At 38.5% G+C, this 72,089-nt stretch overlaps 3 protein-coding genes and 1 long non-coding RNA gene across 4 annotated transcripts in view; 2 read left to right on the top strand and 2 right to left on the bottom strand.

The window, feature by feature from the left end:
• The window catches only part of dhx33 (DEAH (Asp-Glu-Ala-His) box polypeptide 33), a 12,131-nt gene extending 2,312 nt beyond the window's left edge, over positions 1 to 9,819 (top strand). Inside the window, exons 3-12 of the mRNA XM_036580503.1 lie at positions 973 to 1,200; positions 1,287 to 1,457; positions 2,909 to 3,094; positions 3,570 to 3,681; positions 3,992 to 4,151; positions 5,339 to 5,427; positions 6,031 to 6,158; positions 6,600 to 6,803; positions 7,128 to 7,214; positions 7,648 to 9,819. Coding sequence (XP_036436396.1) covers positions 973 to 1,200; positions 1,287 to 1,457; positions 2,909 to 3,094; positions 3,570 to 3,681; positions 3,992 to 4,151; positions 5,339 to 5,427; positions 6,031 to 6,158; positions 6,600 to 6,803; positions 7,128 to 7,214; positions 7,648 to 7,956 — 1,674 coding nt within the window. The 3' untranslated portion in view covers positions 7,957 to 9,819. The remainder of the gene's footprint in view (positions 1 to 972; positions 1,201 to 1,286; positions 1,458 to 2,908; positions 3,095 to 3,569; positions 3,682 to 3,991; positions 4,152 to 5,338; positions 5,428 to 6,030; positions 6,159 to 6,599; positions 6,804 to 7,127; positions 7,215 to 7,647) is intronic.
• Positions 9,820 to 13,139: 3,320 nt separating this feature from the next.
• Positions 13,140 to 14,244, bottom strand: LOC118814755. Its single transcript, XR_005007758.1, has 2 exons — positions 13,917 to 14,244; positions 13,140 to 13,439 (listed from the first exon to the last, which is right to left on the bottom strand). It is a non-coding gene; the product is annotated as an uncharacterized LOC118814755 (long non-coding RNA).
• Positions 14,245 to 20,644: 6,400 nt separating this feature from the next.
• vkorc1l1 (vitamin K epoxide reductase complex, subunit 1-like 1) lies at positions 20,645 to 42,691 on the top strand. Its single transcript, XM_036580502.1, has 3 exons — positions 20,645 to 20,888; positions 30,265 to 30,374; positions 37,121 to 42,691. The coding sequence occupies exons 1-3, from the start codon at positions 20,698 to 20,700 to the stop codon at positions 37,345 to 37,347; spliced, it is 528 nt and encodes a 175-aa protein (XP_036436395.1). The 5' UTR covers positions 20,645 to 20,697; the 3' UTR covers positions 37,348 to 42,691.
• Positions 42,692 to 44,368: 1,677 nt separating this feature from the next.
• gusb (glucuronidase, beta) lies at positions 44,369 to 67,632 on the bottom strand. Its single transcript, XM_036580501.1, has 12 exons — positions 67,329 to 67,632; positions 66,149 to 66,334; positions 65,091 to 65,272; positions 63,774 to 63,916; positions 62,995 to 63,182; positions 61,600 to 61,743; positions 61,008 to 61,186; positions 59,865 to 60,011; positions 55,062 to 55,146; positions 52,905 to 53,081; positions 51,168 to 51,303; positions 44,369 to 47,108 (listed from the first exon to the last, which is right to left on the bottom strand). The coding sequence occupies exons 1-12, from the start codon at positions 67,524 to 67,526 to the stop codon at positions 46,960 to 46,962; spliced, it is 1,914 nt and encodes a 637-aa protein (XP_036436394.1). The 5' UTR covers positions 67,527 to 67,632; the 3' UTR covers positions 44,369 to 46,959.
• Between the last annotated feature and the right edge of the window lie 4,457 nt (positions 67,633 to 72,089).

Below are 72,089 nucleotides of genomic sequence, written 5' to 3'. Positions count from 1 at the left end.
GCATGTTCTTTTGATGACTTCTGAAGCTTTTTAAATGGGTTTGTTCGATAAACAAGGAATACTTTACACACTTAAGATATTTGTTATTCAGTAGTTGTAATATCAGCACATATGTCAGAATTACATGTTTATAGTTAAATTATATTCTGTATAATCCAAAGCACACTTTCCATGCCTGAGAAAGAAGCTATCCAAACTGAAATGTTTACAGTAGTTTTCTGCATTTTGTTTCACCTTATTAACAAAGTGGCCTAAACTATTTTCAGTGTTTTTTTTTTTGTTTTTTTTTTTGTTTTTTTAAATGTGTGAGCCTTGTCCTGAACAAAATTAAATAACTTTTTCGCATGTTTTACTGCAAAGGCTGTCTGTCATTTTGCATCATGGAATTAGTTGAAACTGTGTATTTGAAGTTATGTGAGCTGCAAACTGAATCTGACTTAATTTTGATACTTAATATAAATTATTATTTGAGGTTCCCTCAAAAGAATAACTCATAACAATTGATTTGTTGAAGTGTTTGCCACATGTAAATGCATGCTCAAATCTGAATACACATTAGATGTATCTTACCAGTTCCGTATCATTGCTGACAGAACGAAACCTTTACAGGACAAGCAAAAAACATTCTGAACTTATAACGAAAGATACTGTAAAATGATATTTTTCCAAGTAATTTTTGGCTATTTCTGCTGGTGCGTTCATTATGAAATTTTCGCACAATATAAAGGGCAGCTGTGTTTGTGAATTATGTAGAAACATAAAACTGCAACAATATAATACTTTTATTCTTTAGTACAAATGTTTTATTCTTATTCTTAGATGTCAGATTTTAGCAAAATTACATCTAATTATTTCTGTTCATACTCAATGCCATAAGATTTTCCACACAAGTACTGCTAAGTGGGTGTTGTTGCTGTTAACTGTCCATAACTTTCCAGAAGGTTTGTTGTTACAATTTCCTCCATTTCTCAGGTGGGCTACACTGTAAGATTTGAAGATGTGACGTCCTCTGAGACCAAGATCAAGTTCATGACTGACGGCATGCTGCTGAGAGAGGCGATAGGAGACCCTCTACTGCTGCGCTATACTGTGGTGATCCTGGACGAGGCTCATGAACGTACCATCCACACGGACGTCCTCTTTGGCGTGGTGAAGAGTGCCCAGCGCAAACGCAGAGAGCAGAATAAGATACCTCTAAAGGTGAACTAACATAGGGTGGCTTATGAGCTTGAAACCATCCATCACTGTAATTTACCACAAACTAAACTCCACTCATTGATCCCCAGGTCCTCGTGATGTCTGCCACCATGGATGTGGACCTGTTTTCTCAGTATTTCAATAAGTCCCCCGTGCTGTACCTGGAGGGTAGGCAGCATCCTATTCAGATCTACTATACCAAGCAGCCCCAGTCTGATTATCTACAGGCAGCGCTGGTCTCCATCTTTCAGATCCACCAGGTTAGTGGTTAGTGACTTTCACTGAGGAAACCATTGCACATTATGTCATTTGGATACATCACTATTTTTCTAACAGTCTTCTTCACAACTGATTAAGGGGTTACTAAGTAGCCTTTTAAGGGGAGGGGAGTAGCATAGCGCCAAGCACGGTCATCTTTTTGTGAGGAGCACTGGAGGTGCCCTGAGAAAGTTCCACTCAAAGCACCAATGTGTTATGGAGGAAGGATTAGCAGTTGCAGTTGCAAGCCTGAACTCCATTATTTCACAAAACGAAATGATCAGCTTTTTAAGTTTAGCATGTTTTAGCTCGCAGCACTGTGCTTGCTAGTCAGGATAATTTTCTAAAAAGGCAGCTGCCAGAGTTTTCTGCCTGTTGGTATAAATAGTATTCCTAGCTTATTATTCTAGCTTCTTACGTTTGCTTTACGCAGTGAAACTTTCATGCAACCTTAGTTGCTTGAAACCTACATGAAACTAAATTGCACTTGAGATGCATAATGTAATGCGGAATTCTGCAACTCATTCAAAACTCAGCTGCAACAGTTGCAACCATATCAACTTTGTAAAACAAGCGTCATAAAACAATAAAATTGCCAATAAGGCATCATGTGACCACGTCAAATGACTTGTTTTTAAACCGTTAATCTCGCCAGATCACTGGACAAGAAAACCATCAAACCATCAAAAAATAATAGAAAAAAGAATGACAATGATGACTGAGAAAACATATGACGATGAATGTTGCAAACGTTGCAGCACCTCACAGATGACTTCTCGAATTATACAGCTGCTCACTTGGCTATCTAATGGAGTAATTGAATTTGTTGCGTGCAACATGGATTGATTTTGAATTGCTTTGTGTATCTGTGAAATTGCATGGAAATTATGTTGCAGGCAACTCAAGAAGTTGCATGGAAACTTCATTGTGTAAAGCCAGCCTTAGATGTTAAAAATTCAGCATATTTACATTTCCAACAGTAGTACTGCTTGGCAACGGAAAAAGGGCAGCCGTAAACAGCCTTCAGTAAACACAGTGTGAACTAGGGATGCATTGATACTGGCTGATGCTGATAATGTTTTTCATATACAGTCATATGTCTTGATGTCAAAGCCAATACTTTAACATTTCTAAAACATAGAAATTGGGACTAAATTTGCCAGGATTAGCATTACAGAAATGTAAAATTTATTTGTATGGGATCACAAATGAAGTGAAAAGCCAGTATTTTAGCAGAGTAATTTACTTATAAACTAACACAATAAATCAATTAGAGAAAAACCTGTACAGTGCAGGACCTCCCCCAGTATATACAGTCTACACAAGAGTGCCCTGATAGTTCTTTCTGGTAGGACTACATGGAATATGGGCCTGAGAAACTACATTAGACAGGAAAAATAACTCATTAAGCTGGTGAATTGTATTTTAATGTTTCTTTCCTTTGGCCATGCAGGAAGCCCCTCTATCTCATGACATTCTGGTGTTTATGACGGGTCAGGAGGAGATTGAGGCGCTGGCTCGTACCTGTCGGGACATCGCCAAGCACCTGCCGGACACATGTGGACCAATGACTGTCATCCCCCTGTATGCCTCACTACCTCCTGCCCAGCAGCTCAGGGTCTTTCAACCTGCGCCTAAGGTAACCATAACAACACAACCTTCTAATGTTCTCTGAGGTTCATGAAGCAAAAACTTGTCATATTTCACTTGTCATTCCGGTGCTGTTATACAGTATAAATGGAAATGATCAAACTAGTGGGGAAGGGTACAGAAAGATACAGTATGTAAACCAAAACAAAATAAAAAATGCTACGTATTTCTGAAAGATTTTTTATTTGGTAGTTACTTTTAATTTGAACTTATCTTCTGTGTGTCTGAATAGCAGGTAATCACAGCTGCTGTGTGAAGAATAAGACACGCATTTTTATTTTTTGAGTGTCAATGAATGTTTTGCATTTTGTACCTACACCTACAAGTTCTATTCGTTTTTTTCATACATTTCCCAAATTGTAATCGAAATATCCATAAGATGGACCTTTTAAAGTTGCCCTTGCACAATTGGTTTAAAATCCTTGTTATATAATGTGTATTAATGATCTTTCTTTGTATGTCAGGGATGTCGGAAAGTCATTCTTTCAACCAACATTGCAGAAACGTCCATAACCATCTCTGGTATCAAATTCGTCATTGACACAGGGATGGTGAAAGCCAAGCGTTATAATCCAGGTGAGCTCCCAGTGTCCAGCAGTCGAATACATACTCTGTATTACTTGTAATTGCAGCTATAAGAAATGGGGGCTTCTTGTTACAGTAGCAGTAGAGCTTCCACTGCTTTTAGATGGTGCTCCCTGACCAAGAATTGTCATGTATGCTGTTGGTCAGTCGTAAGTTATTACTGTATGTAAATACATTATTGCACACATGCTAATTCTCCAGCTTTAAAATGAGTCAGAGAGTCTTGTCTAAGCAGTCATATGTTAACCCTCTTTCATGACGCTGATGGTGTGATATTCTGTTTTTGCTATATATTTGTCAGATAGTGGTTTAGAGGTGTTGGCGGTGCAGCGGGTGTCTAAAGCACAGGCATGGCAGCGGGCAGGCAGGGCAGGCAGAGAGGACTCGGGCTCCTGCTACCGTCTTTACACAGAGGAAGAGTTTGACAACCTAGCCAACATGACTGTGCCTGAAATACAAAGGTATTTCATACTGATCATACATTTCACATAGAATATGCTTGCACTTTGCACCACTTTTAAGGATGTACAAACTACTCTGCGTCTGATTCACTAAACATTCATACGACATGGAAACAAGTGGAGGTTTGTGTGCAAGCAATGAATTAGCTTCAGTGAAATCAAGTGCCAGCCTACCAGGACCTCATTTGCGCAGGTGTTTCGGTAGAGAGCCAATAAGACGACAGCGTTCAGTGGCTCATGAGCCAATTGCTGTGCTTGTAGGTTGAACAGTGAGCAGTAACTTTATATTTTTAGAATTATGACAGCTGAAAAGAATAAAATGTGAAATATACAAAATGTCTTTGTTTTTTAGTGTCATGTTTTAGTGTGATTGTTTTCCTGAAATAACATATTTAAACACTGTATTGTTGCAGTGTATGAGATGCTTTTACACTGGCTGTGGTTAGTATTGTTTATTTTTTGGGTGATGTCAGTTGTACAAAACAAAAGCATGTCTAATGTCTTTAAATGGGCCATGGAATATTTGCAGCATTTGTTTATACCAGTGTGCATGTAAAATAAGTACATGCACATTTGTGCTGGATTGGCATGCGCACAGTTTATTCGTATTATTGTTATTTTCTATTCCTATTTTTATTAGTTAACTACAATTCAAGCATTTTTTCAGGTTATTAAATTAGGGCGCTCAAATTTACACACGCTTTGACAAGACGTGAGTGTCATTGTACAGGTACGCAAATATGAAATTGATGAATAACATGAATAACTGTCAGTGAAATTTGCAGTTATTTTACAATCAAATTTGACCATATGCAACTTTAATGAATCTCCATTAGGTGTGTTACTTTGGTGGATATATGCACTGTAAGTACAGTAAAATAACAAAAACAAGTGTCAGAAAACTTTTTTCTTCTCACTTTAACATGCCTTCAGTGGAAAAACTTTTTTTCATTTGTCTCCTGAAGCAGATAACAGGCAATAAGTTCCAAATATCTTTTGCATTGTTGCATGGAAATCATATCAGAATGTTGAAAGCCATATAAATGTTTCATTTTAAAAATGATTTTTCTAGATATGCTCTTCTGTAAGCTTTATATTTGATCTGATTGTGGTTACTTCTAAGCATGTAATGTGATGGTCACTGAATATTTCTCATTGGAGTCATCTGTTCTCTGTGGGGTTTGTAGATGTAACTTGGCTGGTGTTATACTGCAGCTGCTGGCTCTGGGTGTTCCTGATGTGCTAAATTTTGACTTCATGTCCAAGCCTTCACCTGGTAAGAGTCTCATGTTTATAGCTCCTTTCACACATGCCCTTTTTTACATAGGAATTGAATAGTAATTAAGTAAAAAAGGTGGCAATCTACCTGGATGAGACCTAGTAGAATTCCTGCCAACACATTACTGGGGAAAGTTTAGTAAAGTTTTGGCTTCTGTTGTTTTTACGGTTAAGTTTCAGTGTTCATCAGTAAGAATGAAAAGAATGCAGGAGTGTACTTTGTACATGATTCTGGTGAAGGACTGTTCTAGATAAACCTGCACTTAGTAAGTCTGGGCGATAGGGCAGTGTAATCAGATATCATTGATGATTGACTTGTAACTCAGTGACTTTGCTTAAAAGATGAAAATTGCTGTGGAGGGAAACTGACAGGAACTAGAGCCGACTAATTTACTGTTAAACAGTTGCTAAATATGATTGGAAATTGGTCTTCGCGTTCCTTTAAGACACTGGCCCTCCAGGACTGGAGTTCCACCCCCTACATTATGGCATTAAGAAAGTCAATGAGATGGACATTGTTTGGGACTGTATGAGGTACAGAAAAACAGAAGGTGCTTATGGACTGGCAGCACTAGTGAGGCTTCTAATTGTTATTGAACAGAGTCGATGCGAATGGCGGTGGAGCAGCTGGATCTGCTGGGGGCTGTAGAGAGGAAGGATGATCAAGTCTCTCTCACTCCTCTGGGCAAGAAAATGGCCTGCTTCCCTTTGGAGCCCCGCTTTGCAAAAGTAAGATAGGATCATTTCCTGTATCTGTATGTGGTTTCCAAAAACAGTGTTTGATGGCTTTTTTAGCTTTTTTAGTACAGTAAAAAATGAGTAAATAAGTAACTCCTTCTCTAAAATATTGAATATAGGCATTTTTCTGCACATTTTAGTGCACAATTTCTATGTATTTGCCAAGTTTACATACTGTGGGAGAAGGAGTAAAACATATGTGCCAAATCTTTTGCACAGGCCACATTTTAGTTTTTTTTTTCAACAATATTGTAAATTCAGCAAATAAACATCAGTTGTGCATTAGAACGCTTGCTCTCTAAGGATGTGTACTTTTTTTCACTCAGAAAATCAACAGAACATGTCATTTGACGAGGGGTGCCCAAACTTTTGCATATGTTTGCATACTATTTGATATGACAGTGACCGTTTGCCTATGTCCTTGTTGTGTAGACCATCCTGATCTCTCCAGAGTTCTCTTGCTCAGAGGAGGTTTTGACCATCGTCTCTCTGCTGTCCGTGGACTCTGTGCTCTATAACCCGCCTGCCCGCAGAGACGAGGTACTCGCCGTGCGCAAGAAATTCATCTCCAGCGAGGGAGATCATATGACCCTCCTCAGCATCTACAGGGCCTTCAAGAAAGTCAGTGGAAATAAGGTATGCAACGCTGTTCCTGTAAGACTTTTACAAGCAATAAATTATCTTTTGCTTATGTCTCATAAATCTGTACAAAACTAGTGTCATGACCAGTGGTCTGTATTGGTTGATTTAAGGCTAGATGATGTTGTGTAGCCACAAAACGCAATTAACTGTTACTGGAGTATGCTCTATATTGTTATTAACGTTTATGTTCATTTCTTTGTGAATTTTTTAATTTATGAGGACATTATTTATTTTCTATTTTATATACCTTAGAATGTGCCCTGAATTTCAATGTGTTTTGAGGTTTAAACAGTGTGTATTGTTTATTTTTTTTTACAGGAATGGTGTAGAGAGAACTTTGTAAACAGCAGGAACATGGGCTTGGTGGCTGAAGTCCGAGGTCAACTAAGAGATATTTGCATTAAGGTACTGCTTGTGTGTTTATAGCTTTCTGAAATAGGCTGAAGAACAAGGAACACTGTTAGGTGCTACTCAGCATCTTGCTGTTTCTATGCTATATTAAACCCAAGTGTTTCCATAGTGATATGAATTCTGTTCTTGAAAAAGTGTTGCTGCACGTCTAATAATAAAGGTGGCATGTGATAGGAAACACAGTAGCACACAGAAAGCAGCAATTTACTATGGCCAGTGTGGACAGTAGTAAAGTATCGCATGGCCTTGTATTGAACCTTATTGTTTATCATAACTTTCTTTAGTCTTTGTTAAACAGTTTTAAGAAGAAGACGACTGGCAGAGCTGTACCAAACTCAGATACCACTAATGTTTTGTGGCAATATAGAATATTCTGTTTTATTCAGTGACCTGTTCAGTAAAACATCATCTGTGCTGTTTTTTGTAGCTGGGGCTGAAGCTGGAGTCCTCACAGTCGGAGCTGGTGAATGTGCGGCGCTGTTTGGCCCATGGCATGTTCACAAATGCAGCTGAACTGCAGCCAGACGGCAGCTACGTGGCTCTGGACACCCACCAGCCCGTGTCCATCCACCCGTCCTCTGTCCTGTTCCAGGCCAAGCCGGCCTACGTGGTCTTCAACGAGCTCCTGCACACCTCTCGCTGCTACATGAGGGACTTGTGCCTGGTGGATGCTGACTGGCTGCATGACGCCGCACCAGAGTACTTTCGACGAAAGCTCCGCACAGCGAAGAGCTAGTGCTGTCAGGGGCCACCAGGGGGTGTCAGTGCTGCTGCTGCTTGACTTCACAGGAATGTTCACGTTGATGTTGTTCCAAACAGTATAGTAGCTGTCACGATAACGGCAAAGCTTTTTGTTCTTCCTTCACAAACTTGACACTGAAGCCCAATGCTGGAGGGGGAATTAGTGGACACTTGTTTACTGGCAGTTGATTGGATGCGAATGAATTGAAGAGTTTTGCTCTTTGTACAAATGAGGGTGTGTTTGACTATTTCTATGGTCAAGCTTTTTTTGAAACGAGGAGTTATTTCTACCTGGTGAGCGTATTTAAGATGTCATGCCTGTTTCTAATGTTACTCTACTGGCAGTAGTGTAGGTTTAGTTTGATGGACATTAGGTGAGCTTGTTTTGTAAAGGTTTCCATTCACCTTGCTGTTTCTGGACACAATTTGCCTATACGCAAACACTGAGGCCTGTGTTGATGGAATAGAGCCTGATCCTTCATCTGTTTTCAGCAGTCTTTATAAATACTGACTTCACTGTCTTTTTCACCCATAATTTAAATGACTTGAATGAATGTTCGTGGCGTAGCGAAGGCCTTACTGCTATATCTCCTATTCAAAACAGCCTATTCACCATACGTGAACACAGATAGGAAGGTGCACAGTTCTTGTGCATTATGTTTCAGGCCGTGCTGTTTTTATACCAAGACTGTATCATATTGACATTGAAATGTTGTCTCTGTCAAAGACCATAGCTGAATAATTACAGTGTCTGCTTATTAACCACAATGCTTAATTGCTGTCAAATGGACCAACTCACATCTCCGTTTAGCAGGAATATTTTGTCATAGGAGGACGAAGATACTGCAAGTGCTTTATACGCTTAAAGTATCAAGGGGGCACAGCAATTTCTGGTTTGCTTGGAAAGAAATTGTAATAGAAGTTGTAATAGCTGTCTGCACACTAAATGCAATGATAAGTTCCGCCATCGGACTAAAGAAACCTCCAGAACCTCGCTGTGGTTATACTGGAGTCATTGCCAATAGCATCTTAGTTCTAGTGCTGCGGTTGGCTTTACTCTAGATTTTGATAGTCTAAAAGTGGCACATAAGCGGTGGTGGTCAACATCACCCTTGGTTAGCTATGCATGCCTTTCTGTAGTATCTGTATACTACTTGCGCCCAGACACTTACTCTGCTTTGACACGATTTATGTTCCACAGGTTGTGGCGGATCATTGCACATCACATTGAAGTACTTCTATATTGATATGCTATGCATGATACATGATGAACAGAATATGACCACTCAGGTTTCTACGGTACGCTGAATGTACCTCCAAATATATTTAGTCTAGTTGTAGGGACTTTTTTAAAAACTTTGTTTATTGAATAGTGCATGTACAAGGCGCGTTCTTCTTACCTTAAGGTTTACTGTGTAGGTTCTGCATCCAAAGTATACAAATATGCTTGAATTTTAAAAATAGGTTTTTATTATTTATATTGTTTACTTTTGTTTTCTTTAAGCAAGAAGGATTCCTCTGACAAATTGACGTTCTCTCAAAAGCTTGTGCTAAAATTAGCTACCAGATATGGATTCAGGCAAAAATTAACCAGCGACATTATTAATGCAGTGTGCAATTTTGACATTTGATGTCATAAGTTCTGAAAAAGCTTTACTCCTCCCCTGTTTAGTTTAAATGGGATTTTCCACATGCTCTTTTAATGAGGAAGGTGGTTGTAAAGTTGCAGTTTGGAGAAGTATGAGTCATTTGGCAAGGCAGAGCATTTAAAGAGATGTGGGCTTTTGTTTTTGCTTTGATTTGCTACAAGATGCCTGACCTTGTTTTTAATAAATAAAAAAATATATATTTCACGTAAATTATTTCAACAGCTTTTGTTTTTTCTTGCATCCTATATTTCTGTCCTGTTATGCTTGAGTGTGTGTATGTGTGTGTGTGTGTGTATATTACACATAGTAGTAATCTCTCTCTCTCTCTCTCTCTCTCTCTCTCTCTCTCTCTATATATATATATATATATATATATATATATATAATATATATATATATATATATATAGTGTGTGTGTATATATTCCCATATTTTTATATTCAGCAATATGGTAATATGGGATCTGGGTCAGCCCTGAAGCCTCATGTGCAGTTCCCTGTACACAGCTTCTTCCATGCCAAGTGGTATACTTAGCTTTTGACTTTGCAATGTGATTGGCTGAGAGGTGTGCTATGAGTTTTCAGGAGGGATGGGGTGGGTCAAACCTGCCCAAAGAATTATAAGTCAGCCTTATGCCTCCCCCACCTTAAACTTTGATAATAATTATAATAATTACAAATCTTGTAGTGAGTTATAGATTTGCATATTTCCAAAAAGCTTGGTAATGCCATTGGCCATTTCTTTCACCATAACTGAATATCCTCTGACCCCCACAAAGAAGGTCCTCCAGTGTTCACCCCAAAGTTATGTGCTTGGTCCTGATTGTCTCAAAAACTAAAATCAGTAATGAAGCTGTGGTACAGCCCAGTAATGCACTGAAGGTGGTGCTGTAGCGTGAGATGTTGGAACTGGGCTGCAGTCCTGCACCTTTCTAATATAGACTTCTAATCTAGCATTCTGAAGGAATTTGGCATTGGCTGGGCTACACCTGTCACTGCTCCACATATCACTATTACAAGTTATGGCTATTCAGCAATATGGGATCTGGGTCAGCTCTGAAGCTTCACGTGCAGTTCCCTGTACACAGCTTGTTCCATGCCAAGTGGTATACTTAGCTTATAGGGTGTTTGTGACAGCGATACTTTTAATTTGCTATTCCTGTCAGATTCCTCCATGATCCTGTTCTTCAGAGCTAAAGAGAGCAGGGCCCAGACCTTTGGTCTTCAGATATCTATCTAGCTTGACATTTCCTTTTAGTGTTGATTAAATCTTTTTAAATGATAAACCAGATCATATGATGCTATAGCAGGATGTTAGAAACCACAGCCTCTGCCATTTCGGTTCTGGGTATACAGCTAAAACACTGCAGCAGGTTTGACTAAAAAAGTGACAAGTCATGAAAGTGTGATAATGAGTTATCACAGTGGAGTATATATATATATATATATATATATATATATATATATTCTATTGTTTTACCTATGCTCTGGTGCAACTCATCATGAACTCATTATACCATTTATGCAGCACATCAGTGCCTAGTATGTGGGTGAAAATAACTGTTCTTATTTAATGTTAAACCAGGGGTCACCAGACCGCTAGTTTAACATTAAATAAGAGGGGATCTATCTTCCTGCAGGTTCCATCTCCAAACCAGATCTTACACACCGCATTCAGCTAATCAAGAACTTCTGAAGACAATAATTATATGAATCAGGTTGGGGTCAGTTAAGTTTAGAGCCAAAGTTAGATCTCCAGGAACAGGCTTGGTTACCTCTGTTATAAACCAGCAGGGTCAACATCTAGAGCAGGGGTCACCAATCTTATCCGCACAGGGCTAGTGCACCTGCAGGTTTTCATTCCAGCCAAGCAGGAGCACACCTCATATGACGACCAATTGTTTGACGATGGAGAGTAACTAAATAAAACAAATGAAATCAGGTGATCTGGCTGGAATGAAAACCTGAAGCCACACCTGCTCTTTGCAGACAAGACTGGTGAACTGCAGTTGTTCAGTGGAGCAATGGAGAGGTTGAATTGAAGAGGTTTGCTCTTAGTACAAATTAGGGTGCTTTAAACTTTGTAGTCAAGCTTTTTTTTTTCTTTTTTTTAAGAAAAAGAGTGTCTGGTTCTCATGTTACTCTGCTGACAGTAGTGGTTCCACAGCTTAGGTGAGCTTGTTCTGTCAACATGTGCATGTTTCCATCCACAGGTCAACCTCAGTTCACGAAACAACTCTGAGTAGCTGTGATCTAACACACCTGATTCAGCTAATCAAGACAATAATTACTATAATCAGGTGGGGGTTGATTAGGGTTGGAGCTAAAATCAACAGGAAGGTAGACTTTCCGGAATTGGGTTGGCGACTACTGTGTTAAACCATCAGAATCAAAACCATCAGGGGTCACTAATCTTATCTTCAAAGGGCCAGTGTGGCTGCAGGCTGCAGAAGCTCACCTAATTCCAGTTGTTTGAAAGCTGGCTTCAGCTATAGCTATATGAGATGAGCTTCTGCTTGGGTGGAATGAAAATCTCCTCCACATCTGCTCTTTGCAGATAAGACTTGTGATATCTGCTCTAGAGGGCTGCTGGTTTGTTTTCCCTTCAAGATGCCTCATTTAGCAGCTTATCATGAAAACCAAAGGTTGATGTGTTTTAGATGAGAGGAAAAACCTACTTGTAAATCTCCTTGCACTGTCATATCATTGGCTAATGATCAACTCCATTTTGAACTGAATCTGGGGTGTTGGAATAGGAAAACACAAACAAGGTAGGGACAACAAGACTGTGACAAGGACTGTGGTGGTGGTGGTGGGCAACATCACCCTTGGTTAGCCATGCACACTTTCCTGTAGTATCTGTATACAACTTGTGCCTGGACACTTGCTCTGCTTTGACACGATTTATGTTCCAGGTTGTGGCATATCATTGCACATCATGTTGAAGTACTTCTATATTGGGATTATAGGTGAGCAACATGGCAAAATACAGTGTCGCAATACTTTAAGAAATTTTCATAATACACAATATGTCACAATATTTCTTTTTTCAGAAATCTGTTCAGTTAAAACTGAGAAGAAAAGTAGCAAAAACTGTAAATGCAATGCTTTTAATTCAGTATTTGGCATACTGTGTTGCATTAAATCCAGTCAAACTGGACTAATTTTACTCTCTTTACAATGAAACAGGCAGTTTGTCAGTGCTCTACACATATGATATCCATGGGACATAATTTATCATGATAGTGTCATATTGTCCAGCCCTTATCAGTATGCTTTGCATATGACCACTCAGGTTTCTATGGCGCACTGAATGTACCTCTAAATATATTAGATGCAGTTGTGGGGACTTTTTGAAAAGCTAAGATAGTTAATAGTGCATGTTTGATTCCTCAGCAGAGTTTAATAGAAGCTCCACAGCTTGAATCATGTAGGGTTTTCACTGTCACATCATTGGCTAAGTATCAACTCCCTTTAGAGCTGAATATGGGGTGTTGGAGCAGGAAAATACAAAACCAACAGTACAACCATTTACTTCCTCAAAGCTTTATTCTTTAAAGTGACTCAGAACGTTTAAAAACACAAACACCACTTACAGTAACAGTTACACACACATATGGGGCCAACACCCGAACATAATGTGATATTCATGTGCGCAGCTGCAACCGGACACTGGGGGGAATCGAGTTCCAGCGACCACATTTGGAAAAAAAGGGGATCTGAAAGAGGGTCACTTGGCACCGCGTATCCCCTTTGGTAGGTCAGCGAAGGCGAACAAACATTTGGACCACGATCCGTTTCTCATTTCAACTCCAGTCTGATCATGTTAGCTGTAAACAACAACAGGAAAAACAGAAGAGAACATGTAAAACTACACCTCGTTTTATGACTTTCTTAGCAACCTGTCGAAAAGTGTTATATTTTAATAAATGTAGCTCTAAATGTGCAGAAATTCACTGTATAAACAATAAAATTTGGGGGAAAAGTCAGACATGTTGCTGGTGCTGTTAAAATGGCTGCTGTTACACAACAACAGGGTGGAAAAGACGAGGATGAAGTCAGCTTCCTATTCGAATTTCCCCGTTCCACCTTAAATGGTGCAGCAGGTACATTCAGTCGCCCCTGGCGCCAGAAGGTAACTGCTGCACCATTTAAGGTGGAACGGGGAAATTCGAACAAGGCGCTGGCAATCAAAGCTGACTTCAGCTTCGTGTGGAAAAGAGGAACATGCCCTGACATGTTGCAACAGTACGAGACAAAAGAGCACCATAAAATGACAAACAGACTCTCTAAAAGATTAAACTTACCAGAATCCACATCATGAACCTCTCAAGACGAACAGCTTTTGGTCCTCTTGCGCTTCATTTCGCTGTTGTGGTATTTCTCCACTATCTTCCTCTCGTGTCCTGCAGGGCAATGGCGGTTAGTGTTGAGTCCGATTTCCCTCTTAGTTCTCCCTTTTCCTCCAGCGTGACACGAATATTCATTCAGGTTGTAATATTCATACTCGTCGTAGTGAGTCTCTTCGAACAAGGCCAGTCTTTCGATGTCAGCTGCCATTTTTCCAGAGGATTTTTCTCTCTCTGTCTCGTTGCTCCGTTTCTCTCAGACGCTCTCCTTCTGTGAGTAAACAACGCATTATGTCACGTAGTTTTCAATAACATCAAGGTCACGTGGCCATGAAGTTCTCGGGTGCTGATTGGATTAAAAAAACACATGACAACAGGCACAGTGACAACAGTACACGCCCACTTTCAACGGTCACCGTCTCCTCTTTCAGCTCAAGTCAGTTCAGTTCGTCTTTGTTTGTATGGCCAGCAATTTAAAGGAGAATTCCACCGATTTTCAAAATTTCTGTATAACTCAGAGATCGAGATACAACATTATTGATTCATAGTGGTTTGATGTGAAATGATTCATTTGCAGAGAAACTTCCAGATCTCATTACAGTGGTGGTTATAGGAACCAAGAGTCCTTATGTCTACAACGCAAATATACGCATTTCATTTACTATCCGGAACCACCAGTGAACCTACACATCTCTTGAGGTTTTTATGTAACGTTGATGATGGTAAAATATTGTCGAATCTGATTAATAAATGAATAAATTGATTAAAATACCAAATACCAAATTGATTAGACCAAAACTTTATCACAAAACTACCGTAAAGCAATGTCTTTACTTAATTTCATGTAATAACTTTCTGTGAGGGAGCTTTTAGAGGCGTTAAACTCCTCAGACGTCTGGTTCCTATCACCACCACTATAAACAATTCTGAATCTGTAAGTTTCTCTAGAACTCTAAATGAGTTTATCATCTTAACAATTTAAATATGCTCATATAATACAGTGGACGTCTCTTTTAAAACTCTATATATATTAAAAAAATAACTTTTTCTAAATGAAATGCAATTAGAGATCTTTTACATTCACTGATTTTAAAGATTATTGATTTCTTTCCCAGGTCCATACATTAGAATTATTTATAGAATAATTTGTGATCTAATCAAAACTTATTGCTGCCTTTCAATGTAACATATATCCTTTTTGCAATGAAAACACCAGTAGTATTTGAAAATTTAGTATAGTAACAATTTCTTTGCACCCCTATCTTTTTATAATATCCACTCACAGATAAATAACATAATTTGATCTGATGAAGAAGATGGAATTTAAAATAAGCTATGTGTCATATTTTGGCCATTTTCCATTATTTTCCTCCTTGTGGACAGGGATGCTAAACATATCAACCCTGTTAGTTTAACGTTCCATGGACAAAGAATTAATTATGAAATGTATGTACCTAACACACACACACACACACAAATTTTCCAAGCCGCCTATCCTTTTGGGTCGCAGGGCGAGCATTATATATATATATATATATATATATATATATATATATATATATATAATGTTTCTGAAAACGCAGACACTATTTTGTCTAATGCCTTTAAGACAAACAATGGCTGACTTAAAAGTGCAGTGTGTAGAAATTAGTGGCATGTAGTGGTGAGGTTGTAGATTGCAACCAACTGAATACTCCTCCTTCATCCCCTCCTTTCCAAGTATGTAGCAGAACTTACAGTGGCCGTCAGGTAGATTAGTACACTTACCTGTCCATCAGACAAAAGGCAATTTCAGCATCATTCTGAAAACATTTGTCCCTTGTCAGCATATTTCCATCTGGGAAAGGCCACACCAGTGTTTATCCTTGCTTTCTGCCATCGCCTGTCCTGATTTTGTTTTGCTTCTTCATGTTTTTGCTTCTTTGATGACAAGGACTGACCCTCTTTTGTTTTTCCTTCTGCTAAATATTAAGCATGATCTCCTGCTTGTCAGAATTTGGGTCCTCAAACTTCTCATGACACAAAATTCTTAGGCAGCACCGTTAGCAGCCACTGATTCTTCTTCAGTCTTCCAACCGGTGCTATAGTACCACCAAATTCAAGCGAAAGGCACCCTCTAGACCTAGTGTTTGGTTTGACCGTTCTGGGCTACTGTAAAATCATGGTGACGCAACATGGCAGCCTCTGTTGGAAGAGGGCCTGCTCCTCATGTAGATATGATGGGCTCATTGGAAGCTAACAACGACACATCGATTTATAGTTACAGGTTTTTATACACTAATGAAAACATGGTTTTGTATACTTTACTCCATTTCTGCTAGTAACCCCTGTAAATCTTACACACTGCATCTTTAAGCTGCAAACCTAAACCCTGTTACCATCAGCTCTGTTACCAACCTAAAGGTAACATGCCTGACTATTTCAAACAACTTTGAGAAGTTTGGGATCATAGATTCTCCACTTTTGCAGACTGACCCTACAACAGACAGTGTCAAAAAGCACCACATCCTTCAGAGCAAGCCAACGGCAACAGTGTCAGAAACAACTAACAAAAGGATGAGGAAGAAACACTGAGAGGAACTAAAACTCAAAAGGAGAACCTATCCTGATAGTGGAATTGTGGCACAAGTAGTACAAGTTTATATGTAAGATTAAACAGAAACACTCAGATCATAAGAGAAAAAAATATATGATATAAACTAATGACCAATATAAATGACCAAATGACCAAAATAAAAAAAGATCTGGTAGCACATGTAACACATGGGAATGTAGTAGGTAAGGAGTTCGGTACGAGTGTAAAGCAGGATTACAACATCCACAAACAAGTTTGGACTTCACGAAGGTTAGCCTGGCAAACCATATTAGATTTAAATTGAAGTAATAATGTTTAAACTAGTAAAAAACATATCAAAACGTTTACTAGTATGATTTCTATTTTGGAATGTAAGATTAGAAGGAGAAATATTAAGAGTGTAAGTCTCAGTAGCAGAAAACATTTTTAGCATACAGGATTTCACTTCTCAAGAGGAAGAATGTGCACATTCAATTCTTACATGTAAGTTCTACATTTGTACATGTAACAAATTCATTTTAGTAAGAAAATATGAAATTGAGTGTTTTATTATTTAGTAAGTTTTTATTATTCAATTTTGTTCATATTAGTAAAAAATGTTCCTACAATTAAAATGAAGTGGAAATTGCATTGAATTCTTACTAATGAGAACTGAAATCTTGCATGTTAAAAATTTCCACTAAAAGCTGAATTGTGACATGTTGGAATTTGACTATTTCAATGAGCAATTTCATATTTTTCCTAGTACTAATTAAGGTGGCTTGAAAAAGCCAACTTGCTGTTTTTTGTTTAGTCTTCTTATTATTGTTCTAGAGTCACAAATTTGCACAGAATCCTCCTACAGCTTTGCAGTGTATGTATCACAGTAAGTACACATATAAGTAAGCAACACCTTAGCAACCACTTAAGATAGCATACTAACTGTCTAGCAACCACCTTAGTTACATAGCAACAACTTAGCAACACATTAGTAATCACCTGGGATGCTACAGCAATGACCTAGCAACACCTTAGCAACCACCTGGGATACCACGTACAACAGCAACGGCCTTGCAGCACCTTAGCAACCACCTGGGATAGCACAGCAATGGCCTAGCAACAACTTAGCCACCACATGGGATACCTTAACAAATGCCTAGAAACACTTTGGCATCCACCTTGTATACTACAGCAATGACCTAGCAATACTTTAGCAACCACCTGGGATACAATAGCAACATCCTAGCAACACTTTAACAATGACCTAACAACCACTAAGCAACTTCTTTAAACAAACTGAAATACCATAGCAACAATCGATCAAAAACAGTGTTCTGAAACTTTTGAAGCATTATTAGCTTTGTCAAGCTGACTTAAATGTTGTTCACAAACTTTCCCTTTCTAGTTACATTTTGAAGCTTATTGCAAGTCATGACAGATTAGAGTTTGATGTTTTATTTCTACATAAAAAATGAGAGTGACAAAAAACTGTCACTGGGGTACCATATTTTTAAGTCACACTGACTTTTTAAATATTGTATGTAAAAAGTTATGTTATGAAAAGGTGTAAATATGTTTCTTTTCCCTGGGAAAGTGAATGTTTAAAATTAATTTATATTTGACCCTAATGGCCATGGTGTATTGGCTAACTCTGACTTTTCGGTGAAATATTCCTGTAATTCCTGATTATTCAAACCAAAGCAGTATCAGGCATGAGAGACAAGATAGTTCCACTGGGTGGCGGTATGGTGTTAATGTTAATGCTGATGCACTTGTACAACATCATGTGTGGCAGAAGAGGTGAGTAGAGAGGCCTGAAGCCACAATCAAGTAAAGGTATTGTTGCTTCAGTTAAATAATTATTCAAATAAGCATACATCAGCATGTCATACAAAAGTACATTCAGAGTCAAATGTATATTCAGACCCTTGTCTGAAACGCTTTTGGTCCAAAATAAACCAATAAAGTGAGAAGTGCAGCAACAACAAAGCAGTCCAAGTGACAAAAAAAACAAAAAAAAAAACAGAACAGAATGAAATCAAATGCAAAAAAAAGAGAATGACAAATAACCTGAATGAGTCAAATAGAACTAGGAAAAGATGGACTTCATTAAAGTGCTTCTTGATTGGCAAAATTGAGTCTAGTTTATGCCTCAGGGCCTCTGGGGAGTTCAAGCTTCACCTCAATACAGACTCTGTTTTCCTGACCAGTTTTTTCAGTTTGTTCACAACATTTATTAATGTTGCCGCCCCAGCATGTAGCTGCAAAGAACAAATCTTTACCTACTCTGGACTGGTAGAACAAGTGCAAATAATTAGTGCACACTCAAAGAACCATTCAAATACATGAATCCTTCTTTGCATGGTTACACAGTTCTTCTCTGTGACCCTGTTTTAATATAGCACCAAAAAGGGTCCCACTGTTGCGACAAGTCATAAAACCTTTCCTGGTATTACGCAGACCCCTGGCAGGAAAGCATACATTCATCCACATTTCATTTAGTAAATGGAACTGAGTAAATGTGACTACTCGCCACACCTCATGAGAAGTGTCAGAACTGGCTTTGGAAGGGCCAATAGCATGGAAACCTGAATTTTCCTCACTTTTAAAATATAAGAGTTTGATGTGGTATTTAAACACAAACATATGCCAGTCATTCCCCAGTCCATACAGTCCACATATAAAAACTAACGCTGCTTTAGGGTGCTCATCGGAAAGGCTGTGAGTTCCAGTTACTTAACTAGTAAATACGACTTCACCTCATTTGGGGACTCATAGAGTGCGTTTACATAATCCGATCATAATCAGATTTCTGCAGTTATCTGATTATTCAGATGGTCAGGTAAACATCATCCTCCTAAATCTTAGATCGGAGTAAGGTCTAGAAATCCAATTAAGAAATCTGACAAACGGAGATTTTGGCTCAGTAATCAGATTTCTCAGTGCATGTAAACTCTTACTCTGATTTCGTTCGGATTTCTCAGCCTGTGCATTATCTGATTACTCAAGTGCATGTAAACGTGTTGATCGGATTACTGACAAAATCTGATTTTCTGTAGTTATTGGATTATTAAGTGCATGTAAACGCACTCATAGATGTGCCCACCACACAGTAAAAAGCGTGGAGGTCCGGAGAATACATACATATCCTGCTTTTTCTTTGTTGCAGTAAAGTAAGCACATAGATCTAATAGAAGCACATTGGGCATGTCATTTTTTCGCATTCACTGCAGTTTAACGTTTTTCATTTGTGGAAAAGGTGAACGTTCGCCTTACACATCTCATAAACTCGTGTATCATCAAAATCTTGAGTTTACCAGTTGTGAATTCAACTTTGTTGGCCATTCATGTGCAATTTGCATGTGGGAAAATTGATATTTCCCAGTTTGCAGGACCGCTAAAACGCAGCATAAGCTGCAAAACTATCCTGTTTTACATGTACTGTTTTTATGATGTTACACAGACTCAACACATTTACGTACATTTATGTATTCAGCCTACAACCGTTTAGCTCCGCCCATTCATGTTGAAGTTATAAAGAGTATTTCAGCCCAGACTGCTTTCTAAATGAGGCAGGGTACAGGGCAGCCAATCAGAACGGAGGTCATTTACATATGTCGGTCTTAAAGGCACACTAACAAAACCGTCTTTGTCATTCTAAAAGATAAAGGGAGGTTGGAAAATGACCATGTTTTTGGTTTACAACACCACACGAACGTTATAAGTGGAACTTATCATGCATGAAAAATGTAGGATATAGACCCTTTAAATGAATGTTCTACTGTATCTGAAACGTTTGCTATGCTGGAAACTATATGGAATGGAAGTAATGAGTAATTGGGCAAGGCTAGAAATCCTGGGCCTCTGAGAAAAGCTTATAAGTCATATTTAATAACTTGCACGTTTCGGGGCTCTTTTCCATGCCTGGACTCAATGAATCAGTCAGACCTTTTAATTTGCAAGGTTAGTAGTTTCATTATCAAACCAAGAGAACACAGAAAGTGCAGATGAACTCTCGTAACCCTTTGCGAGGAGCAGTGTGAGCTCCCACTGGCCGGCAGAGTGGTCAGACGCGGGGAGACACGCCCCAGCACGGCGTGGCGCGGCTCTTCCACGTCGCAGCTCGCCGCGGCCCCCGACGGGAGGAGGCGGCGTGTGTGTGTGCGAGCAAAGGCCGGGGAAAACATGGCGGCGCCCGTCTTGAGAGTGTCCACCCCACGGTGGGAGAGAATAGCCCGGCTCCTCGTCTGCCTCTTAGGGATCCTGCTGTCCTTGTACGCGTTTCACGTGGAAAGTGAAAAGTCGAGGGATGCGAATTATCGGGCCATGTGCGACCTGAGCAGTTCGATAAGCTGCTCCAAAGTCTTCACCTCCAGGTAAAAGAGACAGCGGCGGCGGGGCTGCAGCCACGGAGAGAAGGAGAGAGAGCCGTCTGTTATTTACGGAGCTGAAGTCATCTTCTAATTCGCCAGCTTCTTGTTCGAATTTTCCCGTTCCACCTTAAATGGTGCAGCAGCTACAATGTGTACATACAATGTTGTGCACCATTTAAGGTGGAACGCAAAAAAATCGAACAAGAAGCTGGCGAAAAGGAAGCCAACTTCAGCCTTGTTTGTTGTTTGTGTGTTCGAGCCAGTCCGAGTCTGGGTCGGTTAGTTGATGTGCTGCCTGGTGTGCATTATTTGATTCATTCTCAGACTTCATTCACAGCACTGAGCGTTTCTTCTTTCAGCAGACCAAAGCGAGAGCGCTGTGATACAGGCTAACCTTGGCTAACGTTAGTCAACACAGAAACACTTATCCAGCTAAGGTTGGATGAAGGGAGCTAACGTTAACGCTAACCTGGCTAAAGAGTGTCTCTTTTGTTGGATAGCTCATTCCATAGCGAGTGTTGCTTGTTGGCTTGACGGTTCATAAAACTGGCAAAACAATATTGTGCTAATTTGGGCTAGCAGGCTGTAAATGAGTACAACATAGCCAAGTTAACTAGCTAGGCTAACTTGCTAGCTACAATCAATATCAGCGTAGCCTATCTTTTCGCTTAGCGCTATTTGCGATTCTAAGCAGGTTTTTTCTTTTTCTCTAGTTATCACTGGCTTTTCTGGTTATTAAACATCATTTTGCTTTATGTTTTCTGTGAGAAGAAGAAAAACCTTATTATAGCCGTCAGCCCCCGCGCTAGCTAGCTTAGCTAAGCTAGCTAACTCATAACAGCAGGATGCCGGCGGGCAAATGTAAAATAGGCGCCCTTTTCATGGCAGTGAAAGTTGTGATGAACGTAAAGCACCTGCTGTTGCTGTCGTTTTGTTTTTAGTTTAGATTTCGCAGACTTTTCATTCTAGAAGTAACGCTAGACACATTATCCAGCTGCTGCTGCAAGATGCTAAGTTAAACGTTACCGCCTGGTAAACATTACGTTAGCCGTTAGCTGGCTAGTTGTCAAGTTGAATCGACTATAGTCCGCCGCTCTCTCACAGGTTTTTATCACGCCGGTTGGCAAACTGCATTTTTCTGCGTTTCACTAACAAGCCACGTTTTTTCGTACTATCGTCTGAAATCGTGTTCAACCTTTGACACCGACGAGTTCATTTATGAGTAATTCACTGACGTGGAACTAGACGGTGGCGACTAAGCGCAAGTGAGATTAACCAGAGGTGATCTGTCCGTGTTTAGGTCATGTTTGCGCTGTCAGTTTGAGCTCTTGACCCTTGTCTGTTGGTTGATGCAACTAGTTAAAGGGGATTTCCACATAGTTTTCTAATTTATTTAACGTTAATATTTAAATGGTTAAGATGTAAGCAAAGTCATCCACAGTGGTTTAATGTGAAAGACTCTGTTATAGAGATACTCAACGAGTCAGAATTGTTCACAGTGGGTGTGATGGGAACCAGGTGTCCTCTACAGGGTGGACGAAAAATACCTCTAAAAGCTCCATCATATATAGGTCTTAACGTTACATCAATTGTTTAAAGATAATTTTGAGAAGTTTCTGGTCTAATTTTTTTTTATACATTTAAGGAGGAGTACATGCATGGCGTTGTGTGGCAAAAATAGTCCCAATAGAAAAAATATTTTTTTTCAGATTTACTACTTTATATTATCATCGTCAATATTACATTGAAAAGTTCAGAAGATGTGTAGGTTTGCTGGTGGTATTGGATAGTAATTTCTGCAATGGATACATTGTGGTCCCTGGTTCCTATCACCACCATTGTAAGGAACTCCGAGTCAGTAAGCTTCTCTAGAACAAAGCATTTGACATGAAAACACTCCAAATTACTTTGTTTACATTGATGATTGAATTATTCTGAAACTTTGAAAAATTGGTGGAATTCCCCTTTAAAGTAAATGCATAGTTGGGTGAAAAGAAGTACATTAATCTAAATTAGTTTAAATGTCTCTTCAGTCAAAATGTAATGCCTGAGGACCACAGTCTGACTCTTGAAGGGGAACTCCATAAATTTTTCAAAATGCGTAATTCAGTTGTTGAGATGTAAACAGTGTTATTAAGAGTGGTTTGATGTGTAATGATTGATCATAGAGAAATGTATGTATCAGTTCAGATTTCTTTACAGTGGTGGTGATAGGAGCTGTAATGCAAATATAACTGTTTTATTTGAAATTTGAAAATGACAAGTGAACCTACGTGTGTTATCTCAGGTTTTATGTGTGTGTTGTTAATATAAAAAAAACAAATAGGAGTAAATCTGAAAAAAGTTTGTTTCCTCAGGTGTCATTTTGCCTTATAACCTCTCTGCAATTCATCGTAGGTCAAAAACCTTCTCACAATGTTTGTGAAAAGGCATTACTCAGTGTATTCAAACCAATTCATGTAATAACTTTCCTTGAAGGCTTTAAATGCTTTTGACATCTGGTACCAGCACTGTGAACAATTCTGATTCGGTAAGTTTCTCTAGTACAGTGCATTCCACGTCAACCACTCTGAATTACTTTGTTTACATACCAATCGTTTAATTATGCAGAAATTTTGAAAAATCACTGGAATTCCCTTTTACGAATAACCACAGCAGGCTGCTCTCAGTTTTCAGTAGCTGTTTTGTTTTTTGTTCTTCAGCTTAACTTGTTTTCAGTGATTAAAGAGCCCTTGGGAAATCAGGGGAAAGACGTTTGATAACGAGGAGAGTCATGAGAATAGACCTGCTGATGCAGACTGTTTTAAATCAGTCATGCATAGACCTTACGTGCACTTATTTTGAGGAACATCATGTTAAGAGAAATGTGACTCTTAGATGGTAAAGCAAGCAGTTAATTGAACTCGCTGCGTTCATTTTACATTGGCGAGTAGAGATCAACATACTGGTGATATTCACCTCATTCTGCTTTTGTATTATAGACACCAGAAGTCTGGAGTTTTCCACTTTAGAGCTGTCAGCCGATCCACATGGCCTTGGTCAAAGACTGACTGAGTCAAAGCTGACGTGCATAGGCACTTGATGGGAGACAATTGGAGATAGGGAAGTTCCACATGTGACTGCTGGGCTTAGTGGTAGTAATAGTGTTTCTCTTACTGGCACACATTATATGCAGGTTTGTCCCCCTCATGGAAGTAAAACTATTGTAATCCATTCTGCCTTCAGAAGCCATAATTCATCCTAGTGCTCACCAGTGTTGCTAAAATTCAGTATTGTGATATTTTCCAGATATAACATTGTGTCAGATGATATTTAAGTGCTGCTCTATATTACACAAGTGTCATACAAACCTGACATGGCTAATTTTGATTGGAGGGGTTTGTTCTGTTTTCATTGCTTAAAATTGCACCAACGGGAATCTTACACCAAATTGCGAACATGAAATATACAGAAAGCACATTCCGAGAAAGAAAACTTACTGTTTACTTTTATTTGTAAGCATTTTAACCTGTTCTTTCAAAACATTCTGAAACACCCAGTAAATATACACAGTAGTTAAGCAACCAAAATATGATTAAAGAGTTAAAAACAAAGTGCTTGGAAACAACGACACCCTATGTTCTGGGCATTATATTGTGGATAAAATGTTATCTGCCAAATATATCACTAACAATACTGCTAAAATTCAAAAGCAACATCACGGTTTTTCACTGTTGTGCTATTCCAGTATAGACAACGTGTCTCTCAGCCCTAATGTATTCCAACTAATGATGCATCGAAATGAAAATTCCTGGCTGAAAACAGAAATAATTTTTTGAGTGTGCTCTTTTATTTATGCTTTTGAATAAACATGCTAAACATAACAACAACAAGATAATAAAGAAAAAGCACTTTTCATATTGACAAAGTCTGCTTTGCGAAAGACAGAATTCAGCTGACAGTAAATAAAAACAGTTTACATAAAATAAACTTACTAAGATTATTACACACGTAGGCTACAGCATGTGCCGCAAAATCCAACGTCCTCCTAAACTGAGATCAGTTGGTCATTCAAGGCAAAAAATTCCTTTATTTTCTTATAATTTGCATATTTGCACTGTTTTTTGTGTTTGTTTTCCATCCTTTCCAAACCTGTGGCTACAGATGACATTGTCATACTGACAGGGACTCTTTATCTTCTGATTTTGCTGTATTCAGTGCATTAAGCAGGATGTTGTGTTTTCAAGAAGTATCAGAATTGTAGTGGAGAAGTTTTGGCATTGTACCCTGTTGATACTTGGGATGAGCATTGATTACAAATCGCTTGTCTAATGTCCCTCATAGAAACTGAAGTAACTCCTCATGGCTGATGTTTTTACTGTTGATCTGCTGCTGCTCAAACCGTTTGAACAGTTTGTACAAAAATAGCATTTTTAGTCTCATTTATTCTCATTTTAATCATCTTCCAAACGATTTGTTATGTGTTGGATCTTGACACTTTGTTGTAGTCCTATTTAAATTTTTGCCCTTATTTACTTCTAAAAAAGTGTTTAGGTGGTAGAGTTTCTGCGCATCCTTAATTCCAATATCTTTATGCAGTTGTTTGAAATAATACATTTATTATGAAGTATATGGAGAGAGATGTGATCTTCTGATAGATATTCTGCAAAAAGAAGCAGCAGCTGTGTTGTTTTCTAGTGCTGTCCGGGCTTCTGTTGTGCTTTCAAAGCCTTGCGGGTAACGCTGGTGAAAACTGTGAATCTTGTGAAGGAAAGTAGGCACAAAAACAGCAAACCAAGCAACAGCTCTGTGAGATTTCACATGACTGGCATTTCATAACCTCTCTTAGCCATTTACAGGCGCATATGACTTGTGCTTTTGATAACTAGATCAGTTCTTTCATCCACACTAGTGGGCTGAGCGTAACTGAATTAAAGTGGGATGCTGACACCACTTCTGTGGGATGCAGTTCTGGACGTCATCATTTACTGCTGACCTGAAACCACTTTGTGGAAGTGCTTTGGTTAAGCAAGCTGCTACTAAATCATTACAAAAGGTCAACTTCTCTCCAGATTGTAGCCTTATAGGTTAAGAGGGCAAAAATGTCAGAAGCATTTGTGTTATTCACTTTGAGGCAGCCCCCTGGAAACTTTGGACAATATAGTACATTTTCCACTGTTAAACAGGGGACGAATTCTTCTGGGTTTTGTAGCTGAATGACCTAAGAGTCCTGGAAACCTACTCTGAAAGCAGTCTTGTTTGTGTAATAGGCTGTTTCCTGCACAATATCGGGCAGTCTGTAGTGCTTGTAGCTCAGTTTCTTTAATAAAGTAGTCAGTAAGGCACTTTGATTACTTGTTGCTGCGGCAAAGGGTTTGAGAAGTTTTACGTAATGTGTTTTGTCCTTTTTTTAATCCCTTTAGGCCACATTGAAAATCTGTCACTATTTGACAGGGTGAAAGGAAACACTCGTGAGTTATCAAAAGCATTCACATAAAGCGACGTGAAGACAAACATAGACGATTGACAGGTATACAGGCAGACAAGACAGACAGACGCCTATTGGCTCTTAAAGCACCGGGGAATTAAAAGGGAAAATTATTTCCCCTGTTCAAACAGTGACTAATGGGAGTTGTGAAAAAAGCTGTCATTAATGTGATGAGCTTCGTTATGTAGACCGTATCAGTGTTTGTTTGATGGCTCATAAAAGCAAAAGGACTCGTGGGATTTAAAAACCTGCCAATGCTGAAAATGTAGGTGGCATAAATTTTGCCCAATCCTCTGTGCGTGCTGTTAGTATTCATGTTTGCTGTTTGTATCATGAATGCAATTAGATGATTTGATTATTAGTGCCTACTCCAGGCCGTGGGCACCTCCCACTCAGGTGAGTTTGAAATTGAAATGCAAGGGGACTGATTAGGCCTTTTGTAATCTACTCTGGCAGAGATAGGGCTCATTCCAGTGGCATCAGGTCATCAGATGTACTATATAGATTTGGTACTTTGCCCTAAGAACAAAGGAAATCCACCTTTAACAATGCAGTGGTGTGATCGTCTTGCACTGGGGAGCCCTGCACTAGTTACATCACTCGCATCTGCCCACGCTGAGATTACTCAAAGGCTATAGACATCTGAAGGCATAGCATATTGGAGGCCCTTAGTCCCACCCTCCAATAAAATGAGCCAATCTGCTTGCTGGTTTAGTGGCAGCCGGGAAAAGCTTTCATTGCGGAGATATGTAAATGTGGAGTAACCAGAAAAACCAAATGGCACAAACTATTTATGCCGGTTTTGTCAGATGTTACCAGTGATTTCGGACATGTTTCTGACACATTAATTTGGCTTTACTTTGGGATTTATAGGTCTCTCCCTGTCCAAAGAGACAGGAGCTTGGTCTTGCATGGCTGGAAATAACTGCCCGGGGGTGTTGTCAAGATGGCCACCAAGTGGGCAAACTTTCCTGTAAGGACTTTAGAGCGTCCTGTTGGAGTAAAGTGGGTGGTGGATGGGACTGATTGTATACCTGCAACAGTTCCTTTAAGACTGGGCTTTTATTCTGAAGTCTCTAATAAATTCTCAGGTTTGTGATTCTTGGGGCTTCTTTTTTTATTGAAAATATAATTGAAAATTGTATTCAACCTGAAAATATGTGTATCAGTTAGCACTGTGCCAGATTTATTTACCATTATTTGTGAAAAATGTGTTCTTAAATTTAATGATTTGTTTCAGGCAAACCATAGGAAGACATTAAACCGGTGCAAAATGCTGTTTATATGGTACAGTGTGTATTTTAGGACATCCTCAGAGCGCAGCATCCAGTTCTTTGGGAAATATACATGAGTAAAATCATGCCTTGGCTCCAATACATCAGGCAAAAAGCCTATATCATGTTCTTTCATTTCATAGAGATTAGCAGGATTCCTACATGTTCTTGAAAACCTGGAAATTTATAGCCTGGTTTTCCAGTAATGAAAAATAATAAATTGAAAAAAATGTTTTAATGTATTAATGTATTAAAGTCCTGGAAAAGTGTAACACTGAGATATTTTAGAATATGCACACTGTGTTGGGACATCTGGTAGAGTAAGTTACGTTAACACATAGCAGTTTCCTTCAGTGTATCACATTCACTTTGAATATTTTAGTTGGACTTGTGGTCAGATGATGACCGGAGGAGGATTGGTTTGTGTGAATGTCACTTTATCATGCAGTCAGTAGGGGTTTGTATTCTTTAATGACTTTAATGTTAAGCGTTCTGGAAGTTATGTGTCATTTCAACAGCTGTCTTTTTAAATAAGCCTATATAATATATGTATATAACTGTATAAGTGTATGTAGCTGTCCTGGAGTTTGTTCTGAAAAATCATTCCCTAAAAAGTGTGAGACCCTGTTTAGGCTTCAGTTCACACTATGTCACAGTGTTTGCTTCTGTGTCCACTTCAGTGTGAAGCTCACAGTAGACTGTATGATAATAGTGGGCTTGTATCTTTGCATGTCGCACGAGTTGCTGCAAATAAATTCTTGGAAAATTCCGTGACAGACTGTGCAACGTCAGTTATGCTGCAGGTCAGATTATGTGATAAAGATTTTCTGGTGATCTGTGATGCAAGAAAATGACAACATTTTTGGCTGTGAGCTTAGAGAGAAATTCCACTAATTCCACTAAGTCTCTGAATAATGAAATGGTTAAGATGTAAGAAAAGTCATTCTGAGCTGTTTGGTGTGAAATGGTCTGATCTAGAGAAAGTAAGAATTGTTCACAGTGGTGGTGATGGGAACCAGACATCTGAAGTATTTAATAAAAGCTCCCTTGCAGAAAGTTTCATTATGCGGTCATGAATATTCTGCCTGGTGTCCGAAACATTTGTTTTCCAAAAGTTCTGCAGTAATGATTTGGCCTGAAACATTGATTTTTAAAAGCCATTCCTGGCGGAGGGGTACATGTAGGGTTTTGTGAGACAAAATAGTTCCCAAATTTACCCGATTTTTCCCGATTTACCACTATTTTGCCATTATCAACAACACAGAAAAATCTGAAAACACATTTAGGTTCACTGGTGATTTATTTAGTAAATAAAATAGCAATTTTTGTGTTGTGCACATCGTAACCCCTATGGTTCCTATCAGCACCACTGTAAAGAAATTAAAGTTTGAAAGTTTCTCTGCAGTGAATCATTTCACATCAAACCACTAATTGATTTTGTTTACATCTCAGTGACTGAATTATACAGAAAATTGATGGAATTCCCCTTTACAGGAAATAGGCTCATTATGTCCATTACATGGTAGGTAGCTCTGCAGTTTTAAGGCAGATTGATATGTATGCAAATTTATTATCCTCTCTCTCTCTCTCTCTCTCTCTCTCTCTCTCTCTCTCTCTCTCTCTCTCTCTCTCTCTCTCTCTCTCATATGCTGCTCACTACTGGTTGCTTTTAGACTTGTGGTGTAGCAGCAGTGCCATTGTGAGATTTTGGACCAAAAGAACTTTATCCTATGCTCTTTGGTCACAACAGGACTAAATCAGCTGTCACATTAAATGTTCTAAGGCCACAGATAACTCTCATTTGAAGAATTCTTTCCTGATTTTTTAATGTTTGTCATTATCATGATAAATCATATTGTGTAAACCTGCATTTAAGAACCGTCTCAAAATTACCAGATAAGAAAGTGTTGCTATTATCTATTTTTTTTTTGTTGTTTTTGTTGTTGCTGTTATTTTTTGTTACTGATTATTGCTGTGCATGTAAAATAACTTGTGTGGAAATGAAAAAGAAGGTAAAGCAAAGAAGGAAAAAATACCTGCCTAACTTGGTTTAACCATTTACCAAATAAGAGGACTCTGTTACCAGCACAGGCCTCGTACCATGACACCCCTAGTTCTAAGCTGACCTTGCCATACTCCGCCCACAAATATTTTCTTTCGTAGCAAATGGAGTTTTTACTAGTGTTCTGTAAAGCCTGTCCTGCCTCACTACAGTTGCTATGAAGGAACATATTTGTGGATGGAGCATGATGGTCACTCTTTTGGTGTTCGATGTAATGCTACTAAATGATGAGAAATGATGAGAAACTGTTCTGCACTCTATCGTAGTTTTTCATTACAAATGTAATCTCACACAACGTTATTGGGGTTAAAGGTAACCTTTGTATTGCTTGAGGGAAGAGACTGTTCTATTTGCGTGATTAAATCCCAATGTTTTGATCATTATCTTGTCACACAGTCTCTTTTTATTTAGGGCAGAGCTTCCTCTTTACTGTGCTTTGTGTTCTCTAGAGATGCTCTCATGCAGACAGTCACTGGTATTAACTTTACATCAAATAATTTGTGATATCCAAGTTATTTCTCTAAATACTAAACTACCCTGTCCTTTTTTTCTTGTCTTCTGTTCTTGTCTCTGTAGATGGGGTCGAGGATTTGGATTGTTGGGATCCATCTTTGGTAACAACAGTGCAATAAACCAGCCAAACAGTGTCTACGGACTTTTCTTTTATGTCTTTCAGCTGTTATTGGGTAAGAACCGAACCTCATGGCCTTTGAAGGACAGCCAATGGCAAATGTTGCCAAATAGTTAACTTTTTAGGGATGGACTGTGTTCAAGAAGGAGTTGCATAGGCTCCAGGCTGATGCAGGGTCAGCTTTCTCTCTAGCAGTCATGGCATTGACCCGTATAATGCAAGTGAGAATAGTGGCCTTGGGCCAACATAAAATGAAGCAAGTTAAAAGGGGAATTTCGAAAATTGGTGTTGATGTGAAATGTTTCATTGTAGAGAAACATGGCAGCTGTGATTGCATTGGAGCTGATAGGAACCAGGGGTCACAATGTCTACAGCACAAATAAAGCCTGTTTATTTACTATACAACCACTGGTGAACCTACATGTTTCTTTTGAGTTTTATATGTAATGTTAAAAGTGGTAAAATAGTTTGCTTGATTCTTATTTTATTTAGATATGCTTTAATAATTACTGTTTATTTGCTGAATAATTTGCTTTGACATATATAAATAATGTTAAATTATATATTTGTAAGTGCCACAGTCTTTACATATGAATAATGTATACCACAGTATAAGCTTCAGTGGCCTTGTATTCCCATCATGCAGAATGAGAATCATAACCGGTTCCTCTTTTATTGGGAAAGCAATAGACACTGTTTTTCCTCAAGGCTTTGTGATTGACTGGCTGTTCTGGCCTGAAGGGGAAACGCATGGCAGTGGTATCTTTAATATCCTGGCACAGGAAAGATGACCACAGATTGTGTATGTGTGCGCTGGGGAAGCAGCCAGTGGAAGGGTGGAGTGTCATCCAAAGATTTTGGTCTGATGTTATCATGGTGCACTTCATAAAGTTTGTTTACGTTAACATATTTAAAACCCCTCATTTTACAGGGGCCTGTGTGGGGGTCCTTTTTCAGTTCCACTGTTGTAACTACACAATATATCGGTTTTATAGTGACTGAATAATTTATAATACATATTGAATAAAAATACAGTTTAAGGAAATAGTTCAGCCAAATTTCAGATTTACACAGCTGATGTGGTAGATCAGCCAAGGCATGTTCAGTGGCAAGATTTTGCGTCTTTAGTTTTGCACTGCAGCTCCAAGGCTAATGTGGCTAACAAACAATAGAGGTCTGTAAAACGTCAGGGAAAACGTCATGGAAAACGTCATGGAAAACTAAATTTTTGTCTTCTTCTTTTAAATAAGAGTTTCATGTAGTATGTGAACATTTTAAAACATCCCTGCCCCATACAGTCCATATGTGGAAATGTATATACACACACCGATCAGGCATAACATTATGACCATTATGACCTTGTTTCTATGCTTATTGTCCATTTTATCAGCTCCACTTACTGTATACGTGCACTTTGTAGTTCTACAATTGCAGACTGTAGTCCATCTGTTTCTCTGCATACTTTGTTAGCCCCCTTTTACCCTGTTCTTCAGTGGTCAGGACCCCCCATGGACCCTCACAGAGCAGGTACTACTTGGGTGGTTGATCATTCTCAGTAACACTGAGTGGATCAGACACAGCAGTGCTGCAGTGAGCATAGAAACAAGGTCATAATGTTATGCCCGATCGGTGTGTGTGTGTGTGTGTGTGTGTGTGTGTGTGTGTGTGTACTTTTTGTGTATTTTTTTTTTTTCTTTATTTTTCTCAGTTTAAAGTGGTTAAGCCCCACCCATTCATGCTGAAGTTATAAGGAGCGTTTCAGTCCAGACTGCTTTTTGAATGAAGCATAATACATTGCAGCCAATCAGAACAGAGCTAAATAAGCCATAAAGAGAGGCTGGAAAATGGTCATATAGAAATGAATTATGACTGTGGGGACATAGAATCACTCAGTAATACTTATTGAAAAAAATTGAATACAAGAGAAATGTAGGTTATGGGAACTTGGTGTGGTTTGAGCAAGTTGAGAGAAGCATGTATTGATGTAAATGATTTTAGGCCACTTTAGACTTTCTTTACTTATTGGCTAAATCAGTCCTGTAGCTTCAGTGTTAAAGTAAAGGAACAAAGTTCAGACACAAAATTGTTGTTCTGTGTTTTGGCTGGTCGACTGCATTTGGGCGAAGTCTAACAAGAATACAGTGTCCGAAATAAATTTTTTTGCCAAACCACTCCTTTGAGGGTTAATCAGTTGCTTATGATGGAGTTTAACCCTTAGACATCAAGAATAATTATATTGCTAAAGTATTTCTGTTAGACCTACTTCAGTGTTTGTGTTTCAGCCCAGACTGCTTTTACATGAGGCTCAATATGAAGCAGCCAATCAGAACAAAGCTTGCTTATTTATGATTCCTAAAGGCACAGTAACAAAAACAGCCTGTTTAACTGAATGGGAAATTAGTTTTAGTGCATAAAAGAACAGAGTTGTAATAAGTGGACTTCAGGGAAATAAATAGAGTACATAAAAACATATAAGAGATGGGTCCTTTAAAAAACTCCAAATCCATTTGGTATCTCCTGATTTAGAGGATGTTCATAATTTTCTGATTGGCTCATTGATTGGTCAACCTGCATGCAAAACATGCCATGTATTTATTTAATTATTTACCCGTCCCTTCAAGTAATCAGGTCAGCCTCTTCTGTGTGCCTATTCTTGTTATATCCCTCACCCTCTCTTTCACACTTACTCTCTCTCACACGCACACTCTTTGCCTGAGAGCTGTGTGGTGTTTGCTGACTCAACTTCTCCCGCAGGCAGCCTTGGCCAGTTGATCAGCCTCAAAGTTGCGAGACCTCGTGTCTCTCATACACAGCACAGTCATGTCTTGTTCTTCACTGTCCTAGACGGACTAATTTGACGAACAGCAGTTACCTTCGAACCACTGAATACAAGCAGTATGACGGCACATTTTCATAGTTAATATGCCATGTAACTGGGGCCAGTTGAGAAAATGCAGGGGGAAAATGGCTCATATAAATAGTTGCTGTCTGGATGAAATCTCATATCTCCCTTTTTTTTTTTTTAATTTATTTGTTTATTTTTTTTGGCATAATTTAAAGTAGCCGACCAGCCACTACGAAGTGTATAAGTACTTAGAAATTTTTTAGTTTATTTTGTTTTACTAGTAAATTCCATTGAAAGTTAAGAATGTTTTTTTTTTTTTCTTTCTCCTGAAAAATTACCTTTTTGGAGATGCAGTGTTTTGTTCCGGCAGCGTCTATATGGTATGAATTTTAACTTCATAATGTACGCTGATATTAGCACATCTTAGTCGCTGTTTATTAGCAATTCTTCTGTCCCCACAAACTACTACCGTTGTGCTTCATAAATGTTTTTGATTAAATCAAAAGCAGTTAAATCTGCATTCTCAGTTGATTCGTTTCATAATCCTAGTCACTTTTTCAGTCTGACACGCGGACCCTTGTGTCATGAATGAAGCCATGAAGGCAGGTTTAAGTATTGGTCTAAACTGGAAAATAATGAAGTTATTAAAGCTAAATTACAGCCAGGCCCACTCAGTGTGCAGTGTTCAAGCTGCGTCAGTTTTATGCTTCCTGTTGAATGCAGTGCTCTATTTTTGCCTTTAACGGTTATAATCAGTGTGAACTCATTTTATACAGCTTATGGCTGGTAACGAGTCACGGCGTCTGGTGAGTGAAGCTAATCTGCCCATCAGATGTACATATTTAGCTGCAGGGGGGAAAAAAAGATTTGTGGACTGGCTCTCAGGATAAATTCAGAAACGTGACAAGCTGTATGAAGTTGTCTCGACCGGTAGTTTAACTGGCTCAGAGGATGTAATAACGTGTTATGAGTTTATCGTATGTGTATCGTAATCGGGGTACATTGAGGCTGTAAAATCAGGGAGTGGAGTAGGTTTGCCTGATCCGCCTATCACTGTTTTGCCTCACATTGTAGTGGATTGCTAGTTTCCGTGGTCAAACACGAGCGCTGTTTGTGCACTTGCTCAACTGATTGGCTCTTATCTCAGTCCACAAAAGAAGGCTGTTCAAGGTCTGTTATCATATTTTATGCAAAGCATTTGGAGGCCGTAACTCCGGCACGTCCCATAGGAAAACTGTTCAACAGCATTGTCTGAGTGTGCTGTATGTCAACGTTTAGAACGGATACAGTGCATTCCCTTTCCTCTTTCCTCCAGTTACCCCATGATATCTAGGTCTTCAAATTAGAGCTCTAAAACAGACAGTTAGGGATGGAGCCCCATGTTTGACCATCACTGACAATCTGGTGGGTTTTGCCACTCAAGTGTGGCCAAGAACCTCCAGCAGTATCCAGCTACAGCTCCACAGGCAAAGCCCTTGGCTGGGCCAAGCCACTGGCTGGGTGGAAGAAGCTGCAGATTGGGCAAATCAAGCAGTGAACAGTTAGGCTTATGCTTAATTATTTCCCCAACCACATAAGCTACTGGAAGTTGCTTCATCAAAGTAAAAGTGTGGGTTTAGAGAAGATTATGTTCCCAACCATGTTAGTTAGTGAACAGAAGGTCTTTGAAATATTGATACAGCAATGTATTGTTGATAAACTTGTGGTGATGCAGTATTGATAGTGATGGCTGTATTCCTATTTAGTTTAACTTTCACAGACGTTGTTTCTATATGTGCTTTTAACAATCATTTAGAAAACTGTCCAATTATTATTTAGGAAAACGCTGCTCCTCATACAAAATGGGATGCTTTAATGAACATGAAGCTGAGTGCTGCAGAATATACATACAAAGGGACTGCAAATAGCTGTTTTATACTAATTACTATAAAAGTAAAAGTAAAAACAAAATTACTTTAAAAGTACAAAAGAAAGCAAGGTGTCCCAAACTTTTGACAGGCAGAGTATGTCATATATCTGTATCTTGTCACCCTTGTTTCACATCATGGAGTCCTTTGTCTGTCCTTGGTGCTGTGTCGTTACGTGCGTGCGCTATGCCTGTCCCTCTTGCCCGTAATGAAATTTCACAACTATGAATAGCACGGCTCTGCCAGAACATGTAGCGAATGTCCTCCATCCTGGAGCACATGGCTCCTTAAAGGAGAGCAGGGGGTGTGAGGGGGCTGCGTGTGCCTGGCTCAGGGCAGCGCCTAGTAGGTCAAAGGTCCCTTCTTCCCTCACAGCTGCCCTGGGATACTACAAACTAACGATCATTTCCGTAATTAATCTCTAAACTATTGTTGTATGAATCAGCTAATCGACCCATTACGTCTTTCGTTTCCCACTCACTTTGCCTCGTCACAGTGATGTCATAATTAAAACTTCCAAGTGATTATTTTATGGGGGAGATTTATTGCTTTGTCTTTGCATTGCTTATACTGGATTATTGGCTCACCTTTATTTAACCCTTGCCTAATTCAAATGTGTAGATAGATAAAAAACAAATATAATAGAAAAGCTTGCACGGAAACGCTGTACAAACAAAGCATAAACTAATTAATTATGCATCTACATACAACACATAGATTATTATATAAGATAATAGGAGTTTTTCAGTCTGGCAAAGAATGCTGTGCTACATGCAAATGAAACAAATAAACATGAGAAAAACTAGGTTAGATTGTCCAGAAAAAAAGGTTACCAACTTGCCAGTTTGTCTGCAACTAATACCGAAGACTATAATACTCAGACAAGGATATCCAATTTTAAGTTGGCTATGACTTTTTTCCCCCCATAATAATGTTGTCAGCTAGTAATTGCAGCACTACTGTGGAGAGCAGCCTGATTCAGCAGGCTTGTTGGTGCCACTCATGCACTTAAAAGCTCTCTTTCGCTGCAGAAGTGTTTAATTAGGTACTAGACTTGAGTCAGATCACCATGAGCTATCATATTTAACATTAAACATAAACAAGAGGCTATAAATATCAATTTCAGCTATGTTACTGTTACTACAGTCTGCAGTTAAAGAGTTTCAGAAGAATACACATGGCACCAATCTGATACCAGGTATCAGAATCGGGCCGATACCAGCAGAATATGCTGCATATCAGAGGAAAAAAGGAAATCCGATCTGGTCCTCTAACAAATCTATCTTTTGAGTGCTAACATTGTGTGGTGGTGTTAGCTGGGTGTTTCTTCTTGTGGTAGTAGTAGTTTGCATGTCAGTGTGTTTATTTAACCATTTCCAACCTCAGGAGAGATCTGGAACTTTGTTCTTCTTACCAGCTCATATCAACTACTTTTTTGAACATAAGAAATTGTTAAGTTTTTATTGTATTTGTTTATTATTACAAGCAAAAACACATTTTTTGCCAAGATAAATGGTTTTAAATAATGTGGAGTACTGTAAATTTAGTTCTCAAACTGGGGGCCTTGTCTCCCCGGAGAGGCCAGAGAAAATTTTGTTGGTTTATTAGATCTACTTCAACCATTTAAAAAAAAATTGGTCAAAAAAACAATCACAGTTTGCATCCATCCATCATCCACTTAACAAGTTATCTGTGATGTCAAAAAGAAGAGTGCCAGGCCAGATCTATGCGAAGGAAGCTAGAAAAAATGGACAAGGTTCTAGTAAGACATGGTCCTCGTTCATTAAGCACAATTAATGACCGGAAGGGGACAGGGGAGGGGATGGGACAAAGAAGGAAGCAAGTGGTGTGCAGTGGCACTTACTATCCACTATCCCAAACAAATCTGAGAACTGGTCTAGATAACTGTATAAATGACTTACACTGATATAACAATGACGGTAATAACTCTAGACTTCTAAAGGTTAAACAGTATTCTTGAGAGATGGTGTGAGAGTAGATGGTCTTTTTTTGGTCTTTGATGCTAACACCTCCATATGTGTGTGACAGGTATGACGGTGAGCGCGATGGCCGCCCTGATCCTCATGACCACGTCCATCGTGTCAGTGATAGGCTCGCTTTACCTGGCCTACATCCTCTACTTCGTCCTGAAAGACTTCTGCATCATCTGCGTCACCACATATGCACTGAACTTCATTCTGCTCGTCCTCAACTACAAGCGACTGGTGTACTTGAATGAGGCCTGGAAGCAGCAGCTCCAAGCCAAGCAGGACTAAAAACAACAACAAAAACAACAAAAGAAGTGAAAAGTGAAAAAAAAGAAAAAAAAAAACAAGGATAAGTGAAACAAACAAGGAAAGAAATGTGACCTCTGAACGTTTTGACTTGCCACCAGGAGACCTTGCTTCCAAACAAATGTTTATTCTGCCGTATATGTCACAATAAATTACAGAAACAAAAAAACAAAAGAAAATACACGACCTGAAGAAAGTTTAAAATCCTAGGGGCCACAGTTCATTTGCATTGACGAAGGAAGGATTTGAAGCAGGAAAAAAATAAGGTTTTGTCCTTTTTTTTTTCTTTCTTTCTTTTTTCCTTTTTAATTTTTCGTTGTTCTGTTTTTCTCCCCTCGTGAGAGACGGGGCTGAGAGAAGAGGAGTCGGCAGAAACATCATGAACGCACTTGCAGAATAAAATCGACTATGAATGCGGGCAGAGCAGGATGTCCTGTGGAGAAAAATGGGGGGGGGGGGGGAGTGGGGGGAAAGGAACGTGTGAGGAAAAAGCGTAGGACTTTCAAATGGTGCTTACTTGAATCCAGCAGGAAGAAGGTTCCTGTAGACCTGAGCTGTACACTGAACTGAATTATGGGCTTCAATATAAGTGCATGATCATGAGGTTTATGTACGGTTCACAGAAATAATTCCATTAAAACACATAAAAAAAGGGTAAACACCGTTTAAAAAAGACAATAAATTGTAATTTTTTTATGTTTACAGTATGTTTTTTGCTTTCTTTTTTCGAAAGAGGACCACTAATTTTAAAAACATGGGAGAATGCGATACATATGTATGTAGATCAGATTCACTAGATTTACTTTTCTTTCTTTGTTTTGCAGTTCTTTAGCTAGTGTTGAAGTTTCCAGACTAGTGTGTGCATTTAGCATCGAGGGAAGAAGGAAAAAAGAGAGGACAAAGAACAGCAGCAAAACATCGGATGAGGACGAACAAAAGACAAGTAAAGCAGCTTATTTTATGAATCAGAACAGCTTTTTCATCTCGTGTTGTAAATCTGCACCAACCACCGAAAGTTTTTGTTTCTTCTTTAATGCTATTGGGGATGGTTTCGTAGGCACCAAGCAAGACTGCACCAACACTGTTATTTTATTTTTAATTTAATTTTTTAAAATGTAATTTTTTTTGTTATTGAAAATCTATAGTGTCGGGTCAGGTGTTGTCTTTTGAGAAAATTGTCCACCCCACAGTAACGATAAAGCTAACTGTATGCTACTGTAGCGCTGGATGTCCACCCTGCTCCGGACGGCTCATGGGACAAGCAGCCTCTTCTGTACTCTTTTGTAAATAACTCTTGTATGTAGGCATTCCTGATCACACAGTAACATTCACTAGAGAATAATGTGCCTAAAATATCAATTTCTTTTTTTCTCTTTTCTGAATTTCTTTTTTTGTCCTTTACTTGGACTGTGTTGTACTTCACTCTGTTCCTCCTTTCTTAAGTATTATTGTGTTTTCTATTCTAGTTTTTTTTTCTCTTTTTAGCAACAAAAAATTGTCATTTTTTGCTTATAATCTCTTTTTCTTGCCTGTCACTGGCCCTGTCAGTCCCATTGTATAAAAACCCACATGCTTACAACTAGTTCCTGAGCAGTGCGTTTGTAAAGCAGTTGAGAATGTTACTAAATTATCTCTAACCACTTTGCCCACATTTACAACTGCTGTATTACTCCTTTACAGTTTTCTTGGGGATGCTGCTGTCAACAGTCCGTTATAACCCCTACACTACCTGCTGTATAGTCTTGTCTTGGATGTGAAACTACATTACCCATAATTCAGTCACACTCAGACACTACCTCTCAGTATTTCCCCTCGTTGGGTCTCCTGTACCAAGCCCTTAGGCAGAGAGGGCACATGGGTCTCTGTTCCACTGACCCTTTTCCCTGATTGGTGAACGCAGTGTGTCTATTAACGTGGGTGACGTGGGCGCATTATGTTTGGGAGCAAAGTACAGTGTGTGGTGTCATTTGTGTCTGTGCGTATGATTTTGCTGGTACTGTTTAAATGAATGCTTGTTGTTAAAACTTTCTTGTTAATCTGATCTCTAATGGGTGTCACTTTCTGCTGATCCCCCCCTTTCAGCCATGTCATGTGTTACACTCGAAGGTTGAGCGCTTAAAGGAAATACTCCAGCAGTTTTTAACTTAACAGCTACATTGTTAGCATACGGTCGGTTAAAACCAAAATTGTATGGCCGATTCCAATTACAGATTGTTTCCTGCCAAATTGGCTAATGGATGATTTTTAGTTGTTTTTTTTTTGTTATTATTTTAAACCTGAAGCTCACACTATGTACACTAAATGAAAACATGAAACACACTAAGTTTTGGCCCTGTCATCAGGACCTCTCGAGTTTGATCCCACTCTCTGGGTGGGCAGGATGGTGCTAGCCAGTGCAGAACATGAAACACACTGGCCAAATTCACATGTGTTTTAAATTCATAAATGAAAAATCACTTGCCTATTTATTGAGCCAAATAAAGTGTTACATCAAAACACAGTGATTCATAATTATGGTACTAGGCCTTGTATGATCATGAAATTTTAGCTGACGATTGATTGCCACGTAAATAATGGTGATTAAACTATTAAAACTATTGAAGTACAAGCCTAAAGTGGTCAGATTTGCTTCTGAGCTGGTAATATTTGGTGGCTCCCAGAAAAACTTACCGATAAACGCACCCAGTTCATGTTCGCTTTGTTGTGATGTGAACATATGATTGTGAAAACTTTAGAAAATAACTGCAGTCTGCTCAAACTGTTGCAGTCAGGTGATTATGTAATAACTGTGACAGGCCTGTATGCCTATAATGTTTTGGTACTGGTGTAGCAGCAGCGTTCAGGTACAGTGTGAGTGACCTTACTGCCTCACGGTATTTAAATCATAAATTGCAACACATCAGCCAAGATCAAAATAGTAAGCTGACCAATACGTGTTAGAAGCAAACATTTGCTGATCCTGCTCTACCTCTACCACAGATGATAACTTTGACACATTTCCCAGAAAACTCATTGATTTGAAAACACACTGTTAAAACATAAGATTGCCAAAATGGGTTTTTGAACACTTGTGGTTCCCTAAAGAACCTTTCAGTGGATGGTTCTTCAAAGCAGATTCTTCAGTGTCCAACAGATGGTCCACGTTTTTGCAGAAAGCACCCAACACATAGGGGTGGAGTAAAAATATGGACTATCTCAGGGTCTTTGAGAACCAAAAGACACATGTAAGTGTGACAAACCTCCACATAATGTGTTTTATACCAATGAAAGGGTTTTCCTTGTTGAAGCCAAGAACGCTTTAGAAATCTGTATCTTTAAGAGTCCATAATTGAAGCCATTGGAAAAGTCAGAGGGGTTTTCTGTTCTAAGTAGGTAAATTATTGTCTGTGGTAATTTTACCAGTTGCAGCAGAATGAGATTAAAATGCTGGAGTATTCCTTTAAACTATCAACTTTCTACCACTATCATGAGAGGAAGATGCTAGTTTCCACCACAAGGCCAGTTTTCTGTCAGAACAAGTTTATCAGCCATGGCACTAGATACCTTTGAAGCGTTTTGAGCAGTTATTGTGTGTATTGCCTACATGGCAACAGTTTAGCTTAATGCAGCAACTCGAGCAATGGTGTAACACAGGCTGTTCATTACAAAATTAACATGAAAACGCAGATTGTTCTTAATACAGATCAGCTACGCTCACTGAATGGGTCATTAGTTTACTTCAGTAACAGTGGCCCAAGTGTCAGGTATCTCCTGTGCTAGTCAGTGTAATGTATTGCTTTTGCAAACAAGAAATAGGATACCTAGACTAGCTCCACTGATAAGGTTTTTGTGAAACAGGACCTGTGATGGCTTCTGGTTTTGCTGATCTTTTCTGGTCTTTGTCGTATCTAATAGGTGTTTTAACATCCATGAAAAACAGTCCTTATCATCCCAGCTGCTGGTCATTTTACCATCTTAGCAGTTCCTTAGACATGTTCCAGCTGAGCTACAGAGTTCCAGCTGAGTGTAAAGAAGTTTGTCTACTTGAATTGAGTGTGGTCAACACTGCGTAGCTGCCCAGAGTTGTATGGTTTGAGTTTATGCTAGCCAATGCCCAGCTTATATCTTAGTGAGCATCGTTTCTGCTGTTTCCAACTGAAGGGGGTCTGAAGCTCTTCAAATATAAACTTCATCTTTAGTCTTCATCATTTACACCCATTTCTCACGATGTGAAAAAACAGAACACCCCAAAAAAGATGAAGGAAAAGAACAAGATCGCATCAGATTCATATTCCACTTAAAGTGCCTTCTGTTCGTCCACTGGGCCTTCAGCAGATCAGACATAACAGAGCGGCCTCCACTTATGCAAAGAGAGGCCTCTGTTATTAGGACGCCTGCCTGCCTTTCTGAGGGCCAGTTAAGAAAGAGAATGGTGACCCCTTGACATCTGCAATGTTATGTTTCATTTGGATGCTGTGGGTCATTCACCCTACCATTTAAAACCATGTACAGTGCACCCACAGCCACTGATCTCCCAAACAACACGGTTACTTTTGTACATTTTTTTTGAAAACCCCCTGATTCTTTTGTTTTTGACTGTTTAGAATTGGGCCTATTTTATTTCTGCACCATGTCCATGTTTGTGAGGCATCTCCGAGTGGGAGCGCTGATCTAGGATAAGCTACCTCCTGTCCGTGTATTGTATTTGTAAGGATGTGATGAGCTAAAACTGATCCTAGACCAGCGCTTTTAATTTGAAGAAGTTTGAGAAATGCAGCCCTGTATCTGTGACAGAATCCGAGATTGTTAAGATTAGAAAGTTACGTTTTCTGCCCCCTCCCCCTCCCCCTCCCCCTCCTGATTGTGACTAGTGAGTTCTACTCTTTTTAATTTCCTGATGTAACTGATGGGGGCACGTTATGAGCCCTGATTAGATGTATAGACTGTTAACATTCTAGCATATTTTAGTAGATAAAGAAACAATCCATCACGAAAATGGATGTCGATGGATGGATCGGGGGATTCCATGCGTCAGTGTCTAATTCTTTTCGGGGGCTAAAAAAAAAAACGAAAAGGGGGTATTTTTTGTGGAGGAAAAACTGTGTCTAGGTTTGCTTCTGTATTTGCCAAATATACGTTTAATTAAAAAAAGGAAAAAGCTGTATTTTCTTACATGGAAAAAGTGTTACAAGGAATGGTACAACACCACAGGAATACGTCCGGTCAAAATTCTCATCATTTCAAAAATGTCTGGAAACCAGCCGGAGCACATCTAACAACACCGTGAGCAGTACAAACCATGTCATTGTTGTGTGGAATTGGTCTACCATTAAAACATTCCCTCAGACATGGCTTCTCCTTTGACTGCTTCCAACACTGGTGACAAGAAGACTTTATGTTTTTATTTATTTATGAATAAATCAGGAAACAGCTTCCACTGCCCATTTTAAAATGACCTTTTTACCCAAACATCTGCTAAGGTTCATCCAGGTCACTGAATTGTCTTGTGGAAATAAGTCAAGCGGAATGAATTTATAATCTTGAAAAGGTCCAGTGACCTTCACCTGCTAATACCTTACACTCAAACATGCTAACATTGCTAACAGTGAATGAAAATTGGCCAGGACTAGTTTTGAAAAATCAAGAGTCCATTCATTCGAACTGCTGACACCACACATTTCACCTAGTAATGCTAACTGCTAACAGAGAATAAAAGCCAGTGATTACAAAGGTGGACAGTATGGCAAAAATATATCATGAAGCTTCAAGAATTTCGCATGATACATATTTTTTTTTCAGATATCTGATCAGTTGGAACTGAGAAAAAAGTACCAGTAGTGCTGCTATATTTAAAAAAGTACTATCAAAAACTGAATATAATATATATATTCAGTATTTAACATACTGTGTTGTACTAAATTCAGTTAAACAGGACTAGCTTTGCTCTTATAATGAAACTCTAAAATTCAGGTCCAGAAAGTAAAAATCCTTCCCAGGATTTTGTTCCAACGGCATGGCTTCTCTAGTTAGATCAAACCACCAGCAGAGCTGTCCAGGCCGTTGGAACAAAATCCTGGGAAGGATTTTTACTTTCTGGACCTGAATTTTAGACCTCGGCTCATAGAAAACTGACCAACTGCCTGTTTACTGGACCTGAATTTAACACCTCTGTCTATGAGTACTGACTATATCCACAATATGTTCAGAAAAGAATACAATTTATCACAATAACGATATATATATATAGTCATATTGCCCAGTCCTATCTTTTATATTTACCTTTAAAAATCAATATTGCATCATAAGTACAGGCACCTCAACAGGCTACTCAGCATTTCAACCCAACATGTTAACACTGCTAAATGCTAACACGTAGTAATGTAGCAAGACTCTGGCAATAAGCCTTTTTGGATAAAGTGTCAACCTGAAATCAAAACTGACTTTTTTTTAACGATGCTAGTTCATGTCTCTGGGCATATACTTCATGATATTTAAAATTCTTTAATAAAACTACTGTGACTTTTGTCTGCATCCAAAACATCTTTTGAGTTGTGATTAGTAACTCTGCAGCAGCATGTGGGGGAAAAATAATATTAATATATCATATTTCACCTACCTGTCCCACCATAAGAAAATGCACAGCAAGCTCCATTTCCCTTGAAAATGTGTCATGGTATGGAAGGAAAATGTGATGTGCTTTGCAATTCACAACTAGACATTTCACCCAAGTATGCTAACACTGCTAACAGAGCATGAAAACTAGATTCAGTGAAACATAAATCTTGAAAAAAAAAAAAAATCAAGATTTTAATCACAATCCCTGCTATCTTGACTTACTACTACTAGACATGTCACCTACACATGCTAACATTTAACGTTCCCCTACTCCAGCATGCATTCTAGCATTTTTGGGTAAAGTGTTCATTTTAAACTGTCTTAGTTCTGCCATAAATAACTACAGGCAAATCAATAATGGACAAAGTTCTTCAAACTACTGGTAAGAATCAGCTGTTTGGTAGCAGCAACTGAGGTGCTTGCAGCACTTGTTTTGGGTTAATACTCAACAGCTAAAACCAGAGTGCAGGTTTTTTTTTTATACATAAGAATTTGACCTTTATTGAAAGAACAAAAGCTGCAATCAATTGTAAAAATCCATTTTGTAGCAGTTTTGACCATCATATAGAAAAGGAACACACTACATATATCCAGATAAGATTGAAGCAAAGGTAACAAACAAATACACACAACCTGTTGAGAGCGGCATAAAGCTTGTGTTACAGTGTGTAGTAAAACCGATCACGATGTAAGGCCCCTGTACGGTTGGATTTCAGAAGACCAAACGCAACCTACTGGCAGTTGGACTAGTCATTATTGAAAGTTTATAAAACCTGAAAGTACAAACACAAACAGCAGCGTCAGATAGTTGGTAGGCCTGCTGGTGGTAAAACCTCAAAGGCTGATTGTTTCCTGCAACATATCTGATATTTGTCTGTAAACACCAAACACTTCTAACCACATCTTTTTAATTCTGATGTGGATCACACTCAGAGTCACGAATGCAGTCTTTTTTGGAAAATGGTCATATATGAATAGATGGTCTGCTAACAGATCCAGGCCCAGTTTCCAAAACTTTCTCAGTGGTAAAATGTAAGACCAATCAAAGCAATACTCCCCAGTCATATGATCTTAGTTCAGTCACGCTTGGAGGAAACCATGCATTAGTCAGTTAAGAGAAGTGAAAAATAGAACAGTCTCAAACAGAAACTTCTCCAAGTTCTCCAGTCAAAAAGTATAGTAAGTAATTAACAGCATAATTGCACCAAATGCTTGGAGATAGACACCACAGGCAGTGCGCCTCAACTGGTTAGACTGGAATAAGAAGCAGCAGGTAATGAATGTGTGAGAAAAGTTGAAATAGAAAAGAGAATCGCATGAACTCAGTGAATGAGGGCAAAATGTATTAGTCAAAGTGGGTTTTTCTACATACTGTCATACTTAGCATGACAGTAAATAGGAAACAGAAGCTTCATCTCCTTCACTGTTCTGGTGACAAGTTGAACTTTCACTGAACTAACATCTTTATCTGTTCAACTATCTTATGTACGTACAATATACAGTCATATCCCAAAGTTTGGGAGCCCCAGTCAAAGTGAAAATGAGCATATTTTAACACAATAACTGTTTTTGCTAATTTAACATTTTATGGCACATTTTAGATTTTTGTGGTTGCATTTTTGGCAAATAAAACAAAATTGCGCACTATAAATTGTGTAGAGGATGTGTAAGCTTATTTTTCAAGCAACAAAACACAGTTTGACCAGTGTGTTCAATTATGCATGTCCAAAAGTCTCCAGACACCTCTTCTAATTGGTTAATTCAGCCACCCATTGCTGACACAGGCCACCATGCCCAATATAAAGCATCAGCTAGAGGGGTGTTAATTCCCTTTTGCATTAGGCTGTGGAGTAGTGGAACTGCATGCTTTGGAGTGATGGAGCTCCATCCAACTCCTCTAGGATGAGGTGGGGTGATCCAGAACTAATCATCCAACATTAGTGACCTCACCTGACCACCTGATCTCACTAATGCTCTGAATACAATCAAATCCTCACAGCAATGTTCCACCACCCAGTGCCTTCCAAGAAGAGTAGAGGCTGTTACTGCAGCAACTCCCTAATAATGACCTTGATTTCAGAAGAAAACTGTTGGAGTAGGTGTCTGCAAACTTTTGGACATACAGAGTATCTGTTCATGTTATATGTTTTAAAGAAGATTTGTCGTTCTAAGCTGAGTTCTGGGTTAGAATACGCAGCAATAGTGACTGGAATGCTGGAGATGTTTGGAATGTGATGAAAACAAAGGGCAGCTTGAAATGCTTATTATAGAATAGAGGACAGAACAGGCAAGCTCCATCATGCTCACACAACAAAAACCAAGACAACAACACGGCTCACAGGCTGCATACTAATCCGTGTGAGTGCCCTGAACGCTGACCTCAGAACAGTTTCCCCTTGTAAACAAGGAAAATGGAACCATTATGCAAAAACAGGCAAAGCTGGTCTCAGATCCGTGTGAAAAGGCAAGCGTCATCAACTATTTTACAGTTCACTTATATGCCATTGTTATAGAAAGGTCATCGCAACTGGGGACTCTGAATTCATTTAAAAAGGCTGATTGAACCAATTTTCCTAGATGAATTACTAAAGGGCAGTGAACTGTAAGACAAGCACATGGTCTACCTTTATAAAATCAGTTCCCTCTTAATGACACGCACAAAGAGCACCTGGATAATGTGGCACGTTCAAATAAACAGCCCTAATGAGTGCTACTAGTGTTGTTACCCTCAACACAACACACACACACACACACCAACACGCATACAGCATTCTAGCAGTACATTTGATTTTGTGCTATTGTGCACTTTAAAAGATGCTCCCTGAATTAAAAACAATCAGATGAAGCAGCAGAAAGTGCCACTTGAAATCTGGCCATTAACTGATTGACATAAGGCACGATTTTGACTTCATAAACATGGTCAATTTTCACTGTTCATATTTCTAGTCCCCCAGGCGAATGCACACACCCAGAGGTAATGAAGCGGCAGGAGCAGTGGGCTCACTGGCAGGGGTACTTGGCCCATGTGGGCAGGACACCTGTCTCATTGGCAATGGTCCAGTAGCGCTCTCTCAGGAGGAAGGCAGCCGATTTGGGCTGCCGCTGACGAGTGAACATGCCCTTCTTGTTTCCCACCACACGAGTGATGCCTACAGAGACACAGAGAGAGAATTACAGACTTAAATCGTACTTAATCGTCTTCAGAGAAGGCCTATCAATTTCTGTGAAATAATTCTTAGTTCTTTTTTGTTTAATCATCATGCTTGTTGTATTTACTGTACAACTACATAAATATTGTAGTAATTCTCTTATTTCATTGCCAAGTTCTGTTTGGAAATAAAAGGGTTAAATTCTTAAAAAGCCTAATAGAAAATGATCCAATCAGAATTTTTTTTTAAGTAGATAAAGCTCTCTCATTGGTTAGAACTTCAGGAGCTGAACAGAAGGCCTTGTGCATCAAATTAACTACCAACATAATCAGGAAGTGACAGTAACCAATCATAGTTCCTAATGGGTGGGACCAATTTTGGGTAACCAAAAAGGTTACACTTATTTAGATGGTCCCCATCTAGATTATGTATGAATGCTTTAATTGTTAATCAACTGATTTTCACCTGATTGTTTATTATCAGCAGCTTTAGACTAAGGTTTAAGACAAGGATTAGGTTTAGGTTTTAAATTAAAGGTTAAGGTCAGGGTTAGATTCAACTTCCACTTCAATGTAATGACAAAATGAGTCAAGCAGCCATCTGCAAGGTCCAAGATGACTTTGGTGACTTCATCTTTGTTTGGTGCATAACGGACTTACAAACAAATTCTGTTTTCTTTTTGGACAAATTATTGGTAATGTACAACTTGTAAGTCAGTTAGATTGGGTGCCTGCAAATTCCAAACTTAATGAGCTGTTATTGTAAATTTGTCTCTAACTTCTAAATGCTGCAGTAAAATGACTTCATATTTGGTTTGTAAATAGTCTGATAGACTTTAAACAAAAATATAATGCTTTTTCATCTACATATTCATAATGGTCATTTTATAATATGTTGAACTTGGTTCATTATTAAATTAGATGGGGTGCAAATTACTAACTTAATGAACTGATTTGGTAATTTTGGTGACTGTCAATTACTTTAAAATGCTGCCATAAAATTACTTTATATTCAGTATGTGCGTAGTCTGATAGGCATTAAATGAAAATCTATTGATTACCAATGGATTGGTCTATTGAGGCAGCAGAAGAATAAGAAAAATCCTAACGATCACAAAAGAGTTCCAGCACTTTGTGCTTGGACCCCTATTTAGCAACAAGGAGAGTACTGGATGTTTTACTATCACTATAGAGAACGTGTTTAAATATAATTTATTTGTGAGTGTGTGTGTGTGTGTGTGTGTATTTAAAAGAAGGTTTTGAAAATAGTCTTGTTGAAGAATCGAGTAAACGGTATCAATGTCAAGTTATCAATATTGGAACTGAAAACATTTGAATGATACCAGCCCTAGATAAATTTGTCAACCTACACTAAATTAATGTGGGACCAATAAACAAAGTCATATCTTGCATATTGCAGACATATCAATGAACTATTAATTATGCTAAGCTACATTTTTATTTGATCTTTTGATATTCTTTACATCACATATTATACAATGTAGCCTAGAATGTTTTTTTTCCCCATCAGAAATTTTTAGTACTTTGTTTTAAAAAATTGCATTATGATGAAGACTATGTAAAAGCCTGAGTAAGACACTTTGTGCATTGATACAGAATCAGACAATCGCAATGCTAATGTATGCCTTCTGCAATGACCTGAGACCAAGACTACTAAGTGGACACCCTGAAATCTCCCATTGTAACAGAGACTAAACAGCACACAAGAGATGTTCAAGAGATGTTTTATGCTTGGTTGGACTTCCTGCACACCAGAGGGAGTTTGACAGCCCTGTTTTAGAGCTGCTTTATGTTTAGAACATATTGGGCCAGTTTCCCAGAACCAGATTAATGCTAAGCCTACTCTAAAAAGAAGTGACAATGGTGGTTCTCCATTGAGGCTTAAATATATATATATATATATATTATATATATATATATATATATATAAAATTAAATGTATTAATTAATCAACAAACATGACTTTAGATGAAAACGCACATGGCAGACGTGTGCTAGGCTAACAATTTAAGAATTGGTAGCCTTAAATTGGGATAGTTTTTGCAATCAGGAAAGGTGAACTAGCCTCAGAATCCTGATTATCCTATAGTCCAAGCCAGGTATTTATTTGTGTCCATCCTCTGTTTAGTCTCCAACGAAAAGATTTAGCTGCTACCAAGCTAGGAAGGCTAATCCAATGTCATTACACAGCTCAACACGCTTAGAGGAGAACACTAACTGCCAAAGAGATGCCTGATGGCAAACATCATACTGAGTGACTGGGTAGAGGGAAGATCACCCACCCAGAGGCCAATTATGCCCTCTTGGTCATGGATGTCTGTGGCATCACTAGGGATCAAACTCACAATCCCTTATGATGGGGCCAATGAGCCTTTGGCACTAACGGATCTGACTGCATGCCTAAACCAATGCCTGTTCATATGAAGAAAGTGATGATTCCTTAATGGGAAGTAAAACAGCTGCTCCTGAATACATCCCTGCTGACAGACAATATGAAGTGTATTTATGTGGGGTCTTTCCCCCTTTAGTGATATGTGAGAAGCACACAAACACAGTACTTATCCACACCATCCAGATATGGTAGCTAATTGTGGAATATCTGGCAACATGCTGCATGTGCTTGAGAGAGTGCACAAGTTATAATGGCACGGTAACTACATAAGGTGGAATACCAATCGGACCACAGGCTCTGTGTGCCTGTGTATGTGTGCATATTAGAGTACATTGTATAGATGTCTACAGTCCTATTTTAAGATTCTGACATAGCTGACAGAAGGACCTTCTGTTGTGTAACCAGCCTGTGTCTAAACAGACCTACCATTAATACTGTACATGAGTTCTGTACTAATTCAGTACCTACTTACCTTCAACTAAACCCTGTAGGGCAATCCTTCCAAAACTTTTTATTTGAAAGTCATTCAGAGTACTTTGATGTGAAATGGCTCATTGTGGAGAAACTTACAGACTCAGATTTTCTTTACAGTGACATAAATATCTACACATCAAAAGATATTAACAGGTGTTTTACTCAATGGTTCAAGAGTTTTATCAAGTCAGCAATGTGAATGCTAGTTTTGAAAGACTTTCCTCACTGCACATCTATTCCAATTTCATATGATGTCAGAGCATTACAGTATCGTTATTGGTAGTATAGGTAGTTTGTAATGAGACTCTGCCGACTCCACCAATCATCACAAACAGAAGCTGAGTCTTCACATACAGAAGCTGAGTCTTCAGGTGGGACAAAAATTACATTTGTAAAAGCCTATAGTGCTATTAACATTGAGATGGTTTTCATGTGCAAACAGTCCTCATGGACTCCCAGTGAAGCATAACGTCCTGGCGGGACTCAAATGACATTGTAAAAGCCTGTGGTCCGATAAACGTTGATCTTTGCTCCACTAAAACAGAGTGTATTTGAATCTGCCATCAACTCATATTAAAGCCAGGCTTCAATAGGGTTCTATTGGACATGCTTTCACTGGCTTCCACAAACAGAATCATGCAGACTATACTGTCCTTTACTGGCCTCTTCTGGACGCTCGTTTAATGTCCAAGCATGATTGCATCAACTGTTTAGGATGTTTTCTGAACAATTCATGATGTTCCTGTATATACATACACAGTATTTTTGTTTAAATACTAAATAATTTCACATCAAACCATTCTGAATGACTTTGTTTACATCTACACCATTAAATTTAGAAAAGATTTAGAGAGTTTAAAGTGATACTTATTTGATCTTTCTGGGAAATTCAATCCAGGACAGTTTCTAAGCAGATAAAGCCTAGTCCTTATACATTCATTAGAGTATCCCCAATGATAATTTAGTCCCTGACTAGGCTTAATCTGCACTCAGCAAATCAGGCCAGTGATATTTAAAGCTGGCTTTGTATCAATAAGTAGTTCATGTACAGTAGCACACATAGCTTCCTCTACTAAGCTTATTACAGCTCTATGGCAGCATGAAGCAGCAACTATAGACCTGAATTTAGTAACAGGTGCATTAAAAAAGAAAATACAAGTACACATATCTGACCCTGAGAAGTCATGAAGTCAGCAAAGTTCCAGATGAGCTCTCCCACGACAAACTCCTTCCTCTTCTGGTCAAACACTTTGTGGTAGCTCTGCAGGACTCTCTTCTGGTACTCCTCAGTGAACATCATCGGCGGATCCTGCATGAAAACCGAAGGGTATATAATTTAACACACTAAAAATGTATGCTTGACATTGATAATTTCTGGACAGATAATTGTTGATAAATAACACATTATTACAATGAATAACAGGAGGAGTAACTGATAATGTTTACCTTTTTGCATTTTAAGACATTTTGCATTTTTAAGTTCATACTATAACAGTCATAAGATTTGGGTGCCCCTGTTCAAATTACGCTTTGTTAATTTTCTAAGCAAAAATAAGTTTTAACACATCTTCCACAGAGAACACACTTCTGCACATTTAATGCACATTTACTGTTTCCTAATCAGAAAGTCTAATTTGTCAGACCACAGTACATGCTTCCAGTGTGCATCAATTTATTTGAAACTAACTTTAGCCCAGAGAAGTTGGCAGCATTTCTGGACGTTTTTGACACATGGTGGCAAGCTATCTGGGTAATTTTTTCAACTCCTGCCCTAACTTGAAAAGGGCCTATGTTCTAACTGCAACAAGGATGCTTGTATCCACTCCAGAATACTGAATATTCATCCGACATCTCCAAGAAGCACAAACTTTGCCTTCTTTCAGAGTTTTATTTGATGAACTTTCTCTTTAACACTCAGTCTGTGCTTCAGTGTTCAGCTAACAGGTTGATAACCTTAGGAAAAAATACAATACAAATTTACCAATAAGCTCACAATTACAAATTACAGTCGAATTGAATTACTGTGCAACACTGCTAGTGGCTAGAATCAGTCCTACCAGTGCCATTTTGCAGTTAAACAATGAGCTGAAGCATCCTTCTTCACACCGCAGTTTCCCCCTTTTTCTCCTCTTTGCTCTCTCAGCAGCACTTGTCGTGCCACAAGCCACTACACAGCTTCGTCCTGCTTTGGAACTGCACTTTTCACATGTGAAAGAGTTCTTTTTTCACGCTTGGGTTTGCTGCGGTATTTTCCAATGCGGATACAGCACGTTGCCTTTTTTTGTCTTCTTTTCTTTTCCCCCGCAAATGGTTGTGAGAGTTACGTCTTCACAGAGATCACCTGACCATATTTTTTTTTCCTTCTATAAGGAAGATCTCACTTGGTAAAACAACCAAACATTAAACTCAAATTAAGTAGAAATATCGCTTCACTTTCATATAATGTAGCATAAATATAGTTTCACTTTCAACTGAGTCTGTTGTACAGCTTTGGTTTTGACTTCACACACGGCTTCTGCTGTGAATAGTAAAGTCTTTGTGGATGCAGAGATTAACTCATCAACAGTTTGTCAAAGTACTAGTGTGCATTTATGGTGATCCCCATTATAAAAGCATGACAGGTTTTAATGCACGGAGGGATCAAATGAAGGCATTCCGTTGTGTTTTTTCAGCCTCGCCCTTTACACCCTGTAAGCAGAGATTTCTTCGACTTTTCCGGAACTGAGATTTGTAACAGATCAAAGTACAAAAAAAAATGGACATTACACAGTGAAAAAAAGACAATAAACCAGTTGGCCTACAGAATTTTAAATCACACAAGAGCTGAAAGCCAATACAGGCCAACAAAGCAACTTAAAAAGAAAATTCTTCCTAATAAGCTCTTCACAGCTTAGAGCCAGGCGCACTTACATTGTGTAGGCCAGGCACAGCGTCCGCCCCATACTCGCTCTGTATGATGGGCTTCTGGTACTTTCCGTACCAGTTATCAAATTGGGTATTGAGCTGGATGGGGATGACCTCTAGGTGGCCAGGGTCATGGTACCAGGAGAAATAGCTGTTCACGCAGATAACATCCACATAGGGAGCCTAAGAAAAACAACCATCATTAAGCTGTAGTGTACAATTCAAACAGCATGTTTAGATTAATGTATTGCAACCGAAAACATTAGAAAGCAATTGTGAAATTTCATTTTCAAACTTATTTGTTCTGATATACTATATGACATTACTGTGCAACCTCTGGTCTGCAGCTCTGGAGCACATTTATCATTCTTCTATAGTAGACAAGGTGTTAAAAATTTTACTTTTTCCAGAATACTTGGAACAAGCTATTTAAAGAAACAGTTTAATATTTGTAGACTGAACAAACTGGATACAGTCTGATAAAAACATTTCTGGATATATATTAACCCAAACAAGGCTAGAGCCCCTTATTTCTGGGTAGCCAGATCAATAAGCTTATCAAGGCCACAGAGTTTTATACTGAATTCCTAACATTGTCAAGGTCACTACTGGCATTCCACTCACAAAGACATCTACTTTGATAAAAAATGTTTAAATATGCCCTTGGTAAACTCATACAGCTGGCATGAGGAAGTGAACAAATAATCTGACCAGCAAAACCAGTGCTACTAGAAGAAGATTCCCAACGGATGCCAGGGTGGATAGAAATTCACTGCACAGTGAAAGAAAGCTAAATTTTATTCGTGCTTAAGCCATGACTGTGGCATATTTGTGGAAAGCGGACAGTACACAGCATATCTGCTTTCTGAAATTCTGCCCTACACAGCAAAGATAATGCAAGATAATTAATGTTAAACATTTTTCAAACAAATGTATTCAGAGTAAGTTTACTCTTATTATAGGAATGGCTCACCAACAAATTAAACTGAATTTTCTCCTTAACCCAGATATAGTCAAGTTTGCTTCTTCAGTTTAGTGCTGGAGCTACAAAACTAATATAATAGAAATCTAGGTCATTAAAAGATATTCAGTGATAAAGACCTCTTTTATCTACTAGCAACATTAGCATCCTAGGGATAATGGAAAACTTTAGAAGCAAACCTCCGACACCAAACATGTCTTGGCTGATTGTCTATATTTGGGGGTAAGAGAAAAACTGTGTGAATTAGATTTTTTGGTGAAGGGTTGATCAGAAAACTGTATTAAGATGAAATCTTTACAGTTTTCCTACTTATCCTAAATGTAATTGATCATTCAAGACAAGTTTGGTGTTAAAAGGTTGCTTCTTTAGATTGGTACTGGAGCTACAAAGCTAAAGTAGCTAATAAGCAATGGAAACATACTGCACTAGCTAGCATTGTGCAAACTGCATGGCTAACAACACACACTTGCGTTAAACTTAAGTCATTTCAAATAGACTTACTTAAGCATTTCTAACACTGCATGACATATCTCTAAAATTAAAAATCAGGCATTAAAAATCTTCGTCTACTCTCATCCAGTTTAAAGACTAGGAAAGACCCCCTTATGATGATGTAGGGGGAACTTTTTAAAACCTACATCTGCTTTGAGGTGGATAGTTTTCTTGTTTTAAGTAAGCAAGACAAATAGCTAACAATAATGCTAGGAAGTTATGATGTATGCAGTTATCATGTATGTTTAGCCTCTAAATCAGTGGCTAGGCCAGAAGTAAGGATTTTTTAATTACAGTGGGGAGCGGTTGTGTTTGCATAATGCCTGCTGGGCATTGTAGTAAGAGAACAGAAAAAATGGACACAAAATCATAAATTCTTATAAACTGATGAGGCTGAGGGTTGCAGGGCTCTACTACAAAATATTACATAACACAGAAAATAGATTAGTAAATGCTAGTTTTATGCTGGAGTGCTCCTTTAAGTGAATGATTTTATGATGACTTACACATGCAGTTTGCAACTTTCTAACTGGTTGCAGTCAGCTTGTTATTCATTCCAGCACAAAACTCCCAAACAGTCTTAGCTGATCAACTACATTTAGGGGTAAGGGGGGAAATTTGTGTAAAGTTGACTATTGGCCAAGGCATTGCTTTAAGTATTATAATGACAACAACGATGAGCAACTCACCCCTAGGTCTTTGGCGTAGTTAGTGTCTGTAATAAAGGTCACAGGGCGCGTTGAATCCAGAGATTTTGTGTGAGCTACCAGTTGCCTGCAAATAAAGTCACAAGTCAAGTTCACTGTGGCCCGTTGCAAGATGCTTAGAAAAGCATAGGACCAGCAATGAAAAGACAAACCTAACCTAGAACAAGATTTTAAATAGAGAACACCCATTTAGTCCAGTCCATAAATATTTGAATGTATGGAGTTTGTTATTTTATCTGTCTACCAGAGCATCCTGGAGTTAGAATTAAATACCGAATATGAGCCAAGTATAGCTTTCAGCTTTAGTTCGGGAGTATTTACATCCAAATCAGGTGAACGGTGCAGGAATTCTTATGCATAACCCCCCCATTTTACATTAGGGGCTCAAAAGTAATAGGACAACTGGCTGCTCGGCTGTTCAGTGGCCAAGGTGTGTGTGATCGTCCTTCATCATTTCATTTACAAATAAGCACATAAAAAGGTCTTTTGTTAACTCTCAATAGATTTCACTACAAATGAAAGCCATCATTAGGCTAAAAAAAATCAAAGCAAAAAATTCAGGTTTGGCCATATGAACTATTTAGCCTATTCTCAAAAAGAAAGAATGCACTGGTGAGCTCAGAAACACCAAATGCCTTGGAAAACTATGGAAAACAACTGAAGAAACAACATAAAAACCTTCAAAGCAGTTGTGATCTAGAACACCCTCCAGGAGGTTGGTGTATTCGGGTGAAAATCAACAATCAAACGAAGACTTTACCAGAGTAAATACAGAGGGTTCACCACAAGATGTAAACCATTGTCTCAAAAACAGAGAGACCAGTTTAGAATTTGCCATAAAACATCTAAAAAAAATCCTGTACCGTTCTGAAACAACATCTTATGGACAGGGCAGACAAAGATCAACTTGTACCAGAATGAAGGGAAAAGAAGACTTTGAGGAAGAGAAGGAACTGCTCATGATTCAAAGCATCGCCCCTCAACAGATGAGCATGGTGGAGGTAGTGTTATGCCATAGGCATGTGTGGCCGCTAATGGAACTGGTTCCCTTCTATTTCTTTATGATGTGACAAGTGACTGCTGAAAAGCAGCAGGATAAATTCTGTAGTATATAGGGTCATGTTATCTGCTCAGATTCAGCCAAATGCTTCAAAATTAATTGAACGGCACTTAACGATGCAGACAGATAATGACCTGAAGCATACAGCAAAGGCAATCCAAGACTTTTTTAAGGCAAAGAAGTGGAATGTTCTGCAATGGCCAAATCAATCACCTAACCTCCGTTTAATCAAGCAGTGATTTCACTTATTGAAAGCAAAACTGAAGGCAAAATGCCCCAGAAAAAGCAGTAACAGGAAACAGCTCCAGTAAAGACCTGGCAGCGCAACAACAGGGAAGAAATCCATGGTCTGGGTTCCAGACCACAGTCAGTCATTGACCCCAAAAAAGAAGGGGGGGGGGTGCTATGTATTAAACTGGTTGTAATTCTTACACCATTTGGATGTAAGTCCCCTGAAATTAAAGCTGAAAGTATGCACTTTAAGTCAACGTCCAAATATTTATGGACCTCCTTGAATGTGAATAGTTTTCTATGACAAATTTCAAACTTATTAGACATATAATGTCTAAACATCACAGATTCAGAGAAGAGGTAATGGACGTAATTACTATATGAATCCATTGACATTTTTCCTAAAATTGGCCCTTGTAAGTAATGAATAGTGCTCCTCTGACTCTGACCAAAAGAGACACAGAACATCAGCATGGTGTTAAATTGCTTATTAAGCAGTTTCTCATGCTAGCCCTAACAACTGAAACTGAAAACCTGTTATTCGAAAAGACATGCATATTTGTAGTGATCATGGCTAATTGGGGCTTTAGATGTCATGCTAATGAAGTCTGAAAGGCCGCTCATGTCTGCTGTATCCGTGTAAGAGAAGATTCCAGTTTGGTGACCCGTGACTGCACTGGTATTTAGGTTCCACTTGTTTAGTGTTCTTAGTGAATGAGAGGCTTCAGGTGTGCTCCTCTCCCTTGAATGCATTCCTACAGTCACTCATCCTGAACAAGCCCAGACCTACACATACCTTCCTGCATCTGACTTACTACTAGCCCAACAAAACAACATGTTCACGTCCATATAAAACAAGACTAACAATTTATATTAGACAAAAGTTTTAGTTTTATCAACTTTCACTATATGGCTAAAAGTATATGGACACTCCTCCTAATGATTAAGTTCAGGTTTTTCAGTTACACCCACAGCTAACAGGTTTGTGAGATCAAAGACATTGCCATGCAATCTGCATAGACAAACACTGGCAGCAGAATGAGTCATGCTAAAGAACTCAGTGACTTTAAATATGGCACAGTCATAGGATGCCACCTTTGCCATAAGTCAGTTCATGAAATTTCTGCCCTGCCCTGGTCAACTTTAAGTGCTATTACTGTACAATGAAAGCAACTTAACCATGAAGCAGTATATTTACACAAACTCTAAGAACTGAATGGCACAGCGTGTAAAAAATTGCCTGTCCTCTGCTGCATTACTCACAACATAGCCAGGAAGTGCCTCTGGAATCAACATCATTGCAAGAACTATGCGTCTGCAGCTTCATGAATTGGGCTTCCATGGCTGAGCAGCTGCATACAAGTCTAAGATACCAAGCATTGGCTGGAGTGGTGTAAAGTATGTTGCCACTGGACTCTGAAGCAGTGGAAACATGTTCTCTGGAGTGATGAATCACACTTCATTATCTGAAAGTCTGATAGACACATCTGGGTTGGTTGATGCTAGGTCAATGCTGCCCACCAGAATGCATAGTACCAACAGTACCAGCACACCTACTGCAGTGTATATACTTGGATTTATTTTCTGTATTTATTGTTCTATGTCCCTGCACTATGTCCTGTCTTGCACTATGTCCTGTCCTGCACTATGTTGTCTGTAATTGCACTGGAGATCTAGCCTAAAAGTGTTTCGTTGTACTGTACAACCCTGTTTCAGTATAATGACAATAAAGTTGAATTGAATTGAATTGAATTGAATTGAATTGGATTGAACAGTAAAGTTTGGTGTAAAAGACACAATGGTCTGGGAGGTAATGTTAATGTTACAGCATACAAAGACACTTCAGACAATTATATGCTACCAAGAGTTGGTCTGGAGGAATTCCAATGGCCTACACAGAGCCCTGAACTCTACCCCACTGAACATCTTTGTGACAAATTGTAATATCAACTGAGAATCAAGTCTTCTTGTCCAACATCAGTACTTGACCTCACAAATCCTCTTTTGACTGAAAGAGCATAAATTCCCACAAACAAAATCCAAAATCATGTAGTAAGCCTTCCCAACAGAGAATTGCGGCTGTTACAGCCACAAATTGGGGGCAATTCCATACATGTGTCCACATACTTTTGGCCAGATAATGTAGCTGAGACATTATTAACACCATAAAATTGGAAAGCATGTGCCTCTAAAGCAAATCTAAAAAAAAACTAATTAACATACATAGACACATGGAAGTATCTATCTAAACAAAGCCCTGTCATGATCCTAAAATTTTCCCTAAAAATACTTGCCATATAAATAATTACAACTGAGAATCTGTTGTTTTTTTCATCGTATGCAACCATAAAAGTACAAGCTTAAAGTAGCCAAAGTGGCTGATTGGCTATCTTACTTCTCAATGGATGACAGAAACAGCTTAAGCTCAAGTAAACAAACATTACTCACTGCTGCCCTCTAAAGGTGTTATAGGACCAATCAGAAGTTAATGTTTTTTGTAAGAGGCAATTTTCACCTCCTTTTTTCTTGACCACAAGAAAAGCCAGGGACACAGTGTGATCAGATTACGATCAGATCACTCCAACAACATTCTGAGGTGATCAGAAACTTGACCTCATTCAACACAAGTGTTATTCAAATGTGTTTTTCTATGTCTGTATAAAATTAAACTCTTCTTTTACAAGCTCTTAAGACTTACATTCTCTTGTTTCAAGAGCAGGTGATTGTGTCTGAGACACTGCTGCCCTCTGCAGTCTGCACACTTCCAGATCAGAATTACTTGGCATGTATTTAGATCTTTTCTGCTCAAGACAGATCAAATAAATGGACTAAAACATTGGTTGAAGCTGGGGTGAAATATTCTACATCAACAGAAATGAACAGAAAGCCATAAGTTAAGGGTACACACTATTAGGAATGTACACCACTGTTTGAAATTATTTGCCATATAAACTATATTTATTACTTTATATACAATGATAACTTACACAACGTGGAGTTAAATATTACAAACCGTTTGCCAAGGCTTTTTTAGGTGTTTCAATATTTTATTGAATATTTTATACTTAATTCTTAGTGTTTTAAAGCTTTGTCAATCATTTTACGACCTATGTATCATTTTGGGCATATGTAACATTTCTTTTTTTAAATTTTTTTTATTTTATTATTATTATTATTTATTTTTTTTTTTTTACATACAGCTTACTCGTGTCCTACTATTTCAGACACTAGTCTTCAACTAAATTGGTCTTATATTATTGAAAGCATTGATTCTAAACTTTTGAATGATAGTGAATGTGTGTGTGTGTGTGTGTGTAGGTCCCGGACAGTATGAAGCGTGTGTTTAAAACAGAACCTTTATATGAGCCTTTACCTAATTAAACTTCATTTCTTTGGACATGGTATCAATCAACAATCCACCAAATATTAAACTGGAATGTGTTCAACCTGGACTGTATTTTGATGAAAATGTACAATTTTAAAAAACTTCATACTTGAAATAGAAGGCTGCTGGGGGAATATCAGCTGCTGGCTCATTGGCTACAGACCACATGACCACAGAAGGGTGGTTCTTATCCCGCCTCACGAGCTCCTCCATGACGACCAGATGATGGGCCAAGGACTCATTCCCAAAACTTTGTCTGAACAGACATATATGCATTAAATCTGATTCGAGTTGAAAAATCTATTCACAGACAGCCACAAACTCATATATATACACAAGATGAGGCAAACATCAGGAACTCCCCACCAAATAACTGTAAGACACAATGTTGCTGATCAGCAGTTCTCAAACTGAAATGTGTATCTCTGTAGAGCACGTTTTACGTTTACATTAAATTTATTTTGGCCTTATATAAAGAGGGGGTTCATTTTTTCTAAATCTCTGCATAATTAAATGGCTGGGATGCAAACAAAGTCATTCAGAGTGGCTTGATGTGAAATGCTCAGTTCTCGATAAACTTACCAAATCAGAATTGTTCATGTTAGGTGAAACAGTCCCCAAAGAACATTTTTTTCCCCAGATTTATCACTATTATATCAGCAGCAGCAGCAATGTATATGAAGACACATGTAGGTTCACTGATGTTTTGGATAATAAATAAAATGGCTATATTTGTGTTGTAGACCTCTGGTTCCCATCACCACCACTGTAAAGAAAGAGTCTGAGTCTATAAGTTTCTTTACAATGAACCACTTCAAATTAAAACACTAAATGATTTTATTTACATCTAAAATGACTGCATTATGCAGAAATCTTGAAAAACTGATGGAATTCTACTCTAAAAACAGCAGATGTTTTAAAATGAAATACATGCCGTTTCAGACACTCTCCTAATTAAAAAATTAAGCTTTAACTCTACTAACAGCCTTGATTTAGGCCAAACGTTGGATGGTCTAACTTAGCAGGTCTAACTTTTAGATATATTGTGAATTTAATGGATTTCTGACTTTTGACTCAGTATTTCGTGTAAGTAGTACATATTTTACCAAGGAAAGTGTTCTCCTTTACTAGGGAAACCTCTGACAAAACAAACTTGAGTAACTACGAAACTGTGGACAAGTTACACTGTCTATTGGTTTAAATGTTGACCAGATTAGCATTCCATTCTTATAAAGACTGTCTCAAAGCTTACTTGTCTTTAATGCCAACTCCTGGACACTCGTCTATAACCACAATGCCATGACGGTCGGCCATCTGCAGGATCTCCTCAGCGTATGGGTAGTGACTAGTGCGGAATGAATTGGCACCCATCCACTTCATCAGGTTGAAGTCTTTCACAATAAGGGGCCAGTCAAAACCCTTACCTCGAATCTACAGCACAAAAAAACATATATATACACTGACGGCCCCACCAGGAACTGCTGCAATTGTGTTTATAGTTACAATTACAGCAATGCAATAAACTGAAAGTATAGTACCATACAACACAACTCAAAGGTCGGGATAGCCACCGGGCATCCTTAAAGGGGCCTACAGTCTTCTTGTGCTTTTTTCCCCTGATGTCAACATATGTTTGTGGGTGTTTACATACCAAAATAATCGTAGTTTATTTTTACATGACTGTTTCTAACCTCTTTTAATCTCGTAGAATTACACAGGCTGTTTTTGCAACTGTGCCTTTAAGAGTGACACATGTAAGTGACTTCTGTTCTGATTGGCTGCCTTGTATCAAACTTTATTCATAAAGCAATCCAGTTACTTTGCTGCCCCCTGGTGGTACTCACATCTGCATCCTCATGTTTGTTCACTCCATGGAAGTAGAAGGGCTTCTTGTTAATGAGGAACTTTGAGCTGGTGACTTGCACAGTGCGGATGCCCACCGGCAGCATGTACACATCTATCTGCCCACTCTCCGCTGTCAGTTGAACCTAAAGGAACCAACAATCGTGTGTGGGGCATCCAAGAGTAAAACCGGTGGTGTAGAATCAATTCTGTCTGTCTACATACTGCCGTTTAAAAGTTTACAATCATCCATGCCAACAAAGTAAACCCAATTTGGAGATACAGTTGCATACAAAAGTTTGAACACCCCTGGTCAAACTGCATATTGTGTTGATTTTGTGAAAATAAAAAAAATGCCTGCATAGCATCGTCTGAAAAAATACTTTAAATAATTACAGTATATTATCTGTCATTAAATTGTTTTTTTTTTAGTTCCCAAAATATGTGATGTACTGCATGAAATACCTCAAAATACTCTTTGATGACCTGCTTGTAATATTTAAACCTTCTTTGTATTCATTTTCTAAATTAATATGACGTGATTAATTTTTGTTTTACAACAGTAGTGTACAACAACATTTATTTAAGCAATAGTTTGGCAAAAAAATGTTACAAACTTTTAAAGTTTCAAGTAGTCAAGACTTGTTTGGGGTCCATAGTTTGCTTCTTTTGCACTAGAGCTAAAATTCTAATGTCGCTGCCAAATAATGCAGGCTTAAAGCCCTCCAATTAGCATCATGCAAACAACAAAATTAAACTGCTGTCAGAACAAAACTTCCTATCTTCAAAATGATAACTTTACAGGAGAAGCAAAAAACATACTGTACTTTTAATGCAAGTCAATGGAACCAGAATTTTTTTCAAGTCATTTTGGGCCGTTTCTTTTCAACCATTCATTGTTAATTTTACACAAACTGTAAAGGGTAACAGGCATTTTCATATTATGTCAAAAATGGAAAAACTACAAAAATGGAGATTTTGTTCTGATAGCAGCGATGTATAATACATAATCACCCACACACTAGCCTCGAACTGTTAAATTAATCTCAAACTACTTGCTTGTGGTTTCTAAACTGTAGTATGACATGATGTTATCTTTAAACTATGGACAAAAATACACTGCATAGCTATAAACAGTAGCAGCCATTCTGAAGCCTTTGTTCCATATTTTTGTCTGTTGTTTATGGGCTATGCTCTATGGATATGGGCCAACAAAAGGAAATATAGAGAAGGAAGTACGAACTGCAAACCTCAGTTGTTTTACAACTGTCTTGGTTCTTTTTGACCATATTAACCAATGCAAAAATTGCCCTCAGCAGATATATAAAAAAAAAAAAGAAGAAGTGAATGAAAAGAGTAGTGTCTCTATGGCTTTAAATGAGTTGACTGACACTCACCTCCATTGAGTACAGGTAGCCTGCGTTTTCATGCATCAGGTAAGGCCACCACAGGTTGACATTTGGCACTTTTAGAACGCCTGAGGTTCCATCAGCGGTGGCCACGCATCGTCCATCCTTACCCGAAAGAGCAACCTTCACTGTGGGCTTGGCACTGCCCACCACTGACATGTTGTAAAACACAAAACCTAGAAAACACAATTAACAGCTATTCTGTGACCTCTCAGAAGTTCACCTTCAGGTCTCCAGACAAACATTTTACAGAACTGTCCCAGAACCATTCTGAAACATTTCAGCTGCTCCAAAATGCTTCAGACACTCTCTGGTATTTCCAAACAAGTACTTAAATACCCATAGTAACCTTTAAAAACAATAATATTCATGTTTCATAATTAACCATAATTTTAAGTATGTTTGTTACCGAAGTCCAAAACATGTCCTACATATGAAAACTGTAGCTGAACTGCTTGCATGCTGTGTGTTGCTATGACTCCATGATTAATGGAAATACAGCTTTTATGTCACTGCTATCACTTGTATATTGTTTATGAAATATCTCTGAGGTTGAGTTAGTATTTTTCTTTTTTGTGATTTATTTTATTTAATTGCAGGTGAACACATTGTTTGTAAAATATAGTCATAAAACCAAAAATATGCCAGCCATAAACACGAAAAAGTCTAATGCAGTAATCTTTTAACAGGTTGAAAAACAATATATAAAAAAGAAAATTATGTATATTTTTCTCATTTTCAACAGGATAAAAACGACTGTCACTAACCAGTACTGTCAGAAAAGTTAGTGTCCACGGTGATGTCGTCAATGTACGCCCTTGGAGTTGTGTACAGCAGGACGGATCGATGTATTCCCGCATAGTTGAAGAAATCAAAGCTGTAGCTTTGAATGAAGTAGCCTGCGGGGTACCTGATTTGCAAAAGGAAAAGAATAGGAAGGAATAAGAAATGTAAGGAATTACTAAAATGACTGAAAAAACATTCAGTATATCAAAAATACTTTTTTACTAGGCCTGAATAATTTAAGGAAAATTTTGCAATTTTTCTGAGCAACATTGTTAAAATAAATGCAATTACTTTCTATAAATTAAGTGAAATAAATTTCCCCCGTTACTAAACTGAGCTCCGAAAAATCTAGTCAAGGAAATGTTCAGGGAAAAAGTGGAAAGTGAAACTGAACTTTTAATTTTCAGGTTTTTGGCAGCTGCAAAGCTTAAATGTAAATGTAGAAGTTGAATGGAGTGTGCCAGACTGCCAGTTTACAAGCTCTGCATTATTAGGTTTAATTTCCTTACTTGTAACTTCTTAAGACTATGTTAAATGTGAGATATGAATAAAAACTTTTTTTTTTTTCAGACTGCAATTTCGATGTAAAAAAAAAAAAACCATACTGTTTATCCCTACCTTTTACTATATTTATGTTTATTTGCATCTATTCTGATAACAGTGTTTTCACAAGTAAAAATACATTTAGACAAGACAGATGATTATAAACAATGGGCCTCATTCACAGACCGTTCTTACGAAGAAATTTCTTCTTAAAACCTACTTACGCAGTTTTCATGAAGATTCTGACGTTCACCGATGTTTTCTTATTTGGGATTTGTTCTTAGGTAAGAACAGAATCTACACACACTCAAGAGCACAAGGGTGAGAACAGTTCTTCGCTTTAAGAAGACGTCATGAATCTGACGTAGACATTTTCTTAGGATCTTTCTCAACAATACATTTAAGAAAAAACTTAGTAAGATATTGGTGAATGAGGCCCAGTGTGCTGGCGCCACAAACTATTACCAATAAGCACTGTGACTGACTGCATCTAACTGGATGCACAGCGAGGTGCTGTTTGGATATTAAAGTGAATGAAGGCAAGATCAAATACATTGTTCACCAAATCGACCGTCCCCAAAAACATCAAAACGCCAGCTTGCCAAGGCAAGTGATTTTCATTGCTCCTGTCAAAACCTAGTGTTTTGCTTGCTCATAGCAGACGCTGAACCTTAGACTGGAAACATAAACTAACAAAGTAACAATGGAAAATCCTGAATTCAGGATGACTTAAAAGTCTCTGAAAGAGCTCTTACTTGGTGCGATCATTCATGAACTGGATCGTTCCTGGCGGCAGAGTGTGCAGGTCCAGAGTGTTATTAACAGCGATGGTGAGACGACACGGCATGCCCATGTCTTTCCGGATCACACTGTCAATATCCGCCTCAAAGGGAAGATGGCCGCCTTCATGCTCCATCACCTTCACCCCATTCACCCACTGTCAATATAAAGGAATTGGGGAGAAACAGTGAGTTACCTGGCTTGGTTCACTTTCATTTTTCAGCATATGTCAGATTATTAGATTAAGCAGACCACAAATAAATTAATAAACAAAAATGTATGATATGAGAACTGTTTCTCTGCAAATGCTGTCAGGTAAATCATGTTTTGTGGTCATGCTGATTTAAGTCTTTAGCATAAATGCTTTAAAGTTCAACTATAGCCATCACCTACTGGACATTCAGCACATAAATACAGTTTGTGTCATATGGGCATGACAGTAAATCAGTGGTTGTGTCTGTTAGTAATAGCCTCTACACTTCTGGAAAGCCTTTACACTAGACATTCGAACATTGCTGTGATGAGGGTTTGATTGCATTTGGCCACAAGAGCATTAGCAAGGTCAGGTACTGTGGTTAGTTTATTAGATCTGGATCTCAAATTCCACTCCAACTCATGTCCAATGATGGATTCTTCATCACTCCAGAGAACGCAGTTTCACTGAGCTACAGACCAATGTTGGGGGCTTTATACTCCTCTAGGCGGCATTTGGCATTGGGCATAGTGAACTTGTGTGTGGCAGCTCCAGAGCATCCCATTCTCTTTGCAATGCTTTTCTTTGGAGATTATACAAGCTGTATGCTCTACCGAACACCTGTGTCAGTAGCACCTTAATGTAGCGGCTTTAAGCGGCTGGATACTTTTGGACACTTAGTTTAACTATTATGTCTGATCTCATGACCATGCAAATGGAAAAAAGTAATGATCAGTTACTGGCATAGGTCATAAAACGGTCTTTGTCAATATCGGTATCAGACACAAATCAGTTACTGTTATCGGTCATAAAATTGCACATATGTACATCCATACTTACAACCACTGAGTAGTAGTGAGCACTTCCAACTCTCAGGACGATCCTCGTGTCCTTGTCCTGAAGCCAGCGGACAGGGACCCACACTTCCTTCTCATACCACACCCAGCCAATGAAATCCCTCAGCTCAGCATCCTGAGTGATATCATTGAAGCTGGAGGGGACTGCCATGTCAATCACAGGTCCTGTCTGGAAGCCAAAGAGCAAACACACAGTTTAACAGACAGATACAGGGGCTCATAAACAGTGGCCTGTACTCATTAAGCTTCTCAAATCAGCTTATGAGTGCTGATCTATGATATAAATACAAATAAAAGAGATAATAATATAAATAAGATACAAATAGGAGAGTAATCTAGTCCTAGATCAGCCCTCCTACTCTGAGAAGCTGTGTGATTACAGGGTAGTATATTACAAAACTTGTTGCTACTTGCTAAATGAATGTTGACTAATTTCTTCAGTGTTGCATCACGTATTGCGTTCAGAGGTGAAGATGACTGTCTTTACAAGTCCGTTGCATTCCCTAGTAAGCTAGTGCACCTGCAATCTTAAAAAAGATTCTTCAATGGTTCTTTAATGAAGAAAATGGTTCTACATATAACCAAGAACACTCCAAGAACCCTTTGCATGATTAAAGGGTTCTTTGCATGATGAAATGGTTCTTCAGACTGACAGAAAATGTGCATGAATGTGCTATAGATAGTTCTATATAGTCCTATAAGGTTCCTCTATCATTACAAGCTCACCACCGCAACAACAGAAGAGGCCTTTTGGGTGCTATATAGAACCATCAACAGCACATTTTCCATCATCTTTCATGCAAAGGGTTCTTTGAGTGTTCATGATTCTATAGAGAACTATTTTCTTTACCAAAGATCCCTTTAAGAACCATCATCTTTAAATGAGTCGTGACAATGTGATGCCAAATAGAACCATTTTCAAAAAGGTTCTATGTAGAACCAAACACAACACATTTTCCATCAATCTGATGAACTTTTCACCATGCAAAGAACCATTTAAACAAGAAAGCTCCAGTGCAAGAAGCACTGAAGAGCTGTCTTTTGAAGAGGATTTCATACCAAACCACTCTGAATGACTTTGTTTACATTTTATCAGGTTAACAATTTTTAAAAATCACTGAAATTCCCCTTTAATGAGTGAACGACCGTCTCGGTTTAAGCACCTCTGCTAAAGGCTGTTTGAACCAGGCCTGGCTGAACCCGGCGCGCCTGTCCGGGGAGAAGTCCGCCCTGAAGCTCCACAGTCCGTCCAGCTCTTTCCTCTCTCTGGAAGGAGACTCTCGCGGATAGAGCATCCCGCCGGTCACACACACGGTCAGTCCGCACACAGCGGCCAGACAGGCGAGCTTCAGCGGCCACATGCCGAGCGGTTCAGCGGTTCAGCGTCTGTGCGGTGAGAGCTGTGTGTGCAGATTTCTGCACCGTTCTCTACACGGCAACAGCTCACAGTCTGCTTCCGCTGTTTACCTCACATGATCCGCGCGTGGCCTGAAAAAAAAACCGGCAGAGAATTTTAGTAGAGGAATCGCCACTCAGTCATGCCTTTCGGGCTTAACAACGCTAGAGGGCGCAGCCCAGCGAGTCCAAAATGAATGGATTCATACGCAGCATTTGCGCGAAATCGTAGTTTGTAAGTGCTTAATATTTATTATGTAGAAGAAAACATTCATTTCCTGAACATAAAACAGCAGAAAACATTTTAACACTGCCGTTATGTTTCTGAACTCGAGTTATAGGACTTCAAAACGGCGCCTCACGTACGTTCATGACGTCAGTGCTCGCAGACCCGCTTCACTCAGCCAATGAGCTGCTCCGCTCGCCAACCAATCAGCACTCAGTAGCAGTAATGCTAGCGTGCTACTGCCAAAAACCCGTTTGCTGTAGGCAAAAGGAAACAAACTGATAAGTTTTCTTTGCGTTTATAGTAAAAGACTTTTTTCTACTTTCTAAAATGAAAGGAAAGTCATGGAGAAGTGGTTAGGAACTATTTTAACTTTTCGTTTTTAGCCGTTTAGCTCAATTCACCCCCATTCATTTAGGACTCGCTCGCGGGCGCCCTCTGGCGTTTCATGATCCAACAGGGCGAAATAGGATGTGGCCGGGCTCTGCACTACAAGTTATAAGGCCTCAGGTTTTGCCAAAATAAAAGTCCCTCCTCTGAATTCCGGCAATCCCCTGACACTCAAAACTCAAACATGGGCTGCGTCCGAACATTTTAATTCAACTTTTTTTTTTAATCTTTTTTAATCTTGATTTTTGTTTGATCTGCAGTCCATGTGGTTCCACCTGTTATATCAATCTCTACCAAAATATTTTAGGGCTATTTAGGGAATATTTACAGATTATATAAGAATAAGAAAAGCTCAAGATATGTTTAAATGACTGAATTAATTATTATTATTATTATTATTATTATTATTATTATTATTATTATTATCATTATTATTAAACAATTCTGACTCAGTAAGTTTCTCTAGAGCAAAGCATTTCACACCAAACCACTCTGAGTGACTTTCTTTAATTCTTAACCGTTTATTATGCAGAAAAATCAGTGGAATTCCTCTTAAGAAGTGACAGTTTGTGAACTGATTGAAGCTGTATCTGTGTATTTGTGCTGTCATTCTTCTCTGTGCAGCATTACAGAACACAAGTAGAAGATGAAGAAGAAGAAGAAGGAGAGGAAGAAGAAGGAAACACTGCAGTGAGCAATAATCTGCATTAGCATTAAGTGTTTGTAATCTTCAAACAGAATGAATGAGTTCTGTATCTGATACACTCAAGAAGAGCTGCACTAGCGAATGATGTGATGGCTCTCTCTCTCTCTCTCCCTCTCTCTCTTTCTCTCTCTCTCTCTCTCTCTCTCTCTCTCTCTCTCTCTCTCTCTCTCTCTCTCTCTCTTTCTCTCTCTCACCATCTGCAGCATCATGTTCTGCAGGACCTGCTGCAGGAGGTGGTCAGTAGGAGATTCTGATTCTGCTCTCAGCTCACTGAGGTAACTGTCCTCTTCAGATTAGATGGACTCTGACTAAACGCTGCCTCTTTCTCTGGGATGTGGAGAAGCAGCAGTTTCCCTGAAGCAAAGCACAGCCGATTCTTACATACATCACTGTTCAAAAGTCTGGAGTCAATGTTTTCAAAATGACTGAGAAAGCTGAACAGCATCCAGAAGGAAATTAGAATAAATTCACATCTAGAATGTCTGACAAAGCAAAACAGTGATCACATTTTCAGACTATAAATACATCATGATATTATTCATCATTTAACCATTTATTGTTTATGATTAATACTGTTTACATTTTCACTGTTTATGTAATTATTGAAAGAGCCCATAACATGGAAACATGAATTATCCTTCCTTTTTTAAAAAAAAATATTTTGATGTAGTTTGTAAACATTGTTAAAGCTTCAAAATGTTCCATTCAGTCTCTGGTAACTGAAACTAAACTGAAAAAACAGCCTGTTTTGAATAATTGTATATGTGATGCCACAAAAACGAACACATTTACATATGTTAGCCTATTCAGACTACAGCGGTTTAGCCCCGACAAGGAGTGTTTCAGTATGAACTGCTTTTTGAATGTGGCACAATACAGGGCAGCCAATCAAAATGGAGATCATTTACATAAGTCAGTTTTGAAGGTGAACGGTTTTGAAAGGTTAAACAGCAAAACCAGTCTGTTTAACTCTGAAAGGTTTTTGGTACATAAAACTCAGCAGACATTATGAGGGGGGAAAAACACAAGACAAATGTAGGATGTGGACAAAAAATCTATTAATGAACTTACAGCACCTCTTATTATTTATTTATATAAGTATATAACTTATACTTTTTATTCTTGTTAAAAGTCTTTGTTGTATTTATTTCAGCATCATTTTCTTCCAGCCACATATTAGGACAGCATCTGATTATGTGAGGAACATGTGGAACATTTTCAGGTTCACAGTAGATCCTGCTTTTTAGTCAACAACACAACAACAGTGATTAGTTCTAAAAATATAATAAGTTTAATAGAAGCTCTGTATTAAAAGTGTTAACCATATTATTGTTTTCCTCTAAATGTTTTAGTAAAGCTACATTTCTCTTCTTGTCCTCTAACTGATTGTGTGAGTGACTAAATCCAGGTTGCTCTGTCCTGTTTAAACACAGAGACTTTATCAAAGCTGTGGTGGAAGTAACAGATCAGCTGCTGCAGATCTGTTAGTGAACTCACAGCTACTCTGTGATGCTGATGGTTACGTTCTGGTTACCTTTCACTGACTGTCCTGCTTTATTCAGCTTTAAACTAATCAATCAGAAGCTGTAATCAAAGTAAGTTTGACGGTAATGATAGCTACACTGAGTTAATGCTTTTTACAACAATTGTTACCACAAAGCAGATTTACAGAAAAGCTAGGTCCGTGCCCCAGTGAGCAAGTGGCAAGGAAAAACTCCCTCAGAGCAAAAGGAAGAAACCTTGAGAGGAACCAAGACTCAAAAGGGGAACCCATCCTCCTCTGGTCGACACCGGATAGCAAACAATAACACGACAATATATATAATACATATAAATACAGGATAGGATTTCATAGTTAATATACAATAGTGAATATAGAGAATAAAGAAAAATGACCACTAGAGCTCTATCAGACTAACGATACATGCAGTAAACACTGATTCTACTTCCTAGTCTTAGTTTTAAGTTTTATGTGTAGTTCTTTATCCATTCAGCTATAATTCTGATATTGTTTTATCATTTTAGTTCATTACTAACTTTTAGAATTTAGGTTAAAATAGTTTTTAAGACAATTGGTTGGGTACGGTGCAGACGCCTATTAGATGCACCTTAAAAGCTGGTGATCAGATTGCTTTGTAAACTAAGTGTGTATGGAATGAGGATGGACTGGAAAAGTTAGAGGAGATAAAACTGAATAAAAAGAATGGAAAAGGCAAAAAACAGCTGGAAGAGCAGCAGGAGAAAGTAATGGGTGAGAAAGTTGTATATATGTTGTATATATACATATATACCACAGGCCAATCTACTGGAAGCAACAGTAAGTTTCCAAAATAAGTATGAAAGTATTCTCTATATTCTTTTACAGACAGTAATATGTTCATTAGCACAGAACAGTGGGGTCTGACTTAATATCTGCAGCAATCATACATGAATCAGAACCATAATAAACTACATATATATATATATATATAGTTTATTATGGTTCTTCTTAATATGATTCATATATGATTGCTGCAGATATTTATTATTCCATAATAAACTACATATATATATATATATATATATACACATATATATATACACACATATATATATACATATATATATGTAGTTTATTATGGTTTTTCATAACAGTCAATGGGTGTCATGATTTCTTGAGTCCACTGTATTTTAAACACACTCATTATTCTCTACCTGTTTGTCCAGTCTCTCTTTTTGTCCCTGAGAGCAGCGACCTCACACTCCCGAAACAAAAACCAGTACATGAGCATTACAGTAAAGAACAACAGGACACTCAGTAAATGATATGTTTGGTAGGATGGAACTGGTGGAACTTACCAGCTGGTTGATGTTCATGTGCAGGCTGTTCATGTCCAGGATGATGGTCTGATCTGCAGCCGGATGATCGTAGAACCAACTGCCCGCACAAAGCATCTTGAAGAGCAGCAGAGCAGAACAGACAGACAGACTGACAGTCCATCACTCAGAAAGGCTTTAGCTACAACACACAGGCTAAAGAATGTGTGTCCAGTTAATAACAGCACCTTTTATGCACCACTATCCAACATGATCCCTTATGACTGCTGAACATGGAGGAAGGTGTTCTGAGTTTATTCAGAGTCAAACAGGCTCCCGAGTGGCGCAACCGTCTAAGCGTTGGCCCTATCATCAGGAGATCGCGAGTTCGATCCCTGGTGATGCTACAGC

This window comes from Colossoma macropomum, unplaced genomic scaffold (genome assembly GCF_904425465.1).
Source record: "Colossoma macropomum unplaced genomic scaffold, Colossoma_macropomum, whole genome shotgun sequence".
NCBI classification, from domain to species: domain Eukaryota; kingdom Metazoa; phylum Chordata; class Actinopteri; order Characiformes; family Serrasalmidae; genus Colossoma; species Colossoma macropomum.
This window is presented reverse-complemented; position numbering and strand designations above follow the sequence as displayed.

Excerpts from the sequence above, each read along its gene's own strand:
- vkorc1l1 (XM_036580502.1), top strand. The coding sequence starts at position 20,698 with ATGGCGGCGCCCGTCTTGAGAGTGTCCACCCCACGGTGGGAGAGAATA. Across the intron at positions 20,889-30,264 it reads TCCAAAGTCTTCACCTCCAG|ATGGGGTCGAGGATTTGGAT; the intron begins GTAAAAGAGACA and ends TTGTCTCTGTAG. Across the intron at positions 30,375-37,120 it reads TGTCTTTCAGCTGTTATTGG|GTATGACGGTGAGCGCGATG; the intron begins GTAAGAACCGAA and ends TGTGTGTGACAG.
- gusb (XM_036580501.1), bottom strand. The coding sequence starts at position 67,526 with ATGTGGCCGCTGAAGCTCGCCTGTCTGGCCGCTGTGTGCGGACTGACC. Across the intron at positions 61,187-61,599 it reads ACAAACATGAGGATGCAGAT|ATTCGAGGTAAGGGTTTTGA; the intron begins GTGAGTACCACC and ends TTTGTGCTGTAG. Across the intron at positions 55,147-59,864 it reads CCAGCAGCCTTCTATTTCAA|GCAACTGGTAGCTCACACAA; the intron begins GTATGAAGTTTT and ends CTTTATTTGCAG.